Genomic DNA, 72,089 nt, shown 5'->3' with positions numbered 1-72,089 from the left:
ATTAGATGGGATTCATGTGAAATGAAATACTTTAGATAAACTATAACCCAAATATACCTTTAGAGTGTCATTTAAAAGAGCCTAATATATGTGGTATCTACTGACATGAGCAGTGAACTTGACAGAAAAGACAAGGTCTTTGGATTTTCAGGTATCAGCTCTGGCTTTTGGAAATTGCTGCTGACATTTTTCACCACTTTCTGACATTTTCTGCTCAGACAAACTATTGATTCTTTCAAGAAAAATAAATAAATGAATTATTGGTATGCTTGGAAATAGTGTAAACCTACACAAGTGGTCATCAATCCTTGATACTTGACCAATAAAGACTTGGTAGAAAACATAATTTGATTAATATAGACACACATTTCCTCGTAAATGTGTGCAGCTATTTTCCAGCCATCCTAAACTTGTATATTTCTTTGAAAAGGAAGTTCCTCACTTGTTCCAAACATCCAGCTTTGTTATTCGAGTTGACATGAAAGTTTAATTCCATATGTTGACTGAACCGAGGGACAGCTGGTCCCTTAAGCCCGCCAATGATAATGCCAAATAAAATGTAATAGCTGTTGAGCCTTATGATTCATGTCTTGATCCCAGCAGCTACATTAAACAGGAATTGATCGTCCCCAACGCCCACCCTAATCCTAATGCAAAAAATAAATACCGTGTAAATTCCCCCAGCAGATATTCCTCAGCTCTCTCAGAGATCGTGCCGAGAGCGTGCGATCAATACAAGCTTTTTGGGTGTAAAATAACCTTTTGATGACCAGCGAGGAAATACAAGCCATTCAAACCATTTCTCACATGGCCATATTGATTTCCCCATCTGTGTGCGTGTGTATGATTTTTTTTTTTTTTCTTTTTCCCTTTTCTGTCCTCTTTCTTCAGCATACCACCACGGCTTCCTCTTCAGTCTTTCAGTGGAAATCCTCTTTCTTTTACAGCGCATGTGGAGCTCTGAGTTTAACAACAATGCGGCTTGTGAGTGCAGAGCAGTGCCGAGTCCTTCCCCACCCATTCCCAATGCCCCAGCGGTTTTAAAGGTTTCTTTGGCTGCCTCGCTTAAAAACGCTGTCCTGCTGCGTTTACTCAGCTGAGCAATGATTGCTACACTCCACTTAGTCATTTCCTGTCCTGTTCACGGCAATCAGAGGGGTTGCTTTGTTCAAGCCATTAGGGAAGATGGCGAACAAGACGCTGGTCACTTATGCTTTCACCTCTCTTGGCTTTGTCGTAATGCAGAAAGTACCACAAACACATTTCTAAATAATACACAAACACATCTTTTTGTACAAAATGGAAAATCTTAAGAGAGAGAAAAAGGTGCAATAAAGGAATGCACACAAGGATGTGTTTGTGTATTATTTAGAAATGTGTTTGTGGTACTTTCTGCATTACCTTTTTGATCAAGTTCCTCCCATAGAAGGACATGTGCCACATCAGAGATATTTAAACCCATGGTCCCTGGTTGTTCAATAGATTTAATGAAGTATGAAAATAAATCTCCCTTTTGCACCAGAGTAAGCAGTCTGCTGCAGACTCAGCTTTCTTTGTGGACTTTGGGGCCGGCCAAATAAGATTTGTGCCCTACGTCATGGGCATTTACTTTGTCTGATGGCTTATTACTGTGCCCATGTTGCAGCATAATCTACTATGGGATGGAGGGCCAAGAGTAATTTGCTAGGTCGTTAGGTTAAGGGTAAAGTTACCACAAGGGAGGAGTCTATTGTAGATAAGCCTGTGAAAAATATAGATGATATCAAGTGAGTGAGGTGAAACAAGGTATGAGAGAGAGGAAAGCTGGAGCTTGTGTCTTGCTTTACAGAGTAAACCATATAAGGTTATATAATTAGCTCCTCTCAGGAATGACTACAGGGTCTTTACGTAGGATTGCAATGACTAATATTTATCTTTTAGGTCTTAATAAAGGAGGCGCGAAACAGTGAAAGGAAGATAGAAAAGGAGCAGAGAGTAATCCACAAGCAAGTGTTAAATATATCTGCAGGTAAACCAATCAATTCACTCATCGCTTGGATGTGCTGGTGAACACGTGCCTGGGCCCTTCTGTCCATGTACGAGTCAATATCAGCCATTGATTGTACATGTGCAGAGTGCACGAACCTTTTGTTTGAGAGAGGCGATAAAACTTTTAAGTGGTTCGGTTTTAGGTTGGTTGGGTTCTTAGCGCGTGTCACAATTCATGCAAGCTTCTGCTTTATTAATTTGTCGTATATTTGAGATGGGTTCTTATAATCAGAGCGTGATGCAGCCTTAAAGGGATCGTGTATACCTGGAGAGGCTGCTCCTGCGTGTCGGAGATTCTTTTAGCACGTTGACGGGGCGGTGGGGGTTGAGTTTGGCTCTCATCTCTTGGCCAAGCCGATCCTGCAGCAGCTGCTCCGAGACACCGTCATCACTCTCCCTGTAACGAGCCCAGGGTGAGATGGGAAGGCTGGGCGGCAGGGGTGGGGAGCGCCACTCGATGTTTTGAGAAAAACCCTGCAGCGACACAAGCTGTCTACATGGACACGTGTGAGCACCAGACTCCTCAGGTGACCCGTTCAAGTGCCCTCATTAATGGAGTTTCATACGGTCATAATTTTGGATGGATTTGGAAGTCTTTTTTTTGCTTCCTATCTGTCTGGTTTTCTACCATTACTATCAAGCTACCATATGAGCAGATGATAAACCTTTTAACAGCATTGGACAGTTTGTCTCCAGCACATCATTATTTCCTGCTCTCCTGCCTCACATCACCTCGTATCAGGCAATGACACCTAATCGGCCTCAATTGTTGTTAATCAGTACAAAGATCTAAACCATTTTTTTTTTTTTTTTTTTTGCCGCAACTGCTTCCTTTTTCTTTTCTTATTTCACTTCTCAGGGCTTGAGAACCTGGGCAGAGAAAAGAAAAAAAAAAAAAAAAAAAGTCAATTAAGCTAATGCAGTATGGGTGTCATAAGGTTGTAGATATTTCAAGAGCGGAGCAATTTACCACTTGGAAAAAGAGGAGAAGGCTTGCATAAAACATTCCACTCTCCCCCAGATTTATTATGCTTTTAGTTGTGTTATATGTGATACAATTAGCGGTAGGTGCCAATAAGGCTCGCAGCTCAAGGACGTGGTCATCGCCTGGCCATCTGTCATTAACTGCATTCTCCTGTTATGCAGCAAGAAGGCAGGCAGGCAGGCGAGTGGGCAGGTCCAAAGGGGGAGAGTTGTGGCGAGTGTCACAAGGCACATCACACCACAGGTGTGGATTGACCATTTATGTCACTGGCCTTTAGTGGTTAAAAAAAAAAAAAAAAAAAAAATAGGGCACTGAACATGTCCTAGAAACAGTTTGAAAGTAAAGGACCGAGCTCTGGATGTTCTTCTAATTGCATCGTACAAATGTGGGTGGATTTAGGAGGAATTTAATTGCTGGACTTGAGGTTAAATGAAGATATAAGACATGGTGAGAATGTTCAGAGCTCCTATCTTATCATTATGAATGTCTGTTTTATATTCATAAGAAAAATGGAATAATACTTTCAACAAAAAAGCCCATCACGGGACAACAAAAGCCCGTTTAATTTGGAAGTGCGACATTGTCATACGGCAGCCCATTACAGGCTTATCATCTCACACGGCTGTGTCATTTTCATTAAGGAGCCAATGGGTGCAGAACTGCAGAGGGCAGCAATGATATGTACAAGGACAGCCCCTGAGTGCCATGTTATCTGGGAATAGGGAGGAGGGGGACTCAAGGGGGGAACCTGACTGCACATTTTTCCCATAGTGCTTGCTGCTCTCACACAGCACCAGCATGTATGACTTATACCTCCGAAGCAGCCAAGTTGGCTCTTGATTTACTCTTTTGTAATCAAGAATCTGGTTCCAGTTTACTTTATGACTTCCATTTTTATTGGGTTTGCCTGAGCGTTGGAGCTTGATATCTGAGCAAACACGGAATAGGAAGCAGCTGGTCTTATGTGTCCTGCCGCAGTAATGAATGTGTCCTTATGCATGTGCCACTGATATTTGTGTTCCTGGTGCTTTTTAACAGCTTGTTTCCCCAGCGGCGTGACAGTAGCACCCTTTATCAAGAGCCGTTACGGTGCGCTGTGAAAATTTAAAAGCAAGCGTGAAAAGCTTCCTATAGGTCAGAGAAAACCAGTGTCAGGCTGATGCGGTCTACGCCGTGCAATCTTTTCACTCAGATATCCACTGCCATTATCTTTTTTTTTTTATAGGAAAAATATACTTTTACTAATATTTTTTTTTACATATTTTTTTCCAGAACAGAACTCACATTTAAATTACGGCTGGTTTTTTTTTTTTTTCGGTCATGTAGCACAAAATAACAACTGTAAAAGTTAAAAGGACTGAACACTGCAGTGCATGGCTGCTTGTTGCAGAACAGCTCCACAACCAGGGAAAGTATGTCACAGATGTTTGCAAGCTTAATGGAATTTGGTCTAAATTTAGAGCGATCACGTCTCACTTACATTTAAAATTTGGATACCTGTGCAGATTGCTGTGTTGCATTGCGTTCTGGCAGTGCGTCATGACAGGGAAGACTCAAAACTGCCAAGAGGGACACACGCAGGGTTATTTTGAGGGGTAATCTGGTGGGGAACTGCACTGTGACCCCCTTTTCATCAATGAGAGCGAGTAAAAGCAAGATAGCACCCTGCTGTGTTGTTGAAGGACAGGTGGTGCGATGAGTTCCTGACACACTTTGGCACACGTGTGTAAAATCGCTCACTGTGTCAGCGGTTGACAGCGTTCATTTTGGGAGCGAGGGTTTGACGTGACAGGTTCGCAGAAATGCAAATGATAATTTCCTGCACCTCCTTCTTTTTTTTATTCGGGGTTTTATTAGAGCCGACGGCTGGAAGGAAAAAAGTTGCTTCGGCTTTGGAGCTGTGTGACTGAACGTCTGGGCCATGTGTGGGTGGGCCGAAAGACTTGTGATTGATAGACTTTCATGACAAAATTGGCACATTGAGTACAGCAACAGGATCAAAGTCAGCATGTTTGAAAAATTGCAAGCCTGCTGGAAATGGGAATCCTACTGTTTTGATTGGCTACGCATCAGTCAGAAAATCCCGTTTGAATAAGTATTTCTATTCACCGCTGAACGTCAGGGTTCCCTTCAACATTGTTGTCATGAATTAATTCAATTAGTGTACAAATTTGACACGTCTTAATATTTTAGGCCTTTTTTAAACGGAGATGTTGGAACGAGGGTGCAGAAGAGCAGACGCAGACAGGATTTGCTGATGGGCTGGCGGATGGCAGGCTGGGATGGGCCATCTGGCCCATTCTGCAAAGGCTTTCCATTTGAATTGCAGATTGGAGGTAGACAGAAATTTTTGGAATGTGAGGGGGGGCAGACTTCACAGAGGAACTAGCTTAGCAGAGACAACAAACTGTTCGAAGGCCGTTATTCTCGAGGAAAACAATGGCAAGCAGGACTAAATTAAGAACACGTCATTATGTTCCTAAACTATATGTACTCAGCTGTTGCCTTGATATTTAAGAATAATACATTTCAGAAAGAGTGAGGATTATTATAGCCTACGTCCTAAAGGGAATGTAATTTTAATGGCTTATTTTGTGTCTGTAACTTGAAAAATTATTTAAGTGTTGAACGCCAAAAAAATTTAAAAAAAACACATTTATTTATGGATTGATGGAAACCAGAGAGAGAAGCTCATTTTATGACATCTTTTCATCTAATTAAAGAACATTGCAAAGATGGAAGGAAAAAGTAGGACTTGCCTGTCAGCTGTCTGGCCTTCTTCGTCAAGTATTATGGTAAAAAATTAAGCTTGTTAAGCTTGTTACACACTCTACGAGAAGTGAGAACTTTGTTCTTGCTCTTGAGGCTGCAGGAACATAAAAAGAAAAAAAATATTTTTGTCTCGTCCGTTCACACTCCACGAGAAGATTCGCAATGGGGGTGGGTCACTGAGGGTGGGTGGGACAAAGTACAAACATTTTTACAGCATCCGGTATATTAACTTGCTCCATGTTGTAAAAATGTTTCCGCTTTCTCACCACCTTGATCAGCTGTTTTATCGAAATAATCAGTTTTATTTGTATAAACAAAAATGCGGAAGCGGCAACTTTCTGCTTTCTGCTTTTCCGTGTTAACCACACCCACCTCAAATGGCCAACCAATCACATGATACTTCTCGAAGACACACTAGAAAAAAAGTTCTGATAGCCCGATGTGTCAAGTCCATAGACTGTATATAAAGAGATGGACGTAGCCCCCGTGGCGTCACCAGTAGGTTTCTGAAGAGCTGAATTGAAGCTCGGTGGGCGGTTCCTACCATCGCCATCTTTGCAGCATCATGCGCGTCGTCTCACCCGGAAAATACAAATATGGGCAAAGAGGTTGAGCTGAGAGGGGGCTGTGAGCGTCATGGTGGATGATTGACATCGAGCGAACTCCGCGCTTTCTGTAGCTAAGAGCTAACCAAGCTAACCCGGAGATAACGGGAGCTTGCCAGCTAACGGAGGTAAGCGGGCTAAAGCTAAGTCACGTTGCTAACCAGCTAAAAACCGCGGTTGTTCTACGTTCTTCTGACTTGAAGCCAGAGATTGGTACCTGTCAATCAAAAGGACACGCCCCTAAATTTGCTGAACTTCGAGATTAAATTACTTTAAAATGGGCGAGTTAGAAAAAAATTCACTCCCCCCGACAGTTGTCATGAAGGTAAACCTGATCTATAAACCGAAAATGGATTTTTGAACCAGGCTGTAAACATGTTTATGTTTATGAATAGGAAGCTAGTCAGGGTTAATTGAACATCTGATAAGCAGAAAATAGCAGTTATTTGATTTAGCACAATCACATTATGTTGTTTACATGATCACTTAAATAATCTGATAACTTCAGAAATCAGATAGTGATCAGATTTTTTGTGTACATCCAAATGGGCTCATTGATGGGATTGGTCATGACACCACCAGCATCTTATCTAACATGAATTCAGCACCAGGGAATATGATAGTGAAAGAAGTCGTTAGCGTGATGCTTTGTCTAATGATCTGTTTTTTTTATCTCCTCGCCACGCTGTGTGGTCTCTCTGAAAAACATTACAGCCGTGTTTTTCAGTAGAATTAATTCAGAAAAAGAGCAAAATGAAGATGAAACACAGCTTCCTACTGCGATGGGTGAACCTGAATTATGTTTACATATCCACAGCTAAGTGAAAATGAAGCCTATGCGAGTTCACAATGCCGAACACATCCACAATCATCTCTAAATTGTACTGAAATGCAGCTTCATCTGCCTCAAGCTGGTCCACTTTCTTTAATTACAGCCTTTACTTTTGTCAGGAGTCTCTATTACATTCTTACCTTGAAGACCCAAGACACCTGCATCGCAGAAAATCCAACGACATTGTTTTACGCAACACTTTCAAAATGTCAACTGTAATGTGCAAGTATGGTCAGTGTTTATGTGCAACCATAAAGGCAAACTTAGTGTAGTGTCAGAGCCAGGCTATTATGCAATAAAAGTTAATGTCCATGAAGAGAGGAAAAGAGAGGACAATGCCATCATTATAGAGGAAATTACTGCTGTGTCACTCAAACGAATGTGGTGCATATTAAAAGCATTGTAGGTCTTGTAATTGTAACTGCGGCATAAAAACTTTGAACCAATCTGACAGCATGTCTGTTCGTATGAGAGGAGAGAGAGTCAGCACTGGGATTTAGCAGAAAAGACAAACCGATGGTACATATTGTGATTCCTCCAAAAACACTTAATAACACCTCAAGGCATCGTAGAACAGATCTGTAGATTAGTTTTGAGAGGGAGTCAGAATGTATGAAACTCTCAAAAGTTTGCCACTGACTCAGAGCAGACATGAGAAAAATCAATAGAAGCAGATGCCCTATTTTCCCTCCGTCTTGAACAGAACAGAACAGAAACACACACACACACACACACACACACACACATATATATATATATATATATATATATATATATATATATATATATATATATATATATATATATATATATATATACATATAGATATATATACATATAGATATATGAAGCCCTATCCTCAAAGGTTAATGCCCGTTCTCTCTCTGCTCGTGTCGGAGCACTTGAGCCTGGGGACAGCAGGTCTGTCTGATAGAAATGGGAGCTGGGATGGAGTGCACATGGTCAGGAACATCTCTGGCATTTCATCCTCCTGTGGAAGTGATGCAACATTGCCCTGACATTACTCAGCCCTGAGAAGATGAATTGTGCTCTCACCGAGCCTGAGCTATGATGCAGTGTCTGGCTTTTAGGACAGAAAAGGGACACTATTATTAGGACAGAAAGTGGATTTAGATTACATGCATGGGTTTCTGACTGACTGATGGAAACACATTTTTAAACACGCTAAACCCAATTTAAATGCTGTAACTGAGGTGGCATTTCTGCTTTCTTCATCTGTAAGCAACAAGCTTTCTGTCTTTCCCAGTGTTGTTTAGCAGATGATGGATACTGGAAATGCCCTGGTGGGTATAAAACTAATGTCTTTTTTTGTCCTTGACCCATTAGCTTTACCCACGTTTTTGTCTTTGCTTTGTTTCGAGTTTGGAATAATAACAGATATTATCTGAATAAGTATTATTAGTCTCTAAGTAGATTGTGGCTATTTAATGTGGGCGGCTTTCAGATATAAAAATACATTGCAGCATATGTGTCAAGTATTGGCAGTTATTGTTTCTTCATCTTTATTCAAGGTCCCAGCAACGGCATCAGTAGAAACATCATAAGAAAAGCTATGCAGAACATATTTGTTTGCAGATTACATAAAGCTTTGCATCCCACTCTTTGCAATGGCAGCTCCAGACCACCTACTTTGCAACACATATTTTCTGGAATGTGCTTCAAAAAAAAAAAAAAAAAAAAAAAAAAGATTTGACACCTTCCACGTGCAGGAAAACTTTAATATTCATTATGTTTTTAGGCAAACGGACTTTTGACCTTTGATTATATAGATGTTCTGCACTGAAGGGAGAACTTACTGCAGACCAAAGAAGAAGAGCAGGTTGACCTCAGGAAAGGACACCCAGCTAGCTGCCACAGACAGCAGATCACACTTTATCACATTTACAGGACTGAGACCTTGAAATGATGCACCTTTAATGAAATTACCTGCCGATAGAGTGGGGAGGGGGTGGGCAAAACATATATCTTTTGAGTGTCACCTCATATCTGCTCTGACCCTCTGTGAGCCACTTAAAAATCTTTTGTCCTTCTTAACTTGATTTCCGTTTGAGTTTGAAGCAAAGGCTTCCGGCGGTTTTATAACTTTCCTTTATTTTTTTTTCTTGCCGCTGGTTTTTCAGTGCGTCATCACTTCTATGACTGTACAAATTAGATAAGCAATGATCATTTTATTTACATTTAGAAGTATAGGAATTCTAAATAAAAAAAAGATGACCAATTAAACTAGCCTTTGGTACCTAAACCTAACCAAACAGGGCATGGAAGAAAACAACAAGTTGTTCCCGTGTCTCACAATGGAATGAAAAATTGACGGAAAGAACAAAACTAAATAAAAGACTCCCATGTGGGATGTTTTCAGTAAGGGAGAATTGATCTGGTTCATCTTCAAAGACATTAATGGCTTTTTTTTACAAAAGAGGATTTTTTTTTTTTCAGGTGCACTTAATCGTGAAAAGGAACAACCTACTTTACTGGAGTGGTAAACTGTTGCTTTGGTTGAAACGCTTCAGTGATTGGTTTTCAGGTTCCCAAACAAAACTGTCATTGTCCTACATTGTCCGTCACTACCCTGCAGAAGGGATATCGGCAACAAAAAACACTTGATAATGATCTCACAGATAGTATAGACATTCATGAAATTCTGTTAATATGATTAATATTAGGATTTCTGGTAATATTATTATAAAAATGTAAAAATAGACTGAAAGTCATAAGCTTTTAAGCCAATCGCCTGCTAATTACCATAAAAATGCAGCCAAAAAAAAAAAGATTATTGTGGATTGATTCTGTGCCTTGGAGGTGACCAGCTAAAAGATAAGGATGTTTTTGACATGGCCACCAAATATTAGTGAAATTAAGATAAGTCAGTCATTGGTTTTTGGTTAATTATCCATTAGATGACTGTCTGTCTGTCAGCTAACTTTTGAACTCAGTTGCAGAAAAAAGTTGTAAATTTTGCCATCCCTGTTGCTAGGGACACCATGTAAATTGAGCTGTCACTATAATTTCACTTCAGGTTCTCACACCTATTACGAATCATTTGATCATCGCCTTCATTAAGAAATATGGCTAACCTCAATATTTACACCTTTTCAACTTGTCAAGTTACTGACTTTGACTATTGCAATCAATAAACTTTTGAACTCTATTTAACTGTTAAATAATTGACTCTTTTCATTTATTGTATTTGGTCAATGTATTTTTTCATGACATGTGCTGCTGATCTGTTGGCCCAGTTAGATTTTAATATGGTTAAATAGTGGTTAATGGTGGTTAAATCATCATTTTTGAAGAAAACTAAAGTAGGCTATAGGATTTGCATGAACATATGATGCCAGTTTCTTCTGACCAGTCAGACATTTTAGATGTATTAGAATCAAAACATGGTCCCAGTCCGAAACCTGGAAAAGCTAAGGATGTTCCTATTTCATTGTTTCATCTAATTTGATTACATATGTATACACTCTTGTTGGGTTCCTTTAAGCCGCTTTCTTGGCAAGGATTGCAATAATCATAAGTAGTTTTGCTGAACCTTATAGAGCCGATCTAACATACAGTTTCTGACACATTTTGCATAACTTTATGGTAGAAACTTTACTCACAAACCCTGTCGTAGCATGATACTGATCTTCTCCCCCCTGGTGGACACCAGAAAACAGAAGATTACAATGCAAGGATTATTACCGCTCACATGGTAATAAATAGTGAAAATACCCCAAAAAAAATTGTAAAAAAAAAATTCAGATTTTATTAAAGAGCAAAATAAAGCTTTAATATATTAAAATTTGGTCATTTCTGCTTCTAAGATTGGGCTTTAAAAGGCTAATCACATTGTTTATATTTCTATGTAATTGAGGGCATGAAAATGAAACTGAACTTGCATGGTATTAAGTTAAGAACATTCAATTTTTCCCCCAGTTTTTCATAAATACTGCTGACTAGCCTGTAGCTGAGTTTTAATCCCATCAGCAGAGTTCTGTTTTCTAGGCTCATCCTGTGGAAACACCTCTCAATGAACAGGAGAGCAGATGCGTACCGTTCAGAACACACCCCGTTTTATTGATGGAGGTGTTCAGAAGTGTGCTTTGTTGAACAGTAATGACAAACTGTGGTGTACACGCTTGTGGTATGACATGTTACGGACATCCGCTACTGTTATGTTTACGCAAATGACGTGTTTTTGAGCATATTAATTTCAGCATGTGTCCAAACCTTCTACATTACTGAAGTCCTTTTAACATTAGCTTGCTGCCATCGAGCTTGATGTCTTAGGTAGACATCAAGCTCGATGGCTTGATGTCTAGTAGAGGCCAGCTAGATGTGTCATCACAGGCAGGTTAGAACTTCTTTCGCTCTGCTAGTAATGTTCTGCATTAGCTCCATTACGGCAAACCATAAAACTCAGCAACTCAGTCTTGTTAATGTCAATTTCCGTAATGTTTGAAGCTTTGAGGTGGATGTCTGAGAGGCGATGCAGGAGGAAGACGTGGAGGGAAAAGGGAAGAGATGTTCTGATGCACTGCAGAAAAGCAAATGTGTATCTAATCTGACACCTAGAACTCCAGGCTAATGTCTTGATAGGGCATAAGTGGATCATTGCTGCCCTCAGAAAATTTTCCCCAGTGCAGCTTGAAAGAAAGAAATTGAAACATCCTTGTGCCTTTCAGCTGAACTGTGCCCCTTGTTCTCTTACTGTTCCAGTAATATTTTTTTTTCTTTCTCCGTCTCCTGCCTTATTGATTTCGGATCACAGCTGCTTTATGTTTCCCTGTATCCTGTGCGTTGGTACGGTGAGATACCTCCCAGCGCTGCTCAGCATTCCAGCTCATCGAGCCCAAGGGCTGTTTATAGTTCTCTGTTGCATGGGTTCAAATGTCAACACAGATTCTTCAGCGCTGCACTACTCAGCAGTTTATATGAGGTGGCGAAATGTGCACCCAGTCTGTTGCACAAGTCAGGTTTAACATGACGAACCGTCACATCTTTGATTTATCCTGGCTGATGTGAGGTGCAAATCTTCCACATTTATCGTAATAATAAACTTCCTTTATACTCTTTTAGATCAAAAATAAATACGTCACCATCTTTCGACCGTGTTTGTACAACTTCAACTGCGGTGAAGGTTAAATTGTAGAGTTTTTTCAGACTAATACTCTTTGTGAAAGGGCTTTGACTTTGATTTAAGGCTTGAATAAACGCTTCATTAAGCAGGTGATTCAACCTTTAATGTATGCTTTCACATATAAATGTCTCACCAATAGATCATTTTCGGAAATGGCTACTGTTCCTCTTTGCATTCACCACACTAATCACACATAGGAAGCCAAAGCCAACAATGCATGCAATGATGCAAGTCAACAATTACCAGTGGTTGGTGGGAAATGACAGGGTAGAAGTCTGGCATTCCTGCGTCCCCATTCACCACGATTGATGAGTTCATTTATCTCTCCCATGCCTGTCTTCCGCCTTTTCGCCCTTCTGTTGCTATGAAAATGAATAGCCTCCGTAAAATGGAGAAATCGCGGCGTAGAAAAAAAAAGAAAAAAAGCTGCCTTTACGATACCACAGAGGCATATTTATTTCATCTTAAAGGGGAGGTTTGAGGTCACCCTCCAGTCCTTCCCCAGTGACATTTTCTAACTTGACATTCTGTGACATTTCCAGTTAAATATTGCTGATATTCTAGCAGAGGAATTAAAAGCATGTCTAAAAGGGACACCAGCATTAAAGCTCTTTCTCTCCCTCTCTGTCTTCTTCCCTCTCCCTCTCTCTCTCTGTGCAGCAACACAGGCTTACATTCGCTACCTAATAAGTGTGGTTGACTTGCATCTCCAGGTATTAAAGGAAGTCTTTTTAATCCGAAAGGATTACCAAAAATTCTATCATCTGGGATGGAGAAGAGACAGACACAAAATGTGTGACTGAGGAAAGCTTATGATGCTATTTTAGGCCAAAAATTCAAAAGATTACGGTACAGTAAGATACAGAGAAGCACTAATGCAAGAGGGGAAAAAATAACCTGACATTGTGGAAAATGTCCTACATATCGATGGACCGGATGCAGAACATTCACTCATGTGTGCTAAGCATCGTCTTCATGCATTTATGTCAGTGAAGATTACAGAATGTTTAAGACACAAAGATAAACAATATATGTTAAGTCCCACTTATACAAGCTGATTTGCTTGGTTGCAAATCTTTTACTCCACTGGGAATTATGTATGAGTCATTCTACTTCTTTTCCAGCTGTAACTTAAATCCTTCCCTCTGATGGTGATGCATATAAAGCAGTCATAAAATAACTTTACTGTATTTACTCAAGGAGGGGAAAAATATTTATTTGATCTTCTTTTGAATTGTGCAAAGTAGCGTTGTGTTTGTGGAAAGTTTTCATGGCATTGTTTATGACATCGTCCGTGTATCTAATTTAACATCTTTCTGTAGATATGTTCGACCCCTTGCCCCAAATTTATTTGTACATGGCCGCATTCTGGTTAGCGTATATAAAATCCATGATTTCTGTTTGTATGGTATGTTGCGTACGCATAATTTTACTGATACTGATTTTAGTGTTACTGAAAGATCTGTAGAGCCAGTTTTACTTTAATGCTTTGAAAATTAAGCAATTCCCTCCAAACATATCTCCACATTTTAATCATTTAATTAGCATTTGGAAGAGCGCATTTTACAGTTGCTATAATAACTCTTAATAGTCAGAAAAAGAAAAACAATACTTAAAATTTTTGATAAATGATTAACAGGTCAACGAAGCAGCGCGTTCAGCTGCTGTGATGATGATGATGGAGATGATGATGATAGCAGACGCTGTCACATCACTGAGGTTCTCCTCTGATTAAAGAGATCCAGTAAAGCTAGTGAGTCTGATTCATATGGACCAGTTAGCAGCGAGCATGCTAGCAGTTTCCAAAGCTGTGTTTAAGTGATGGAAACGTGAGAAAAACAGCTGTTTTAGAAGTTGAGTTTCCATTATATTTTTTTGCTAAATGAAAGCAACATTTGTAAGTTTCGACAAACAATAATTGCGATTTGCGGATGTTTCCATTGAACAGTGTTCAGCGCGTTAGCATCACGTGTCGTAAAATCTCGTTACTTTTGCGAGATTTTACAAAAATTGCGGTTTATTCAAAGTAGGCACGAAGCGTTATTTTGAGGTTTTCTACTTGGTGCAGAGAATTTGCTTCAAATTTTTTAAGCTCCCTCATTTTCTTTTCTAAAAGTCTGAAATTCGCTGTTGTTTGTTCCGCGCCATATTTAGTGGAAATGAACTGGTTATGACGCCGCCACGTCACATCTGGGGACATGTAAATGCGAAAAAAGTGTTTCCATTACACTTTGCGAAATAATTCTATATCAAAACATCTTAAAAACCACCTAATGAGAGCGTAAAAACTTTTTATAATATTTGAGACTTTTTTTTTTTAAAATGTAGGTCTTTCCATTAGCCTTTTATTATTGGGCTATTTAGTTTTTGTGCAATTCTAGGTGTGAAATGAAAACACACCAAGTGTCACATCAGTTTGTCCCCTTATATTTATGAAATAAGCCAATGACATCACAGTTTTCAGCAGGAGAAGAGCTGTTTAACTGGTTGGGTTCACTGCTTGAAACAAAAAGATCTTTCAATTCTGTTATGTCTTCCTGAACTAAATCAACTTATCCGCGAGAACTTGATTTTCAGTCATCATTCATCAACAGTAACAGCGAGTCAGCAGATTGCTTACAAGCCGATTTTTTTATTTGCTTGTGGGCTGATAGTCAAATACTTTCAGGTTAAAATGTGTTAGAAGCAGCTTCTGTGTAGGTGTTTATAGACGACAGAAATACATGACATTTTAAGATTTTTTTAAAATATAACATTATTCCACTGATGCAGCTTATTGCCTCTTTACAAAATAATCCAATAATTCTGGACTTGACTGAATCATTATGTTGGAAAAGAAAAAGAAAAAAGAAATCTCCACTTAATCTGTAGCTAAACCTGAGATAAACCCTTGAGATGACATCTCCAGCAGACAGAGAAACACTTTGTCCAGGAGCGGTTTTCATCTGCTCCATCACTTCTCATGTCTGTTCTTTAGTCTCATCCTCTATCAAACACACAGTACGATGAATGCTGCTTTAATATCCACTGTGCTGGAGAGTAGATGTTTATTTCATTGACAAATTGCATTTTTGAAGTATTTAACATAGCAACTCTCAGATTCCTGCAAGTTCGCTCCATTGCTTTATTGGTCTTTAAGGAGTTGCATGGTTGACATGCACATTTCAGGGACCGTAAAGATTTTATGCTGTGCTTGACCATATGTGGGCAGGTCTAAACCAAAATGCTTTGGATGATTTTTTTTTGTCCCAATCTGCCCTCTGTTTGTATTTCTTTGTTATTTAGCATTTTTAATGTTTTTGCCCCTTTTTTTCAATGTCATTATTAATTCTGCTTCATGCCAGCTTTCAGTCAGCCAATCAGCATATAGCGTCACCCATGATGACTTATAAGTTCTTAGTTTTTTTTTTGTGTATTACATGTCTTTTTGTCTGGATTTAGAAAAAACAAGAAAACCTAAATTCACTCTTTGTTTTGCATGAGAAATATGCAAATATATACATGTTAGCACAATTAAGCCCCAATACTTCACTGTTTCCATCCATCCTAGACAGGATCACAACACAGTCCGCACGAATGCAAGGGCTAATTGTTAAGGGCAAGGGGTACAGTAGGACTACACCTAAACAAAAAGAATATTTAGAATCAACTTTATAAGTTTATATCAAAATAAATATGTCAGCGGTGTTTAAAGTTTGCTCCAACTTATAAAGTTGGTATCTTCCCAGTCTTGGATTGCCAATTGCTTTTATAACTTAGCCCTTCTTGTCTTTGGCGACAGTACAAGATTAACCATCTCCTCCCAGACTGATTCATGTTCACGTCTCTACAACCCACAAATCATTCACACTTGTCACAGTAAATCTCTGTAAATAATGCACCAGAAATATAAGACTGTCTCACTTTCTTTTTTTTTTTTTCATTTCTTATTTCCACTTCAACAAACTGATGATCTAACTTACTTTTATCAGAGGCTGAATTTTCACTCCACTTAAGAGTTGAGCATTTTAACATTTGGCCAGAAATGCAGAATCAGATGTGCAGCGGGGGATGGTAATTGATTGTAATCAAAATGTAAAGTAAGCCTAAGCTGTCTCGCTAATGGATTTAATAGTTTATTTGACTGGAGAGGTGAATCAATCTTAAGCTATTGACCACAGGATCCTGAAGGATTACGGATGGGCCAAGGGGTCGCAGGGCAGGCCGTTGTGTTTGCTGCAAGAAGACGAGCGCGTGGATAAAGTCCTGGGTTCTAAGCAGTTTAGCATATTGAATGGAAATTATCCTTCCTCTGAGTGAGAGCCCAAGACAAGCAAATCCGCTTTCATTTGTTAATTCATTTATTAGTCCTGAACTGACAAGACTGCTTAAGATGCCAGGATGTTCAGCTTTCTAAACCTAACTAAAGACTGAACTAAAAAGTGAACTCTTTCAGTAGCAGTAGCTGTTCTTATAAATGCTGCTAATGGGAAGTTATGAAAGTTGATTGAGTTTGACAAGGAAATACATAAATGACTTTTTTTTCAGTCTCACTGCAGCAACCACGTCTTCCCGGAGGATAATGCTCATAATATTGGCATGATAAACATGGTTGTGATGCAGGGCTTCATCAGTTAGCAATACTGAAATGAGCACACAATGACTTGCACTCGTATCAGAACTTAGCAATAGCAAAGAAACAGAAGAAAAATAAAGATTCATCTGACAAGCTGTGGATTAAAAGTCATTTCTGGCTTCCTTACACATCCATGTAGCATATTCACTCAGCAAATGGAGATAAACTGCTCAACTATCTATTTATGTGCTCTTGATTCTGGTGTATGACCATGCAATCAATGCAGAGCACTCGCTTCAGTTTGCAAAATTAAAAGTGAAATTTGTGATTGTGCCATTAAACAGGGCCCTCATTAGGACTTGGCAAGGACAATTTGCATGCTTTATTCCACAGAATCTGAATGAGGCTCCAATCAATTACACTCATTATCCAGGCAGCTGATTGCTATGTGGTCAGACATGCACCCTGTCGAGGTGCTGGGCAGGCTGACAACGCATACACTCACCCCTAAAAACATAACTTAGGCAGCAAGCGATTAGCAAACATGCACCTCTTCTATCACACTGTTTTTTTGTTGCTGTTTTTTGCAAAGTCTTTTGCAGATATTTAAACTATCAATCTTATGTGGATTCAGTGACGGGGATGTTAAGCAGTTTTTGTTTTGGAGCTGTTTGAGTGGAAAAGGTCTGCAGGTTCCAAAAAAGTTATTTTATTCAACATATATTTATAAAATATATATAATGAGCATAATATAGGCTCTTCAAAACCGGTTTTCCAATTTAGAAGTCAAAAGATACGGCAAGTTTAGAACAAGGGCTCTATGGAGTCATTTTATTTGTGACAAAAATGTTTTTTTTAACTTTTTTTTCAATTATATTTGCTGCAGTCTGAGTTGTTTCAAACTCTTTCTTTGTTTTTGTTTCTGCTACTTTCCAAAAAGGATTATTGGCACCTCTTTGTTTTTTATCATAATCCCTTTTATTAATGTGAACGTTTTAATTCAACCATCTGAAATTCTGATGATCAAAATTTCATTTGATTGCAAATCCCAAAAAATTGGAGATGAACTAGATCAACTTTCCACTGCCTTTTTCAGCAATGATACTTAAATAAAACTATATTTGCTTCTATATTAACTTTGTCTTTAAAGAAATTGCTCCTTCTACCATGCCTATATTGGAAATAGTATCCAAAACTTTCTTCAATATTTATTTTTAACTGACTCAATATTCATTAGATTGGCTATATTTAGCCAAAATATCAAAACGTGGGTAAATGGTAATACTTCTCACAGACAGTAGATACATGCATCCTGGCAAATGGATGCAACTTGACACTATACAGTTAACTAAAATGTTTGTGCTTGTTATATGACCTCCTGTCTAAATGGCAACAGCCGGCCCTTAGTGCCTGCCTCAGATAGACATCACTGAACACAACATACACTACACAGAAAGATCCGAAGAACAAACAAATAAATAGAGTCTGTGATTCATTTTTTCATCCAGCACACATTTTAACATCTATGGATGTAAACCTGTCTTATTCAGCCTCAACGGTCCAAAATAACCACATTTTTCAGATGTTCCTCCATGCTTGGCTTGATCTGTATTTGTAGCACTATAGAAAGGGCTTACTTGACTTTTTGTGTTTTTGTTTGTTCATGGTTTATCTAAATACAATTATTAGAATCGTTTGGTTTATTTTGTTTCTTGTACACCACTAATGAAAAGGAGCTGGAAGAAGGTAGACCTGTAACACCTCCCCCATTCATTACATACCTTCCCATGAGGTACCACAAGTTACACCAACACCACATACATGGAAAAAGAAAAGGCATCAACATGACAAATTATTGATTCCATTTGTCTTCCAGGAAATAAAATGGTTTTTTTTCTTTGTTCATTATCATTGAAGTGTAATGTGATGGCTGATATATTCCACTGTTCTACTGCTGGAGAACATTTTGCATTCAATTTAATTCAATTCAACTTTATTTGTATAGCGCCACTTCACAACAATGTTGTCACAGGGCACTTTACATACACGGATCAACATACACATCATTTCAAGCCAATTCATACATAGCCTATAATAGAAACCAACTTATTGCATCAAATTATGACTTCGATCCAATCCCCCATCCTGAGCATACACGCGACGACAGTGGGAAGGAAAAAACTCCCCTTTAACAGGAAGAAAATCTCCAGCAGAACCCGGCTCAGGGAGGGCAGCCATCTGCCGCGACTGGTTGAGGTGGAGAGGAAAGGAAAGGCATTAATTGTTTCATGTCTGACTAGCTCTGTTTTGGTTGGATTAAGCCACCAAATGAACTTTTTTTAGGTTTAGTCTCTAGAAAAGTTCTCAGAAAAGTCTCACTTAAGATAACCAGAAAGATGGTTAGAATCAGGCATGAAAAACTGCACGACTAGATTTTAGGAAAAGATTTTGACCCTTTCAGAGGCTGCCCAACTTACCTGGTAATATGATATGTAGTAAACACTACTGAATTTGTTGCCATGTCTTTGGACTGAAATCCAACTAACAAATCATTGAATTATACAGTTAAATATGTGGTAAAAGAAATAATCTCACAATAAAACTTCATGCAGACATCTAGAAAGTTACTCTCTTCTACATATTGTGTCTTCATCGTAAGAAAGCCAATACTCACCTGCTATTAAAAGGATTAAATACAGGCTGTCATGTAAGGAATCTGCGTTTGTTACAGGTTTTGTGTTGTACTTCCCCAGAAGTCCCTATTTTGCTTGTTCTGATAACCAGAAAGTGTAAGAACATTGTAGCCAAGAACTTGGCAGGTATTTAATAAGGCTTCCTTTGTGTCGTATTTAGACCGCTTTCCTGCTGCAGTCTCATACACTGCAGGATAAAAAAAAAAATTATTTTCCTGAGTATATTCAATATTATGCTACTATTGGCAGGTTAAATGACTGGAGAACAGCAAATTCGCAATGGCCTGCCACAATTCAGCTCTCTCTCTGGCTAATACACCTGTGAAGTGAGACAACATGGTGTGGAAGTATTTGTGAGTGGGGAAAAAAAAAAAAAAAAAACCAAACATGGCGGCATCAGCAATCAATGCAGAATGAACCTTTTTCATCAGGGAGATATTTGCTGCCTCGATTTAAGCAAGCCACAGCTCATGTTTTGTGCATTAAACCACAAATACCATGATTGCTTTACCCATTTGTGCTCGTCCATAGAGTTCTTCTTGTTGACAGAGCCATTAGTCTGAGAGATACCACAAAATTCATCAAAGTCACCCTGCGGTTGTTTCACAAATTCATCATTTCATTACTTTTCCACAGATGAGGGGTGGGCGGAGAGGAGGAGGGGGAAGGGGGGGGGGGGCATCGGTGGGGACAATGTGCTTGCGATAACATCACATTCCCTGAAGAAAACAAAGCACAGCGGTGCAGTTAGGGCGTGGAGCTGGAATATAATCTCCGGTAAGTGCCGAAGCAGGCGTAGAAATTAATATGTAAATTCATGAGTGGTCGGTGAGAGGAACTAAAAAGGTTTTCATTATGCTTCGATCAGAAAGCCATTTATCTCAAGGTTCTCAATAAATCTGGACCCCTAATCTGTTGGACAGATAATTAATATCTGCTTATTGAGTAAATGAAAGCCATTACCTTGATTTCCTTCAGATAATTTATCTGTCTGCGCTTCACACCGAAGACGTTGTGTGGTGTTAGCCACTTTGCCTCCGCTGCTGTTGGGTGTTGTTTACAGCCTTAATTTATCCTTTTTTTTTTCTTTTTTTGTTTTTACATCATCAGCTGGAAGGTTAAGAAGTCAGAAATATTTTAAAAGCAACACATTAAAGCAGTTATTATCCATAAAGAATCAGCAAAACGGCTGAGGCCATTTGTTTGTTCAGAAAGAAAACATCACAATGCTCCTCTTCTCCACGATTACAAAACACACCCTTTGAATATAAATCACAATTCGCAGCACACAGCGGGATGAGAAACCATGGCAACCAGCACACATACATACACTTGTTGGTGCTTTCATTGACGACATAGTTTTCTGCATTAAAGCAGATATTTGAGAGGCTGGTGTGCAGTTTACTTTGATAGAAAGTTGCTATAGCTAATTATTTTGATGTGATTTAGCATTATATTCACAACTTTTTTTAAATACTGGCTTTTCTTTATTCTGTCAGGAAGTAAACAGAGGTGTATAAACCAGAATTTGTTCCCATTTCTACTGTCATGTAAGAGAAAAATGGACTGGTCGCACTTCTGTAGCTCCTCTCAGGCTTAAACACAAACACACTCGCATACACAGTATTAACAAGGATCATTTCGGTATGCCGTTTTACTCCAGTTTTAGTCTCCTGCCTCCCACTTTAGGGATTTTGCTGTGCCCAGCGGGACAGAAGCGACTCTGCATCCATGTCCTGCTGCGAGCCCTAGAGGAGAGAGTGGAGTTTGCGATATTTTATCGCTCAGGTGGACATCCAGCTGGAGAAGATGCCTCATCCTGGGCCAGGAAACCCCGCTGGCAAACCTCTGGCCGGGTGGCTCGGCGCGGCTGCTCCCTGTCTTCAGCCTCAGCAGGTGGGCTGCAGTATCCGCTCGCTTACAGAGGTTGTCCCTCTGCCCAGCTGAGTAAGGGGTGGAAATAAAAGCAGTGTGACTTCCCATGTAATGGGCTCAGGCATTACAGTGAGATGTGCAATTGATAGTGATGTTCATACTAATGTGCAAAGCTGAGCAAATGTAGAGCTGATGGCTGCTGGGGTTGAGTGGGATTCCCGTGCCTTTGGCTTAGAGTTAGTCTCCCTATAGATTAGCTACATGTATTAGTCAATGTAGTGGTCTGACTTTATACAGATCTTCCCTGCATGCATGCATTAATATTTTGTATTAATTTACCTTAAAGATTGACAGATTTACATTTGTTCTTCCTTTTTCTATTTATTTCTTTTCTGTTTACATATTTTTCAACTTAAATATGTCAATCCTAAATAAAAAAGAAGAAATAAATAAATCGATCAGATGTTTCTGTCACGATTAAGATTCTGTTTAAAGATAATAAAGTACTCGAAGGCAAGACCAAGAAGAAAGACCACAAAACAAACAGCAAAGTAAGAACGCCACCTGCACAAAAAGACGCAATTACCATCAACCAGACACATGTGTGGTTGTGTGATGTTGTGTATAATGTGTGGGTGGGTGTTGTGCATGTATGTATGGATATATAGGGAGAGAAAAACAGACAAGTAAAAGAAAAAGAAAACAAATTAAACACCAGTTTAATCATTAAAAGCATAACAAATAGAAAAGAAAACTCAAAGCTGGAGGAATCAATATGTGATAACAGTTATTATTTTAGTCCCTTTCCAGGGACAAGCAGAACCCATGATGCCAGGATGGGTCAGGATCGCATTATCCAGGCTAACTGAATTCCTTTATTATTAATATTTTGTATAAAGCATATTTTCCTCCTCCTCCTCCTCACTCGCTCGCTGCAGTCTACTGCTTCAGGCTGCCCACAGACCCGTGGGAGGTTGCTGGCATGTTGCATGTTGGATCTCCTTAGAGCAGCCCCCTCCCCAACAGGACTGAAAACTTGGCTCCCGGAGCCATCTCTCCACTTGGGTGGTGAGTAAATGGAGATTAACCCCTCAGACACAAGGTTGCTACAACCCTGATCCATCCCTTCCAGCTACAGGAACCTCAGCAGTGGGGAGGGTCAAACATTTGCATTGCTTTAATAAAAAGTAATAAGTTTGTGTATTTAAACAGACTCATTTAAATTAGTAACTAGCTGGTTTTCTATCTTAACTGATCCTTTAGTCTACACTGTGACATGACAACAGAAAGATGTATAACTGCAGCGTTGAGCCACCGGACAGTTTGTCTGATAAACACTGAGAACGCAGATTTGCATCTAATATCTCATTTGTTTAATCCCTACGCAAACGGATATGAGCACAAATTACTCTAAAACCTCAAATAAATAAGCAACACGAGAAATAAGAAGCTTTCCAAAATCTTAATGATGTTCACCACTTTTTCTCAGTCAAGCTCTGACTTCAGAAAAGCAAAATTGTCTTTCATCAGAGCAATGATAATCAACTCGCCGAGATTTCTTCACGAAAGAGTAACGCTTCTTGATTACAGTGAATTGTTGCACAAAGGAATCCTTTGAGTCTGAAAAGTTTCTTGTTTTGTACTAAAAATTCAGTTTTTCGTGTGTTCTTTTGTTGTCGTCCCCTCTTTTCCAATCATTTAGCTAAGCTAAGCTAGCTGCCTCTTAGCAACAGATCTGTATTTAAAGCAGAAACACGACAGAGATATCGATCTGCTCAGAAAATCAATGAGCATTCTCTAAGTTCTCAAATTCAGAAGATGTCCAGAAAAAGACTGATAACCATGATTAAAACAGGGTTTTGTGACAGGTGGGTGAAAGCACACGAGCTAAACCTGTCCTGGAGGATTTTCTGTCACTTAGTCATCACCATCCTGTCGGTTCACAACCTGAAGGTAATAACAGTCCAAATAATTCTGTCTCCTTTGTATTAACAAGACGTTGATGGGCTGAAAGAGATGGAAACTGATGAGAAGCATGTGTCTCTTCACATAGCAGGTGAGTGGTTAATCCAACATTGAGGAATTACGTAATATTTAACATCTCTATTCTGTCTGTAAGGCTCCTCAGGGGGTGTAAGGCTGGGGACTGGCAGTGATGGTGACCAACACTTGCCGGAGACCGACGGGAAGCTTTATCTCTACATATCTGTCACTCACCCGTATTAGACCTTCCCTTTACTTTCGGAGAGCTGTCAAGCCACGGTCTGCCGCTCGACTCCTCTTTGCCCCAACGCCGCCTCCCCTTTCGTTACATAACCTGCCACCCCTATCACAAAGACTCATCACAAACCCAAGGCCGCACACAAACTTACACTTGAACACACACACACACACCGCGCAGTCAACGAGATCTGACTGCCGTGGATGCACGCAGTGAAGGGCGCTATAGCATATATGGGCGAATGAGGTGCTTTGCCTTGATAATACTGATCATACAGTGCTGGAGTCTAAAGCAATTTCCTCTTCTCTTCCCAGCACTCCCCGTCTCTGTATCGGACATAACATCCTGAGACAGCGGAGATTGGTGGCCAGGATACTGAATTTTTCATGAGGCAGGAAAGGTTAGATAAGATCCTCCCACGTTCTGGAGATAGTGCACTTACAGATCTGTCTTTGCAGCCCAACTGTAAAAAATACATTTGCATGAAGGGGGGGGGGGTTTCAGATTTTGAATATAATCTTTATTTTTGTGTAAAAGCAGGTTCAGAGATGAAACTTCTGAAGTGATGGCCCAGATATTTTTGTCGGTTCAACTGGTCTTCTTTGCTTTGTGTTACTTTTTGTCAGGATTATGTTGTCATGAAAAAGAAAAAAAAGGTATGTCGAAATCAAAACATGGAGTTAAGAGGAAACATACAATAAGACTGCCCTTTAATACTTTATATTTTTGGCATGTTTCTTCTAAAAGCCCATCTCCTTACATGCCAATTACAAGAACTAAACAGAAAAGAAATGGGCCTTATTAGTTTGAGTAAACACAGCAAATACGCGCTTGGAGGAAGGAGATGGAAAACTGATTATTGTCTGTTTATTTTCATTTTTCATTTGTGCAGAGGAGATAAAAGAAAAAAATTACATAATGATAACCGAAGACATAATAAAGCAAAATAAACAATGTGAATAAATACTGCTTTTGTTCAAATAAAAAAAAAGGCTCACATAGGATCAGACATTTGTTTACTTACTTGATCATGAATGGCAAAAAAAAAAAAAAAAAAAAAAAAAAGCTGTTACAATTTTATTAAAAGCCTCTAAAGATCAGGTTCTTAGCCATGCATTTTGCATCATGATGACATTTATATCTACTGTTTGGTTGCATTGCTGCAGCAGCTGTTTTTATGATGTTTTGTGGTCTGGAAAGATCCCACTACTAAAACAGACACATCCCCATCCTGATGCTTCTGTTTTACTCGGAGCCAACAGTGAAGGGGAGAAAATTACAGGGTGAGAAACGACCGCAAAAGCCGCGCTAGGAAGAATCCAATACCAAAATGGGAGCTGGATGGAGGAAAGGCTTGATGGCACGCCCAGTAAAATGCTCCCTTGAGCTTTCTCCAGGCAGAGACATCTACAAATATTTCCATAATCACTGAAAAGCCCAGTGACTGCCAGGCCCAAAGCCCAGATGTAGCAGACAACATGTTTGAGCTCTTAGTCATAAAGGTCAGCGGCTGCTTTTCAAACACAGATAAAAAAAAATAAAAAAAAGAAGCCACACTGCCATTTCCAGTCATATCCTCAACCACAGGTTATAGTCTTTACCTGACAGCCGCAAGCTTCTTTCTTTCTCCCAGCAGACACGAGATAATATCAAAGGCGTTTGAATCGTGTTTTTCCCTCCAGCTTCAGCAGATTATGGATCTGCCGCTGCTTGATAGTAATTTTGTGCAATTTGGTAAGTCGGTTTTGGCCCACGTCTTTTAAAGAATGCGCATGACATTACCATTAACATTACATTACCTGGAGTATATATTGTACCGCATTCAGGCGCCTCTTTTTTTTCCTTGTTGATAGATAGCAGCCTACCGAATCAGCTCAATTTCAGCTCAACCTCTTTGTCATCTCACTGGAAGCCCTTCAGTTTAGGACATGTTTTGACATGCAGGTCAGCACAAAATTAAGCCAGCATGACACTCGCGATAATCAAGAAATGACAATCCATTTGTGTTAAACTGCTTGTTGAGCTGACCATTAACTGTGACTCACTACTGTTCTCCCTAGCTACAATAGCGCGCGGCGGCTCTTATGCAAATAATGATTAAAGAACTTTTATTGGTGTTGAGCTATTTCATGTTGTGGGATAAAAATGACCTTTAATTGCTTTTCAGAGCTGAAAACTTGTCAAAGCATATTGTGGGAGGGTGAGTTGATGGGTGTGTTATTTTCAGGGACGCTGTGAATTTTATGCAGGCTCAAAAAAAAAAAAAAAAGAAAGAAAGAAGTCTGCAGTCTAAACTGTTGTTCACATGACATTTGCTTCTTTGGAGCTTATCAGTAAACAAAACCTGATGCATTTTTTGTTTCTTCGGGTGAACAGTACAGGATTGTGTTAAAAAAAAAAAAAAACTTGTTCTTGTCAGTTTAGCACACAGAGCCTATTACCGAAGCTCATTTTACCTCATTAAGGACCCCCTTCATAACAGTGGGAACTGCCAAATCAAGGCCTAGTAAATATTCCACAATGGCAAGTATTTGCTTCTTCCGACACTCAAGGACACACTTGATATAAGCAAGCAGGGGAAGCTGGGCAAGACTTATTTGATGACCCGTACAATGTGCCTTGATAAATATGTATGTTTTAGTGGTGTTTTGTGCAGTCAGTCAAGGTTACTCTACAAAGATGAGCATTTTTAAATCCTGAACGGACACAGGTCATGTTGTTTGCATGCAGCGATTAGACAGGTTTCCCCATGCTGAATATGACCTCTGGGAAGTTGAACCTTTTTGTTACAACCAAGGTAGCCTGAGGTTATGGGCGAGGGCTCCATTGAGCAAAGCATCATTAGTTATACATTAGTGTTCACTGTTGTTTTGACATTGTTGATTCATGATAGTTTTGTTTTAATTATTTGTTTATCTATTTGCTCATATATAAGGTACCTGAAAAACATTTTATGTCTTTAAGAAAAAGAAAAAAAACACTAATCTGACTGATTTTACATTGAAAAAAAACAAAACAAACTAGAAGCTTTTCCTAAACCTAAGCAAATACTTTGAATTTATCAGTGAGTATAAAAGCAAAATGCAGTAAAAGAGGAGGTGACACAGTTTGCACTGGATAACATAACATCTAACACTGCGTTTCTTTGAGGCAAGCCTCGAAATTTAAGTGTTTAATCTCCTAAATCATCACAAATGCTACACAATTATTTATATGAAGTATGCTATATGTAACTGTGCTGTTCCTGTGTACTTGATTAAGTACATCAAACAAAGATACGTGATGAAAAGAAAAAAAAAGAAAAGAAAAGAAACAAAACAAAGATTCTAATTAATTTCTCAGAACTTAAAAAAATACTTTCATCTTTAGGTGTTTGCTATAGCAATAAAACTGTTTATTATGAACCATTTCTGAAGCTAATAAGCTTCCATATCATCCAGGTGACACCATAGAAGCAATTCTACTCCCAAGATTAACACAAGGTGAGCTCAGATCTGAGTCAAATCTTTAATTTTTTTTTAAAGCAAATGTTGAGACAAACTTCACTGTTAAGCAGTAAACTCTTTGACTCACAGTTGCTATGGAGAATTTTGAAAAAACATAAATAAACAGTCATTTTTGCATCCATCGTCTCTCATGTCTCCACTGATGGGCATCTTCTTTGACATGTGTACTGCTTTAATGTCTGCCGAATCAGACATGTCATATTGGTCACCCTATTACTGAAATCATATTAATTATGACATCACTTGTGTCATACTGACATAACTGCTGTTTCATTGCTTATGACATCATCTGCTTCGTTCCCTGTCTTTGGTTTCACATTTCTATCCCAGATTTGATTTGCACTGACATTAGTTTCAGTCCCACAGATTTTTAATTATAGATGTGATATTGATGTGCATTGTAGGATATAATACTGAATGTATTTGAAGCAGCTTTATACGTTCACAAGCATTTTTTTGCAGGTCCAAGTCAAGTTACAAGTCAGTTTGAGTTGTAAAGAGTAATTTCCAATGTGGCGTCTGTCGTCTGGTCTGCTTGGAAGACTGCATTATAATATCCAAGGAATTTAAAATCCATATTCACCCTTTATCTACCAGCATTTAGTAACAGCACTGATCTGTTGCTTAAAGTGGCAATTTATTTTCTTTTCTGTCCAATGTGTGCAAAAACCCATCCTCACCTATAGAATAACTTTTCAAAACTTCAGTTCATAGTGTAGGGATCAGCAGCTGTCCTGCAGGTTTTAGACATTTCCCCGCTATAACATTCATTGATGATTCATGATTCAAATGACAGCTTTTTGTCAAGTTCTGCACAAGCCCCTTAATGACCCATTAATAATTTGACTCAGGTGGATTGTGGGAGGTAAACATGTAACTCATGCAGGTCAGTGGTACACGAGGTCCACAGTTGGTGATGCCTGCAAAAGAATTTCTTAAAGTAAACTAATTCAATAGCTTAAATAATTTAGATCTAATATTTACAGGTCCAGAAAATACTTCCTATATTTTTAACTCATCACCAGCTGTATTTTTCTACTAAACAAACCCCATAAAATTGCTGTGTTTGCATTGGGTCTGATTCCAGTTTGTTTCCAGTTTAATGTCATCATTGCAAAGTCAGCAGTTTATGGAAATTGTGTTCAGTAAATGTCTCATGCATCTTCTGAACACATTCAGTTAATCCCAGTCAGTTGTTAATCCCAGTTGTCAGCTGCAACTAATCTGTTGCAGCTGACATTAATTTAGCACAAAGGTAGTAACATGCTAATGTTTAGTTGCTAACAAAGCTAACTATGCTAACATAGAAGCTAACATTAAGCTTTCGCTAACCTCTCTGGGTGGGTGAAGGTGGATGTGGTGGACTCAGACTCTTAAACTTTTATACCACAAATATTCTACTTTGCTGCTTTTTTATTTGTCGCCATTTGTGAAGTTTTTAATACCCAAAAGCTACACTGGGGCTGCTACAACAGATGTATTCACGATTGTTTTGACCGACTGCATATGCTACATATCTATGTATAGCTAATGATGACGTTAGGTTAACATCATATCCTGGGAAATAACAGAAGAAAAGAGATGGGACAGGGAGTACATTATTAAAAAAGATTACAAAAAAAATGAGTCCTCTTGAGTGTCAAGTCTTTTGATTGCGAGTCCTAGTCAAGTCTCAAGTCACTGTAAATGTGACTCATCCAGTACCAGACTCAAGTCCCTATCTCTGGAAGCAGCTATTGACTAAAAGAAAGAGTAAATACTGAAAGCATTTTAATTCTGCCAGTTGCTTTAATATGACACGTCTATTTCAAGGACGAACGGTATTTATTTTTGTTTACAGAAGAGTCCTGTTCGATCACTTTGGCAATACATGGCCTTCTCGAGTCCCACGGGGATAATCACTACATTTCCCAGGGATGCCTGCTTCGCTAAGCAGTTTTAATACACAAATCAATTTTGCATTACCCCCCTCTGGCTGTGAGTGCTCATAGTGTGAGAGCTATGAAAAATTGATGGGCCTTAGCATGCAGATCGCAGCTGTGGTGAATCTTAAATTTGTCCAGTGCCTGTCTTTATTATCTTTTTTTTTTTCTCATTCTATTTCTTTTTTTTTTTTATGTCAAAGAGGTGTTTATTTTGCAGGAAAAACTGTTGATCTGATGTTTATTTGTTTTGTTTTTTTTCCTCTCAAAAAGAATGACAGCTGCTCCAGAGGCAAAACCATTTTGAGAAACACAGCACGAAAAAGTATGGTGTTTGATGTGATGTGGGGGAGAAAAGTCGAAATATTTCAGTAACCCCAAATGGCACTCATACACAAATACAAGATAAGCATGTATTATTCCTCTTATTTTAGACAATATGAATCATACTTTAAAAAAGCATTTGTTTTTCTTTGCCACAGCAATTATTTTCTGTCATTTGGTGAGCTGCTCTGGATTTCACCAGCTGATGACTTGACTGCAGAAAGAAATTATAGCTGCCATAATTAGCTTTTGCTGTGAAATGTAGCTATCATGGGAGAGAATGAGGAAATTTCACACCTCGGAAATTAGATTTTGCAAGGTGCTGTGTCGACATCCTTGAGTATGGGCACATCAAAAGCCTTTTTGTTCCACTTGCACTCGGTCCTTTCTTTGACAGATTTAGACAAAAATCAGCAATGAACTGCAAATTGAACAGCAAAGAGGCATTTTGTGGATCTAACAGTCGAATTTGTTAATGTAGTAATTCTTTTCAATCCTGCTGTGAAGCCAGCGATTTCTCCAGAAAAACTGCAGCCTTTTGATATTGCATCATGAGAAAGTTCACAGATTTACATGTTAAGTTCCAAAACAACACGTAAGTAAATAAAATGAGTGTGTATCTCTGTCTGGATTAGCTGTCTGAAAACAATTAAGGTCATTTTTTATTTTCAACAGGTGTTGTTTTGCGTCTCTTGAACTAAGATGCAAACTCCCTGCAATGTACAGTTTACATAGGTTTAAAAGTGCACAAATGGAAAGTGTTGATGAAGGGAAATAAAACTAATTAAGCATCCTAAGCGTCATTTGTTTGTGTACAAACAAAATATAGATAGCATATACCTGACAACATATGAAGAGCTCTGTGTTGTTGGCAAAAGTTTTAGCTATTTGGACGAACAATTCAAGGCAAAACATGCCGATCACTTTTGCAAACTTGCAGTTGGACCTTTTCAGTTCTGCTTTTTTCATTTGTCCAACACTTGATTTTTAAAAATTCTACTCATTGTTTGTAAAAGCAGCACAGTTTAAAGCCAAATTGACAAAAAAAATCATCTTATCATTGACCCTGTTATGAACCATTTAGACCAGCAAAGAAAAACTAAACATGGCTTTAGGTTTTTCTGCTCCACATATTCACGACAAACTTGCAGGAAACATCAGGTTTGCACCAACGTTCAGTTCCTTTGAACCACAGTTTAAAACATTTCTGTTTACCGCTGCACTTCACAGCTTGAAGCTAAATTTGAGGTTAGTTATTCATATCTTGCATCCTAATTTTTTAATCTCCTGACAAATCTGGCTCTTCTATTTTCACTTACTTTTATCTCATTGGAAAAAAAATCCCTTTTGATGTTGTCTTTCTTGTGTTTTCTCAGACACTTTTATGTCTAATGTGGAGCATTTAGCTTTGCCTTGTTGTTGACGGCGCTGTACAAATAAACTTGCCTCGCCTTACAGTTTCTCTGTGGTAAGGGGAGTTTGTTGCCATGACAATAGTAATGTCACTTCAATGGCAGAGAAGTTAAGATGGCGGGTGTGTTGCATTTTGCATGCAGGTGCTATGCACAGAGGAGAAGAGATACAGATAATGGAATCAATTTCCTGTGATTTCTGAAGCAGAGAGCTTGCTGAGAAATAGTAAAAGGAATTAAATGAGCTCATGCTAAACATCAGGCGCTGGTTACCACCGGCTATTTGACTTGAGATTGCTGCTTAGCTAGTTGAAATGGAAAAAAAAGAAAGAGGTAGGGACAATTGTTGCCTCTTATTTCTTTTCTGTGCTTGCTTTTTACCTTATAAACACAATGCACAAAGAGCTTCAGCCTATTTTCTGCAGCCTCTGTATAAGTGTAAGAAAAACAGAAGAGAAAATGGACGATTGGTGTTGCAGAGGTCTTTTTCTCCACCCCAAAGACAAAATACAAAACCACCTTAAAACCCCCTGAGCTAGAATAAAGATCTGTAATTGACTCCAAAATGGTGATAATGTTTCCCATTTAATGCATGGTTGAGTTGCAGGTCTTATTATTGCACATGGACTTACAAGTAATTTGATACATTTCCTGCAGTATTTGGCCATCTGATAGTTTGTTACAAGTCAATGACAATGATTTTTTTTCTGTTCTTTTTTTTTTTTTTTTTTAACCATCTGCCCACTCAATACAAACATGCTTATCTTGTACTTTTGACCTGCTCAGCCCTGTGAGCAGCAATGTCCCTGACAAAACAAGGCATCTGTCACCAATTACATTTCCTGTGGAAAAGTAAATTCTGTAAGCTGTAAGCACTTTATATAAAAAAAAATTAAAAGAAAGAAAGAATCTACTGTATATTGTTCAAGTTATTTTTGGGGCAGGCAAAAGAGAAAGAAAGAAAAAAGGGCTAAATATGCAAATCAAATTTGTTTTAACAGTGGAAATGTTGTTTTCTTTTATTTTCCCCAGATTTGCCTTTATACTGTATACGTGCTTCACTGCACACCAGCTTCCACTGTGCCAGGATCTGTCTGTACAAGTCAGGCCACATGCTTGTTGTTGCAAGGAGATGTCCCAGTTGGGTTTCTACATTTTGAGCAAAACCAATATAAACAACACTGGATGTGTTTCCTTGTGGATGTTTTCTGTGGTTACAGTGTGTAACATCTGCAGTTTCCTCCAAAAAGTACAAATACACACAAACTTTTAAAGCTGTGCAGCACCGTTTCTGATGAAACTTTCTCGGCATGTTTTTAGGAAGCGGAAAGGGATGTCACAATGCAAGCCAGCATATTGTTCAAAGTTAAAGACACGGCATTATGTTCCTTTAAAACTGCTTAAGCTTTGATTTTAGCTCTGAAAATCCTGAGAAGTCAGTAAGTTGTTGAGTATTACTTGCTGTTAACTCCTTTTGCAGGTTGAAGAGTTGTGCATTTTTTTGGCTGCATGGTTGGCCTGCAGTTGTTCCGAGGTCAGTGAATTTCTATATGACAGTGATGGGAGTCCATTTTCACACCAGTTGAGTTGAATTTTGTTAAGATTATCAACTTTTCAAACTGAAAATATCCCTGAACCATTCTTCCTCCCTCCCATAAACTTTGATGGATGCATCTGGCAATGAACATTAGGATAACCATTTAAACCAGAGATATTAAACTTTGACTCATCTGTCCATAAGAACTCATTCCTGTCTTCTATTGTCAAACATACACTCACTGGCCACTTTTTAAGATACACATGTAAGCAATTGTTTGTCAACATAAATATGTAATGAGCCAATGGTATGGCAGAAATTCAATGCATTTAGTCATGTATACATAAATTTGAAACTGAGCACCAAAATGAGGAAGAAAGGAGATTTGGGTGACTTTGAACATGGCACAGTTTTGCAGTGCTGGCAGCCAAATTTTAGAAATTCTTTATTTACTGTGATTTTTTTACACACAACCATCTCTGGGGTTTGCAGAAAATGGTCTGAAAAAAAGACAAACATTTTCCAGTGAGCAGCAGTTGTCTGAGCCAAAATGCCTTGCTGAGGGCAGAGGTCAAACAGAATGGGCAGACTGGTTGGAGATGACTCAAAAGCATTAGTATAACCACTGGTTACCACCATTGCATGTAGAATACATTCTCTGAACACACGCACTATGTTTAACTTTGAAGCAGATGGACTGCAGCAGCAAGAGGGCCACATCGGGTGCCACTCCTGGAAACTAAAAACAGGAAACTGAGGCAGCAATTCAAACAGGCTCACTGAAATTTGAAAGTAGAGGACTGGAAACACTTGATCTTGATTTAAGCCGTTACATTTAGATTTTAGGGTCAAAATATGGTGTAAACAACATGAAAGCATGGATCCATTCTGCCTTGTATCAACAGTTCAGGCTGGTAGTGGGTACAATGAAGTAGGGACTATTTTCTTGGCACATCTTTGGCCCCCTTAGCACCAATTAGACATCATTTAAACACCATAGCCCGAGTATTGTTACTGACTGTGTCCATCCCATTATGACCACAGTGTACCATCTGCTGATGGCTACTTCCAGCAGGCTAATGCACTATGTCACAAAGCTCAAGCCAGTTGAGCACTTTTGATGGGGTGGAACAGGAGATTCTCATCGTGGGTGTGCATTTGATTATTCTGCATCAAACTTGGATGCTATCATATCAATATGGACCAAAATCTTTGAAAAATGTCGGCAACACCTTGTTTAATCGGTGCCAGAAAGAACAAAGTCAGTTCTGAAGGCCAATGAGGGTCGAACTCTGGACTAAGCTGTACCTAATTAACTGCCTGAGGAGTGTAGAAACATTTTGGCCCACCTGTGCTTTGCAGAACAAAGTTCAGATGGACTCATTTTATTTAGTAGGGATTATTTTAGAGTGCTTTATGTTATGACAAACTTACATGTGAAGTATTTTGAAAGTGATTTTGCTTCATATAGATTAAATTGGCTTGGAAAGGTAAACACGTGTTCAGGTCTGATTGATATTAAATGGCGTCACCAGAATAGTTTGAGTGGCTTTGACCCTTTAGTTCTGTATATCTCTTCTGGTGGAATGAACACCTTATTTCAGAAGACATTCCCTCCTTCTGTGTTTGGATGACAAACATTAGAAAATAGCGCATAACACATGGAAAAATCTTCCATAGGTTTCTGTGGGGTGAAGACCTTGTGACTGCAAAGACCGCAGCACAGGAGCTATAAGATTTTCATCAAAACATCCGTTCACCTCCGGTGCCCTGTGGATGGAGGGAGCTGGAAAAGACCATTCCAATCAGGATAGAAATGTCAAAAGTTGAAGGTTTTCAACTGAATTGGTTTGAAATAACTCCTCCCTTTAAAGGGAACACTTGGACTCAAACTGCACCATACCTTTTCCTCAGTACAGCCAAAACTACACATCCCTGACTTCTTCCAGTTGGTGTTTTGTGTTTATAAATGGTCACTAGTGTTTTCCTACATGGCACTCAAGAATTTCTCGGCTGTGTGCAATCAGTGTATTGTGGCACACTGTTAGCTTTCTGTCTTTAAACCAGTGACAGTCATATTAAGTACTGCTACCAAACACACAGCAGTGTGTTTTGGTTAAAATGTCCTTTGTTCTGTTTGCTGTATGTTTTTCTGTTGATCTAACCTGATATTTGCCAGTTAGGGTTGTTTGGCTACACACCAACCAGAGAGAACCACTCATTTTTTACTTTTTTAAAATTGTTTATTGTTGTAACCATTAATGCAATCTACATTTCCCATATGAGACAAATGTTAACACATTTGTCTCATATGGGAAATGTAAGGCTTGGACTTGAACCACTGAAAAGATCCTTGGATTAACTAGTCTGACAAGTCAGACTCTCTCTCTGTACCAGCGTAGAGTCTGGGGACAAACTAACATCAACGGATTTCTAGGGCGGGACAAACAAGCACAGAGTAAACCAATCAGAAAAATGGTGGATGTAACATCAGTAAAGCGGCAGCCTACAATGTCCGGAAGTGTTTAGTAGAGCGAGTGCAACAGAAGAAAAAAAACATGGCATGCAGTACATAAGACATAAATTACCTGTCTCACTTTTGCTGTAAAAACTGGAGGTTACATGGCGTTATTGGCTTTTTTAACCTAATCATAAGTAAAAAAAAACAAACAAATATTTTGCAACAAATTGCAAGAAGAAATGAACTCCCGCTACGTCCGTGCGACATCTTGAATGTTTTGAAGAATACGTGGTGACGCAAGCCAAGAGGCAAGAGTCTCCTCAGATCAACCAATCAAAGTGGCTGGTTTGTTTGAAACTGATACGAATCTCCGTGAACGGGAGGGACTCCAGACTGAGTCACTTTGCATTGAATATATAGAGCACTCCCGTCTGGCATGCCAGACTATGGATTAACACCTCCCAAACTTTCAAGCCAGATATCAGTGTGATTGGTGGAGAAAAAAATCATGGAGTTTGCACACTGTGCACTGCTTAGTTGGGACTTGTAAGACTCACAATGCTTGAATAGTCAAGCCATCTTAAGCATAGACACATTGAAACAGGGGTGTTCAGCTCCAGTAATCGAGGGCCACAATCCTGCAGGTTTTCCACGCATTTCTGCTCCAACACACCTGACTCAAATTAATAGTCATTGTGCTGAACCTTTTAAGCTGCTGGATCCATTCAGTGTATGCCAGGTGTGTTGGAACAAGGATGCATTGAAAACCTGCAGGAGCGCGGCCCTCGAGGACCAACTTTAGATACCCCTGCATTAAATAATTAGGACATGCTCAAACTGTTATCATTACTTTAAATAAAACTGTTTGCAGTGACATTAATGTTTAAATCTTCACATGGTTATTCAGCAGGAAGCCCTTTTAACTGGAAATGCTGCAATCAAGCCATGCATACTTGTACAATTTAAATGCACCGGGCGACCCGACTGTTTGCTGATGTTGTCCGCTTTGCAAATTGGCAGCTTTTTTTTGCAAACGACTAACAGATGTTCAGTTAGTGCGTGACTTCGACATTAAGTTGCAATTATAAAACAAATAAATCTTCGTCTCAGTGGACATGAGCATTCATCCTCATTTTGTCTTGTGGTTTGTCTGCATTCTTGATTCTCTCATTCAGCCTACGACCGAGCTTTGGCCCTTGAGCTGACAGTTCTAATCTAGACCCTTCTTCACATTTTAGGTCTGTTTGTGTTTACACTTTCTGCAAGTTTCTCAGTAATTTCATTAATGCTTCCATCTTCTATATTGGACCACTATACTAAGACTGGCATCTGCTGTGTTCCCTTCTCTCCAACACTTTTCAATTATCTTTGTGCAATCTAGAAATAGCAAAGTGAAAACTAGCCGCTTCATCCTCCCCTCAGACGAAATCCTGCTCGGGTGTTGCAATAAATTTAGCTCACCATTATGAAACGCAGTCATTTGGCTGCAAGGTGGCCTGGTCTCCCATCGCTGGACAATCCCATTGATTAGACAGTTCTCTGAACATAATTTTAGACATGTTGAAAGGGACATTAGCTGCCTGCGCAAGCTGTTCCCAGGAATATTGGTCCCCTACATCAACTCAGAGAGGCTTTGCAGCCAAGCAATTTTCTCTGTCTATTCAGCGACAGTCAGTCGCATTACAGTAAGTTAATGTATGGCAGCTGCTACGTTTACTGCATAGCAACGCATCTCTTCAATGTGTGATTAGTGTGGTAATTAAGCAAATGAAAATAAATCACACCGATGTAGATAAAGTGTGTTCTAAACTGTGATTTTTCTGTTATCTGCACGATTTAGCTGCATTACTTTTGAACTGAAGAAGCAAGAGATCTGTGTTTTTATGGTTGGTAATTGATTTAGCCTTGCTTAAATATCCATCAGATTTTGTTTACCACATCAGTCAAAGAACATTAATAATTGAAAAATGTTTCAGCAGCTGATTTTGACCTCTGAGCAAGCCTGTTACTGAGGCTATAATGGGCTTACAGTCTTCCTATAGCGTTTTCTGCTTCAGCAAACCAGACATAATATCTCCCTCGTCATCATTTAAAATGAGAGTTTAGCATATGGTAGGTAATTTCTGTTAGGAATGTGCTCTTTAATATGAGTGCATGTGGGTTTAAGCGACTCCGACTTCAATTGCATTCATAAGAAGCAAATGCGTCTGTATAATTTGTTATGGTATAAAGATTTTAATTAGTGACTGGAAAAACAGTAAAGAACATGATGTATGTTTTGCTTTAAAGATACTCTCATATATCCACATAATGTCAGTAACAGCTGATATTCACCTTGAAAACCGAAGTCCAAAGAGAGACATTTTTTAAAATAGCAGCCTCAAATGGCTAATGATCATCTAAACAAACCAAAAAACAAATCAAGAAATCAACAAAACCAACTGAAAAGTTGATTTAATGTGCTAGACTTCATGCTATTAATTCTGTAAAATGTTTTCTGGCCATGTAAGAACAGGAAAGCCAGTCACTGTAAGACTTAAAAACTCTTTATTTTTGTCTTAAAACATTTTTATTGCTCCCTTGGCCTCAATATTGACTATTGGCCGTTGAAAACTGCATGTGCTCTCCATTCGCTGAATGCTTCAGATGCTAGGATTGGATTCCCGTTAGTTATCTAGGGTCAAATTAAAACTCTAAAAAACCAACAATCATAATAAATGTAGAGAAACACAAACAAATAAGATATAAACACTTAATAGAGAATTTAATAGAAAAAAAAAAGAAATCATGAAAACTATACAAATATCTTTTTCATTATAATTTTTTACATTGAACTCACCGATCAGTGTTTCTGAAACGTCAACACATGAATGACCCAAACTGAATTGCACTCATACAGTCACGGTGAGCTCTGTGAATCAAATTATATGATAAGCTTTCTGGATTTTCAAAAAAAGGTTTCATGAGTTCTTTACTCCATAATATACAAAAGAAAAGAGAAATTAGTGTTGTATTTTTTTTTTATTATTTTTAAAGAAGAATGTAAAAACTTCATAGACTTTTAGAGCACATATCATATAGTTCTCAACTAAAAGTCAACATCAGTGTCCCTGCTGGTGCCTCCTGGTTAACATGGTGGTCCAAATACTTTAAGACTTGAAAGCTCAATAAAAGCAAGATTGCAGACCAGTCACATGAAAACTGCCTAAAAAGATTTAGGAAATAGTTTTCTGGCCCTGTTTCATAAAAAAAAGAGACCAATGGCTACAACATGTTTCACTGCAGATGACAGATGTCAACTTTTTTTCCCCTATTGTTTTCTGTTATCCTGTCCAGTTTTCTTAGTTTTTGCAGAAAACACATATATTAGTCCGCCTGCAAAAAATTGGAAGTTTGTAGGAGACATTGCCTTGGTGACAACACAATATGCCCCCAAAAATAACCTCTTGTATTTTACAGTTTTAGAGTTTATTTGGTACAAAACTTTCTGGATTCTGTGATGTGGTCCAGCCTGGCCTTACTAGAGTCATTATGAAGTCAGAATAAGCTGCGGGTTCGTTCCAGTGTAGTGTAAAATACTACAAGCAAATCTATCTGGCTGTTTACAGCTTGTGTCATTCACAAACTAATGATGCATTTCGCAGCTGAAACTCCACAGTTAGTTCTTTAAATTGTAATCATGAAGTAATGAAGCATTGCTAGTAACAAGTCAGGATGATGCACTACTTAGGAGAAAGGCACACACGAACACGGGAAAATCTAATCGGCAGGATAGTAATGACAAATCACTTGCTGTGACCATTTAGTGGCTGATATAAAAATATCAAAGAAAAATTCACTGAAACTTTTCAATGCAATTTAGGATCAAAATGTTACACACAGGTTTTGTAGAAAGCAGCAGTCTTTTCAGAATGATCTTTTTTAGGAGCTAGTTCCTGCTTTGTTACAAGTATTTAATACTTTTCCTGTTTGTTTTAAAATGCCCCCCTGTTATAACTCTTCACCATGAAGTCAGTAAAGGGATGTGCACACTATAGCAACTAATTAATCATTCCAAATGGCACACAAAGTCGAAAGCTTACTTTTTCAAAGTCAACTGTTTTTGTTTGGATAAGAGTTATGTCTTATCCACAGAGACGTGGTGCTGTTTACAGCGCTGTGATGACAGAACACCGTGGCACCTTTGAGGTCAAGCTGGAGAAGTGGGGAGGGTGGGAAGGCAGAGGTCAGAGAAGGGGGACATTGGAGCAGAGAAAGTTCACTGTGAGAAACTGCCTGTTAAGCAGCGAATGTTGTGCTACAAGCTTTAGCAATAAACATCATATAGCTCTTTTTGTTACAGCAGGGTCCAGTGTCTGCTTCACCATGGGTGAGTTCAATAAAAGGATCTAACCTTGAAACTAGCTGCAGTTCTAGCCAAGGAATAATCACCTAACCTCCACCTTCTGACCTCAGTTTGGAGGTGGAGGAAAGTTTAATAACTGTCTCTGTCTGAGTTTTAGTGGAGGAATAGACCAGAGCAGCACGGTTGCTAAACCCTCACTGAAATGTTGCACTTCAGAAGCAAAAAAATACAGGTAGAAAGGCTAGGAAAACAACTGGTTTTGTTGTTACTGAACGCTCCTGCAGGTGCTGGTATTTCAGTATAAATGCAGCCACCCTAGATTCAATCCCAGCCTCTTCCTGACCCCTTTTTTCATTTACCCTAGTACAGCTCACACTCTATAGAACAAAGTACAACACACTAATATTCTGTCCACAGACATTGTACAAATAACAGCCCACACGTGTTTTACAGTCTCCCTTTGTCGATCGTACTTTTTCATTTCATTATTGATGACGTCATCCCTAATCGATTTTGAGTGGTCTGACTTGTCAGCTTCAAAAATCCTCTTAAATGCCCATCCCCACTATGTACATGTGAGTGTGTGTTAACAAGTAAGAGGAATAGGGGAAAAAATGATGGAGAATGGGAGAGATGTGAGTGGCCCATCTATGAAAGCGCCATTAAATTGTCAGTTATGATGGATGTTCCGCCTTTTCTGCATTAACTGGTACATTAGAAGTCATTAATTCTTCAGGATGTGCACTGGAGATCAGAGCCTCCCAGGGGGTCTCACTGCCTTGATAAAGTGAGGGGTGAGAGAGGGATAGTGGGATGGATGAAGAGATAAAGAGTGCACCAGAAGAGAGATAGAGAAGTACTTGCAGTAGGAGTTTTGATTTGGACGCCTGATTATTTTGTTTCAGTGGCCTTAAATGAAAAAAAAAACATTCTCAGAGTTGTTTTTATTTTTCTTTCTAATTACAGACTTTAATGGACATCAGAGAAGCAGCCACACACACAATTAGTACTGTTTACAGCATTTTCCCCCATCAACAGATACTTTCTTTTCTCCCTACAGACCTGACGAAGGTCTTCAGGATCAAATGTTGTCCTTGTCCTTTGTATGGACTCGGTAATGGCAGTGCTACCTGCAAATGAAACCTCAAAGCCAAGCAATGCAGCTATTTCTCAAGAAACAATCATCCATTAGACAGTAATCCTCTCAGGAACTATGTTTTATTATAAAGCGCCACATTTTCAGAAAACAGCAATTAGACTCGTCAAGATTTTAATAAGAACCAGAGGTGGCTGTAGTGAAATTAAGAGCTGCTTTCCCCTCCTGACGTTCTTTGTAAATAGTTTTACACCAAAAACAACATTTCACTGCCAATTAAACAACAATTACCAGACATGGCGCACTTTTCTGGGTGACTAGAAATTGCTCACAACATTGCTTAATGTGTCCATCTCCCACACACACACACACACACACACACACACACACACACACACACACACACACACAGGCCGCAAGTACTGTAGCAGCTCAAACATCACAAAAAGCATTAAGAAGCGAATGAACACAGAGGCTGAGTAGCTCTCATGCCCTGCCGCGCAACTCTCTCAGGGTTTGAAGCGTTCTGCGGCTCTTTGAGATTTAATTTTTTATGACCTGCTTTGCACACATGCAACCCCGCCATCTGCTGTGTGTAAATGCAGTAAGCGTGTTGGATAGGGAGGGTCAACAGGGACAAACAGTGGAAGTCGGAACCTCACGCCAAGCTGAAACAAAGCTCCCCTCAGTGTCCCAAAGTCCCCCAGTTACGTTCAGGCTGACCAAAACCACCAGCAGGTATTTATCATGCAGAGACAGCAGGTCACAGGCGAGTGACACCACTGTTGTTCCTGCTGTATTCTCTGAATCGGGAGATGCATGCGCACTGTCTGTGCTGCAAGTACAATTGCTTTTTTTTTTTTTTCCTCCCCTGATTTATCCTTGATGAATGTGCCCTGTTATGAAATAAATAAATAAAAAAGACAGCTGAAAGAAAACTGCTTTAAAGTTGGGCAACACAGTAATGACGCACAGCGATTCTTCATTCTCAAAACATTTTCAGTGTGATTGCAGTTTTGGTATGAAGAGCGACACCACCTTTAATGTTTTGGCTTTTTTTTTTTTTCCTCCTTTCCAATGAATATTATTTCTATTTAGTCTCAATCGGGTAGCAGCTGCAAAAAGTTTTGTTGGAGCCCATCAGTTTGTAGAAATTCCTGCTTTTCAGCACAAGCAACAAAACAAAAGCAAAAGAATAAGATTCAAGCCAGATCTGATTTCCTTCACATAGCTGATGCATGTTTTCCTTGTCCTAAGACTGAGAAGATTTGGAGGAAATGTCTTTTGATTGGTCAAAATCTGGAGATTTGCAAAAGGTGCCGACGAGAGTGTTGTCGAATTCTGCTAAAAGTGCACATACTCAGTCACCAGTTAGCAAGCTACTCTAAGATCAAGGAAAATTGACAAACATGCGACATTTTATAACCCCTCAAATGACATATTTGACCTAAATCCTGCTCTGGAATATAAAGACGAGCACCAGAACAATGCTCACAGCAAAGACATCTCTGTCCATGAAATAAGCTCATTTCCTGCAGTTGTGCAACATTACAGTTTATGTCATCCTCATGATATGACATGCAAGGGAACAAGAGCTCTCCAGCAAATGGGCATTTTGTCATCCTTACAGAGAATGTAGAGCAGATAAAAATATTTTCCACAAAAAGAAACTAGTCAAACTAAGACACACACACATACACAGCAAATTAGGTTTATTGGTAATAAAATACACAAATTGTTTGTAATAAACACATAGTGGACACCTGTTTACAAGCTTTTTCTTGCATATTAATGAATGAGGATGGTATTTTTGTATATAAATCACTTCAGTGGATGTTAGTGAGTCACCCAATAGGTTTCCACTCACTGGAAAATAACTTATATATGATATTATTGAACATAACTGAATTACGCAAGCTTGCCTTTATGCGAAATAGGAAAAAAATTATACAGCTATATTATATAGAAGATTTACACAATATAATTATGATATGTTATTTTATAGAATATTTTAGAATATATAAATATAAATCATAAATCATAATAAATTCTACTAATAAACAAAAAAAAGTATCCTTGCATATGTTGAGATAAAATACTGTATTTAAAAAAAAGACGCATTGTTTTTTTTGGGGTTTTTTTTGGTTTTTTATTAATTCATGCATTAAAGGGTTAAAGAGCTCAACACAACTAATATTGTTGTTTTGTTTTTTTTCCAAATTCAACAGAAAATACCCCTTTTAACGACCTCTGCAGGTTTTAAAGTTATTCAACCCCTCCATGACAAACCTTTTTGGTACTTAGTGGAGCACCCATTTGCATTTATGACCTGCTGCAAATGTGATGCATAGCCAGATACATACCAGCTTCCAGCAGCATTCCTGTGGAATTTTAGACCATTCCTTGAGGGTAAAGGTCTCCATTTCACTCATTTTCTTGAGTTTGGGTGCTGCAACTGCATTTTTCAAATTCTATCAAAGGTCTTCAGTGGGGTTTAAGTCAGGGAACTGTGATAGCTACTAATATCTTCTAGGACTTATTTTAAAAACAGTTTTTGGTGGACTTTGAGTTATGCTTGGGATTATTATCCTGGTGGAAGATCCAATGATGCCCAAGATTCATGTTCCTCAGAAATAGCAACACATTTTCTATTATGATATCCTGACTCTTAACTGAATCCATCTTTCCCTCCACATGCTGTCGGTTTCCAGTGCCAAAGCAGCGATAGAGCATCACTAATCCACCACCATGCTTCACTGTAGACAAGGTGTTCTTTTCAGCGTATGCTTCTGTTTTCCTCCCCCAGACACACCGCCGATCCACAGGCCCAAAAAGTTCCAGTTTTGTTTCTTGGCTCCTCAGAACAGCATCCCAAAACCTCTTTGGTTTATTTATGTAATGTTGAGCAAATTGGAGACTGTTTTTCAACCTCTTCATGACATCGTCCAATAGCAGCCTTGCTAGGTTTTACTTCAGCATGCTCAGATCACCATGTTCACATCTATTAAAATGAATCCAAAGTACTTAAGCCATTCCTAAAGCTGTTTAAAAAATTGTTTTCTAAAACTTGTTCAACTTCACATTAAATGTGTTACGCCCAGCAGGAAATTATCTTAATTTAACAGTTGGGTTTTTTTTTTTCATTAATATTTTAAGCCAGATAAGCAAGTTGCTTTTGTTTTGGACTAAAAAGCATCAGAGCAAAAAGTTTGGACATATCGCCAGATTTGGTGTCATGGTATGTCCAAGTTTTTCATTGTTTCCTTTTGTCCTATATTCAGTTTAATTCATGTCCTAAATAAAGGGAAATTAAAACAAATATTCATTATTCCAGTAGCATTATAGTATTATTCTTTCTAGATCTTGGAATGATATCATTGTGAAAGTTTTTGGCCATGATCATCCTTTTGAGGAAATCTGATATATTTGCCACTTGGTTATGTTTAGGCATCACAGTTATCTGATGAAGTTTAGGAACTAAAAGCACCTTAGTAGCTTATAGTACAGGGTAATAGTTTTATTCAAGATGAATCCATTAACTTGATGTATTTTATCATAATAATAAATTACTGTCTCACAATGTATATAGATAACCAACGAAAAGATGGATGGATGGAATAAAAGGCATCCTTTGTATTGATTTGTGAGACTGATGGGGAATTAAAATATTCATAAAGTCATTTAGAAATTTCATCTAAAGAACCCCTCTTGAATTGTGAAACCATTGGTGCGTAGCGATCACGCTTTGGGCGCACTAGGAAGATATCATTATTTGACAAAAGAAAAGGCTCGATTAAATACCAGAATATTTTCAAAGCAAACATTTGCTGATAGAAGATGGCTTCTGCTAAATATTAATGACTTAAATACAGCTGAAAATCCAAAAATAAATTCCCAGAAGAGCCTCAACCCTGTTAAATCTGTCATATTTATGTCACAGCCCTTTTAATGATTGTTTTGGGGTTTTTTTTTCCTTTATGGTGCTTTTCTGATGATGATTGCGGCTGACCTCGAGGGCGTTAAGCGCGTCGAACCTTCGCTCTATTACTCCACTTCAGTCCAGCCCACACATTTAAAGCTGGGAGCTGAATGGAGTGGGGATCCCTGAGCACTGAACCCTCCACTGAGCCGACTGACCTGTGGCAGATTTCTCTCATCTCTCAAGACCTTCCTGGAATCCACAGAGGGCTTGACTAATTACTCTTAAAAACAAGAGGGATGTGGGTGGTTTGTAATTGGCAAGAGTCAGCATGAAGTGAAAGATCACTCGTCTTGAGGGCATGTGTGTCTGAGCCTCCCATTCATGCCGTTTCTGCTCAGCCAGTTGATTTCTTTTTCTTTTTTTTTGTTTGTTTGTTTTTTTATGCTTCTGCGATTCCCCCACTGCTGTATTCTTCCCATCTTGAAGTCTTTTATAACCTTGATTTTAGTAATGGTTGAAAGATTCAGGTTGTGAAGCTGCAAAAAAGAAAAAAAAAAAGGGAGGAAAAGACAAAAGTTTCATTGCAGTTACAGTCTTTTACAAACCCCTCATTTATTTATATGATGCAGAGACGGAGGAAATGCATGGTCAGTTGTCTGGACTTGTAGCTGCAAATTGGCTAGACAGAGTGCACGAGCGATGTGGAAAACACTGAGCTGCAGTGTGATCTCGAAGTGAGTGGGAGGGATGCCATATATTACAAGTGGCATATCCACTGACAGGAGGCAACCAGAAACAAGGCCAGTCTCTTTCTAACTGGAATTCAGCGGCGGCAGCAGCAGCCACATATCCACCAATTACATGGACCAGTGTTTGAAATAAATAAATAATTCTTATTTTTGTGAGGGGAAAAAAAAAAAAAAAAGGTTGCAGTGCGAGGAATCCACCTGAAGATATTTAAGCTGCAGCTGGAATTCCTGCTTAGTAATTCAACAACACAGTTCCTTTGGGAGTTGCCTTGTTTGCTCTGGTTTTGAATTGAAGTTTTTTTACTTGGAATGACAAGGACTCGTATTGACTTTCACAAGGACCTGCTGCCTGCGCGAGAGTGGGATGCCATCCATAGATAATGTGAAATCCGTTTCCCCACAGCACGATGAGGCAGGAGCCGAGGCAGGCTGTTTAAGTCAGTATTCATCGGTTCATCGTCCTCAATAAAGCCGCGAGTCCGATACCCTTTTCAGCGTGAGCTATAATTACAGCGCATTCAGGGTGATTATGCAGGCGTGCAAGATGGCAGGCAAATAATAAAGGAGATTTCACTTTAGCTGTCAGCTGCCATTGCTGCTGAATGACAAAGGAAAATGTAAAGAAGCAGAACTTCATTTCAAAAGACATATATGAGATATGCCAAGTACATCAAGAGCGACCTTAAACTTTTAAAGGAAAAGTTATTGGAAATGGAATTATGAACTGTCACGGGCAAAGTCATTTCCTTTTCCCCCAAGGCCGTTCTTGGCCTTTGCAATGGCTCTAATATTAGAAAATATTACTGCGAGAATTATTTTCTGACATTCAAATGTTATTGCTTGCACAAGTATGGGTGTGTTGCTTTTTCCCTTGTTCATTTGGGTACTTGACGTGTGTGACAAATAGATGTGTGGGGAGGGGGGGGGGGAACAGCTTTGTTGTTTTTAGCTGTGCTACAGGCTGAATGAAGTCTCTGCAGCTTCTTGGACATCCCGTACCCATATCAATAATTGATTGTCTCATGAAAAAGGTTGGGTAGGGGCGGGTGGGGTGGGTGGTAGGGGGGGGGCATTGAAAATTTAATGGCTTGTCATTATGCACCCCCCTCTAACACCACCACGACTGCCACAGCTCACCCCCATTTTACCCTCCTTTTTACCTCAGCGGCATCCCTCTTCCTCACCTGTAGACAGCACTGTGAAATGGAGATGTCTCTCGGGGTGGGGGGGGGGGGGCAACATATTCCCACCACACCTCAGTCGCTGCCCTCAGTTTCACCCGAGCTTTTAGGAAACCTCAGCCAGCAAACTCCACCAGAGAACCATTAGAAGGCAGCGTGTAAGTACATTTTTTGATATGTTTGTTGAGGGTCAAAGCGGGGTGGGGGCTGGCGATGGGAGGGGCTTGAGAGTCTAACAGTGATTTAACCATGCCCCATATTTTGAGAAAGAAAAAAACATGTCAAAAGGCCAAAAATGAATGAAAAATATCTCCTTAATATTGAAGTTCATATGAATGTTTTAGATGTTTAAGGGCCCCTGAACATGTATTTTCATAAATATAATCTATCCTTGCTTATTTTATGCCCTGTTTGTCAAAACATGCCAACAATGATTCCATGCACACACATGCCAATGATCACTTCAAGAAAAAAATATTATTTCTCATCCACATTTGCTCCAAAATACATTCCGATCTTGTTTTGTGAACATTGTGGTTGAAAGTATCTAAAACTATTTGAGCAACAGTAAGAGATGCATGTTAACAGGCTTGTGTGGAACTGTAACAAAGGACTTCTTGGAGACAGATCAGGGTTGACCAGGATTTTAGAAACAACTTTGGATAACAGCAAAAATCCTACAATGGAGGCTAAGGAAGGATTTCACTGCCAAGTCCAGACAACAGCCAGGTGAGTCGGAGCCGGGAAGGAGAAGGGAGGAAGGTCCACCATTGCTGATACGAGGTCCATCAAGGTGTGAGAGTGGAACAGAGGTATAAGAACCTAGGTAGGGAATCGGATGGAGGTGTGGTCAATCAGAAATCTGGAGCAGCGGTGTGTCCAAAGCAAAGCCAGATGTAAATGTAACCGGTACATGAAAGTCTTTCGAATCAGACGTGTTGCAGCAGGAAACATCTAAAACTAGCAGGACCAAAGCCCTTCAGAACCAGAGTTTGACATCTCTGCTTTAAGGAATTAAAGCAGATATTTTAGAGACTGGAACACAATCATAGATTCAATAATGAAAATAGCATTTAGTCATAATTCATTGTAAATTATGTTTTAAAATATCTTTAACGATCGCCTTAAAATGCTTCAACAACAGCTTGGCGCCCACCACACTGTATGTACCCAACTTCTCGTGTGTCTTTTAGTCAAGCTTTAGTCATACAATGTTGTGTCTAGACAGAGCTTTTCTTTTTTTTATCATTATTATTCATTTTCTAGCCCTTTTCTTGGTGAGATGTTTAATTATTTATTACTTTTTTTATGTGCTTGGGTTTGCCAGCAAACAGGCATTGTGTAAAGTCTCTGGGCATGTGTTACCTTCAGCTTATATGGTGCTAAATAAGCTGTGTGAAAACACCTTGCTGTTCAAACACACACAACCATGAGTCACTCACCCCCGTGTTGTCATCACTGCTGAAATTAGATCATGAATAGATTTGCTTTTTTGTCACAACTGCTAATGGAACAAAACGTTCAGCGTGTACTCAGATTACTGAGATTTCTCCTCCGTTTGAGTTTTTCCAGGTGGAACGCGACGCCTCGTGGCCGGCCTCTTCCTGCTGACCTTCCTTGACAGGGGGCCATTTTTGTTTCTCTTGGTTTGTGTCAACTTTGTTTCTATTTCTTTGCACTTTCACGGTTGCTCTGTGTGTGCGCGGTGACATGGTGGCCCCTTGCATGCTCGCTGGAGCATAACATTCTGTCGGTGGAGACAGCAGGTCTTTGGTACAGAACCTGGCGTTTGACAGCCTCTCACAGTCTGCATCTGATGGCGGCGCCTTTTTGACAGCCGGTGGTTTTTGGTCTTTTAGCACACATACAGATTTTGACTGTGTACCTCTTAGCAGGCCACCCCACAACACACCATCACCCCAAACCCTCAGGAAAATGATCAAATGGAGAGTTTTGTGAGGTGAGACTTACAAACTTCCTCCATCAGCAGGATTGCACGCATGGAGCTGGCGGAGGAGGCAGATACCTTCTGTGTATCCCATTTCTTTTTTTGTTTCGGTTTGTTGGAACGACGCATCTCTGAGCTTGCGCTTCATTTTCCCCTCCAGAAGCAGCTCTGCCACAGCAAAAGTAGTCGGTTCGGAGGGGATCGACCAAGCCACATGTCATGCCATAGGATCCAATTACCTATGCTTCACCCACCCAGCCTCCCACAAGAGCTTTGTTTTACCAGCACCATTCTCTGAAACATATCTGAGTTACACCAAACCTGTCAGTGGAAGGGCTTTTAGGAGCTCACTTTGCTCTTCGTCTTCCACTCTTGTAAGGATTCTTCTCCTCTGCCTCATTCCCGGAATCCGCACTTCTACCTGCGCATCATCCTTCTGTTCTAATGAGAGGCAGGGATCAGCAAGGCAGACCCCTGGAGTTTGACAGAGATACCTGTTGTGTCTCCATATTTCTTCCTCCTCGTTCTCCTCTCTTCACCCTCTTTCTGTCTCTCTTTCCTCTCCCTAAACACCAGAGCTGTCGACTCCTGGCAGTTTGATTCTAAACTGTTCCCCCATGTCGGCAGTAGCTGCCATGACAGAGAATAAAACGAGTGAAATGTAGAGTTTGTAGTGAGCAATGTGTGGATTGGTTTCTCGCATGGTGTGTGGAAGTCAGGAGCTTTTCTTACTCAGACTTTGTTTTTTGTTGATTTTTGTTAAAGAAGTAGCCAAACATTCATGTCTGTTTTTAGGGAGAAGCGATGGTCATCAGAATTACTGAAATCTACTATTATTAAAGGGAAGTCTACAAACTTTCACGGCTTCAAGTGGTGGGAACTTTGAATATGAAAATGTCTGAAATAAGAAACAGACAGAGACTGTCATGACTGTGAAAGATTCTTTTATTTTATTTAATAAAATATGATTATATTACCACAAAGTAATTGTTTACTGTTACTTGTGAAAATATAAGCTTTGCCATTAGTAAATTAGCAAACAAAACTAAAAAAGATACACTAATGAAGATCTTCAAAATGCACTTTTAAAATAACATTCTTAATTGTTTCTTCGTAGTCAGGTTGAGACTGCAAGCTTATAACGTAGTTTTTTTTTTTTTTAAATAAGATAATAAGTACGCCTTGTTCAGTCATTTGAAAGTAATCTGATTAGATTTGCCTGGATGCAGGCCAGCTACCAACTAGCTACACTAGCTAATGGAGTTAGAAACAATTCAGTCGCTCCTGGACACAAGTCATTTATTATATTACTTTTAATAGATCGCTCGTCCTAAATCCTTTGAAATGGATTTATCAGCCAACTGACATACTGGCTGCCACGTCAATTTACACTGATTAACATTTCCATTTTCTTTACCGGCCAGCATCGAGGGGGACTCTATTGCTAGAAATTCAAGTGGAACTTTTTCTAAAACCACATGGCATGGAAACAATACGTAAAATGTATATTTAAGGATTTTGCTGCTCAAATTTTCAAAAATTTGTCAATTGAAAGGTGATTTTTGTCTTTTTTTTTGTTATAATAATGATAATCTGGAGGAGTTTTTGTGAAATAGGCCCAAATCACAGCATAGCTTTAAAGGACGTAAGATTCTGCTATTCCAACAAAGTTAGGAAAAAAAGCTAAAAAAAAAAAAAAAAAAAAAAAAAAAAAAAAAGGAAGAAAGAAAGAAAATATCAAAACATCAGGAGCTCTGATTACTCATATTCATCTTGTTTTTACTCCATAGAATACAAGACAAAGTGATTATGCTTTGAAATCAATCATCAATTAATCAATTTTATTCACAAAGTATATTTATAAACAACTCAGGTTGACCAAAGTGCCAAACAGGTACAGGTAAAAGGAATAACATCAAAATAAAACAAAGAACAAATGAATACAGAGTGGGTGAAAAAAAAAAAAAAAAGAGAGAGGAAGTCACATCAGGAGGATTCAAAGGCGAGTAAAAGCAGGTGTGATTTGAGCCTGGATTTAAATGTGGCCATTCTCCACATTACCTTTGGTCTTTCCACACCTAATCGTCCGCTAGACTTAGTTTGATAAGCAGGTGCCACTGCGAGTTTGCATTCACGCCGCAATCAGTCCAAAAAACCTTTGAAAAACAGATTTTCTTCCTTGTCTGAGTTGGCGCAGCTGTAGGAGTTACTGAAGGAGAAAAGGAGCTAAATGATGAACAAGTTCCTTTTCCGCCATATAAGTAGCAATCTGCTTCCTGGATTTGGTTAACTACAAACAAACTGGGGCTCACATTTTCAGGTAGACATCACAGTACATCACTTGTTTGATGCACATCAGTTTATTCAAGGGTTAACACCTCCTAAAACAAATCAGGCCTTCCCAGGAAACAAACTAAGGATGAATTTAAAAGGACTGGTGTTGATGTTCCTCTTGTTCTGTGTTCCAGCTGCATACTGCAGATGTGATTTTTATTAAATATAGGTTCTTTATATAGATACTGCTTTATCCAGTTCTTTTAATATGTTTACTGAAAATGTTTTTCATACTAAGAAGATGTTTAAAGATGCAATATTTAACTTTCTGCCTTTAAAACTCTGCATTCTGGTTTCATTTGATTCCATTTATTAAGTGCATTTCTGGAGTTGTTGCCGCCCAGCAGCGCTTGAGGCCGAGAAACCACACTATACAACTTTTTCAACACCACGTGACATTGCAGCCGAGTTTTACTTCACACAACAGTGTCACACACAAGTGGATGGCAACAAAATGGATATTTGAATGCCCACTATCAAAAAAGAAACGCAAGAAGACATTCTTTGGGGAACAGAGGAAAAGAAAGACGTAGAATTTTTACTAGCAGTAAAAAATGCACAGTACAGCTAGGATGCTAACGTAGCATTTAGCAGAGGGTGCATCACTGAGAAAATGACAAAAGTTCTGGATTGTGTCTTTAAAGGTGCAGTGTGTAAGAATTACTGACATCTAGTGGTAAGGATGGGCATGACAATGACTTCAAATGCCAAACATGGCTTAGAATTGAAAGTGTCCATCAATGGCCAAAATTTTTCAGGAAGCAAACAAGTTTTCATCTGCGAGTGGATCCAGAAACAATGTAGTAAAAATGGCAGCATAGACATGTTAGCTACTACAGATGTCGACCCACAGTAAGTAGATATAATTACTTGTTCTAAGACAATAAAAACACAACTTTTATTTTATATTGTTTTATTTATATCTTTTCGGTAATTCAAAACTGATCAGAAATCAATTGTATTATTTGATCCCATTTGTCCTCTCTGGGTCGGGAGTGAGGTTCTGCCTCAAGTGGAGGAGTCTAAATATGTCAGGGTCTTGTTCACGAGTGAGGGAAGGATGGAGCGCGAGATCGACAGACGGATCGGTGCAGCGTCTGCAGTAATGCGGGCTCTGCGCCAGTCTGTCGTGGTCAAGAAGGAGCTGAGCCAGAAGGCAAAGCTCTCGATTTACCAGTCGATCTATGTTCATTCCCTCTCCTATGGTCAGGTGCTGTGGGTCGTGACCGAAAGAACGAGATCTCGTATACAGGCGGCTGAAATGAGTGGGTGGCCGGCAGGGTGGCTCTCCCTTAGAGATAGGATGAGGAGCTCGGTCATCTGGGAGGGGCTCAGAGTAGAGCCGCTGCACCTCCGATGGATGGATCCCATTTGATATATTTTCACAGAACAAAAGCAACACTCTCCTCTGTCTTGTTCTAAAACTATTTCTTGAGAAATGTGGCAAATTAACACCATTAAATGCATCTGAACCTGGTACATCCCTGTCACAGCAATACTTGAGGATATTAGAAAGGCTCTGTGTACCCATTTATCTCCATGAAACACATGTTGAGCGAGATATTCAGCATTTTCATACTGCTCATTATAGTTTTAAATATGTTTCCTCAACCATTCCAGTGTACTCTGCCATGCACTACCTGGCAGAATAAACAAATGCATTCCAGTCACAGTGATGAAAACAGATTAGAATAAATCCAAATTGGAAATTAGCTGCAGATAGAAACTTTGTTTTGTTTTGGTTGTTTTGTTGTTTTTTGGGGGGGTTTTTTTGTGGTGACTTCTGTTGGTTTTCGCTTGTGTGAAACACATAAATGTCACCTTTTCAGTGAGAATTTCAAAAGTAGCATGAAACACAAACTGTAGGTTTCAACTCCCACCTCTGCTGCCTCGACACTTACTCACTCATACATCACAGAGGCTGGGAAACGGTCTTGCAAACTGTGCCCAACATATAGGCTACGTGTTAGCCAGGTATAGCCAAGAAAACTTTTTTTTTTTTTTTTTTGCTTCACACTTCAAGCTGAAACGTTATTTAACAGGGCTGTCATGTTGTTGCCATGGCAGCCATATAATGAGTGACAGCAAGAGCTCCTGAGCAGCGGGCAGTGTGTAGTGCATTATTTCCAGCTGGATATTCAGGATTAATGTCGGTCTATTTGAGGTCGAGTCAGATTAACTTCTGACTGAGCTCCAGCTAAACTCTCATTTTTTCTAAACAGCAACATTAGCATGAGATATGCTGATAATTGTGAGAAAATTTGCATATTTGTTTTCTTCTTCTTGCTCTTCAAACAATTTTGATTAAACAAATTGTGATTTAAAATTGCTAAATTGAAATGTGTATATACACATACAGTTCATATATATATATATATATATATATATATATATATATATATATATATATATATACATGTGTGTGTGTGTGTGTGTGTGTGTGTGTGTGTGTACACAGAGAGAGAGAGAGAGATCTGATTTATAATAAATAATTTAAAATATATATTTTTGGGGGGGTCATTCGATGTTTTAAAATATGAGCATTAGGTATATATTTACACGATGTAAAACGAGAAATGATGGGAAAAAAGAGAGAAAAAAAAGCAGCCATTGACTCTTACTGTTCAGATCACCACTGTCAAGTAGGTCAATGCGACAAGCTTGACTGATTTCTTCCCCTGTACAGTTTTTGTTCAGGCTCTCGCCAAGCAGGTGCCACGGTGGATTCACCTGTTTGATAAAGCTTACACAAATGCAGAGTGAACTGCGTGAGTCATGTTGTGTGGGGGTAGAAAAAAAAATCCCCCAGCTTCCTCTGGCCAAAGCAATAGATGAGTTCTTCACCTAAGCAAAAGACTCATCAAATCCCACCGAGACACATGCAAAGAGAAGGGAAACTTGAACGGCAATAATGGAGTTCATCTGAAGTTTATCAAATGCCAGTGGACATGGGATGGTCTTTAAGCATGGCTGCTTTTTTGCAGGGACAGATCATCTCCATGGGTACCAGCTGAGCCATTCTCATTGAAGTTGTCTTCCCTCACAATTGTACATTTTGCAAAATGCAGAGCATAATGACTTGCACCCTCCACTTCACAGGCCCTCTTCCTGCACACTCAGCTGCTTCAAAAAGACCACATCTGACTCATAATAGACCTCATTAGACTTGTATTGAATAAGCTCTGAGCCGGCGTAACCTAGACTTGCTGTTAGCTGCTTTTTGCCTCTGTGTGTATTCTCCATTAGAGAATTAAAGATTAATTGCCAAATTTCTCCACTTGAAAGCATTGATTAATTACAGCAAGAACCACTGGTGGATCCTGAAGATTAATGTCACAAGACCCCCCCCCCCACCCCCTCCACCCCACCCCTTCAAATAGCTATTGATTTGGATTTGTTAAAAAATGCCTGTCCTCTCTTCCCAGGAAGAGGTGCGAGCAATCTGCCAGCCAGCTTTAAATTACATTTTTGTGGGGCATTTTTATGTATTAAAATATGAGCATTAGGAATTAACATTCACTTAATTGGGCTGCGAGTGGTTGTACTAAAGAGGTTACCAATGGCAACAAAGAATCAGCTGCTATATTACAGGAAAACGGTTCAATTCAGATCAGGCATTAGCCAGGCAGGGAAGGATTAAACATAACCCTAATTTGCTTTTCTGATGTCAAGGGAGATTTCCTGCTTCTTAAATCAAGACGCTTTTCTTGTTAAACCTCCTGGTTTTTTTTAGCTTATTATGACTCCTGCTACCTAGCGATGCACAGGCAAATATGAGGGCAACTGCCTGTTTCACATGTTTTACTGTTGAGTCTCCGTCTTAATCATAGCAAATCAAAGCAACCGCGACATTTCATCTGTTGGAGATGCAGGCATCTATATTATAAGTGTGCCACTGGGAAGCAGTCTTCCAAACACAGGATTATGCCCATTGTGATCTGCGTCAGCATGCCACATTAGCCATATTCTCGTGAAATCACTTGAAAGCCACTTTTAAAAATCTTTGGATGCCTCTGATATCCCTGTATCAGGGGATGTCACGGGATATCAGGGAGTGCGTGATTTCTGATTCAATTATGGCTCCATTCAGAATGAAGTAGCGTTTCTGTAAAAATCCCAGATTGTAACACTTTGAATGGGAAAAAAAACTGTAATCACAAGACCTTTGTGTGATCTGGGGAAAAAAAAAAAAAGCTTTATCAAAAGAATTTTTGATGCATGCCTTGACAGAATAACCATCCCTCCTCCTATGAACGTGCAGGTGTGTTTAGCTTTGCATAAGAATGAGGTATAGATGTGATCGCATAAACGAGGCTGTGTTGGAGGAAAATTGCTCATATGCAGCTGCTTTAGCTGCAAAATTAGCCTGTATTTGGAGGTCTTGGCATTGCGCTCAATGTGACTGATGTTGGCTGTATGATTTATTCTTATAGAAATATGCTGTATTACTTCAGCACTTAATTCTACAATGACAACAATCCCCCGCTTTCTGATTTTTCTTTTTTATTTTCATTCCAGGCTCTGACTTGCCCGTGAGTTTTGAGTGGATGTCTTTGAGGCCCAACATACCGAACCTGTTGAACTCAATCAATGGAGCTAAGATGGACCATTGGTTTCAAGTCACGTAATGGGGTTGGGAGAATGTTTGTCTCTGTGATTGAACTGTCCCCTGAGTCTACGTTAATTGAGCTCCCTGTAATCACACACAGGCACATATGATCAGCATCTGTAGCCCTGGAAAAGGTGGTTGAAATGATCCTCTTGCTTGAATGTTCCATTTTGAGACTGTAATCGAAATAGATTTTTTTGTCTTCATCTTCCCCTTTTCTGACTGACACCTTAATATCTCCGTCTTCTGACCCTTGAGACCTTCGCCTCAGGTTTTCATGTTTAAAGTGTGCACCAGCTTCACGAAGTTTGGGGGTCAGCGCAGTTGTTTGAAACATCCATCACACTAATCTTCACAGCAAATCTCAACAAATAAACAAATACATTAGTACATAATGTGCGGGGTTTAAGTAATCTGAAAAAAAAAACTAATTTATTTTGTAACTGCCTGACTTCTCAGCATGCACCAATCTCACATATATATATATATATATATATATATATATATATATATATATATATATATATATATATATATATATATATATATATATATATATATATATACACACACATATGTATATACACATATATATATATATATATATATATATATATATATATATATATACACACACATATGTATATACATGTATATATATATATATATATATATATATATATATATATATATATATATATATATATATACACACACATATGTATATACATGTATATATATATATGTATATATATATATATATATATATATATATATATATATAAATATATATACATATATCAACAAAGCTGTTCAGTTTTAGGACAAAGTCAGTGTAACATAACTAGAATGCACCAAACGGTGGAGCTGATTGGACGACAGCAGTCAATAAGCCGAATGCTGACGCCACTGGTTTTGACAGATTTGTGTAACTCTAGAGACTCTTTCTATGTGTCTGATGGTGAATCTGAAGAGCAGGCCATCACAAGCTTGTTCTGTTTTAAATACTTATGAAATACTGCAAGCATTTAGGATGGGATCATTTTGGGATCTTTTTTTTTAAAAAAATAAATGAAACATTAAAAACTGGTATAAACATGGGCTAGGCTGATTTCTACATTTGCTAGGTTACTTAAAATGTTCTTGTTTAGTCTAAAGTTATACTGACTTCTTGATATAAACATTAACAAATTGCAATAAATCCTTTTTTTTTTTTTTTAATTGTTTTCTTTTTGTTTGTCTGTTTAGTTTAGTTTTGTTCCTCGAGACCTTGGACGAATACGGCGTCACATAACTGAACTGGTCCTATTTGTCCTTCACATACGAGTTTCCAGTCACATATGCAAATAATGAATGAGATCCTTGCTTAATTAATCTTCCTCGTGAAGCTAAAATGTCTAATTTGTACAAAATCTTCTTTGGGCAGAAGTAAATGATTATGCTGTACTAAGGCGACACTGCGCCGCTGAATCATACCTCAGATGCTGAATCAAAATAGGATCCAACACATTTCTCTTTTGTTAAATTCATTAAGTCGGAGTCGGAGAAGCCATTATCTCCGCAAACTGCCACGGCTGAATAATTAATCATCCCATCACTTTGTTTGTTTGACCTGAATGTATAACGTTTACTTCTGGCTCTTTCTCTAATAAAATCCTCTCTTTAATTTGAGAAAGATGTTAGCTCTTCATGTGTCGCCCTGAAGAGTTCTGGTAGAATCTTGATTTGACTAATGCATAATAAATTGCAATTATCTGCCACTTTTAAGCCTGAAGGTCAGGGACACCTTGAGTTAGTAACAAGAGTGGAACGGAAGTAAACTTTTACATTGAAGACAACTGTTGTAAGAATTAGTGGCAATAATGATAATTGGGCTTAAAAATGGATACTGCCACTTATATTTCTACAGTTTTTAGAGCACCTGTAGATCAGGGGTGCCCTCGAGGATCGCTGTCCCGCAGTTATTCCATGTATCCCTGCTCCAACACACCTGGCTTCCATTAAATGGATCCAACAGCCAATGGATCCAAGTTCTGCACAATGACTGGTTAGTTTGAGTCAGGTGTGTTGGAACAGGGATACATGGGAATCCTGCAGGATTGTGGCCTTCAAACACCAGAACTGGACATCCCTACTTTAAACTGTTCCTGGTACACCGCAAAATGTCACACTGGCATCAATAATAAATTTAGCGGATATCATTTATCTTAAATTGTTGTTAGCACTCATCTTAAACATGTCACATGTACTTTGGAGTTTAAAAGGTTGAATAAATGAATGTTTATTTTCCACTTGTACAAATGAAAATCTTTCTTAAGATTTATCACTTTAGTTTTCTTTTTTTATCATTGTGTCTCATTGTTGCAAAAGAAAAAAATGCATCTCATGTTATGATCTGTACCTTAAAAGCATTTGTCCAGATTTCTGCTAAAAGAGATGTTAGTAGTGCAATGTTAGTTGGTCCTGCTGGAAACCATTGTCACACGCAGAACACTTCTGCAAGTAACAATGGTTTTCAGAGGAGCTCCTGAATTAGGCCTGTGATTTGGCACAACCAAATGTCCCCTCCTTCCCCACACATTTCTACACTTGATGCCTTTTTAATAAATACCATTAACCTCCCTGCACTGTCTTGTCTCGAATCTGTGGTTGTCAGGTTGCACCCCTTCCCGCGGATGGAACAGAAATATTTCCAATTTTTTTGTGAAGACGAAGGAAACGGGCCAAGACAGACTCCAGCATCAGTGTCAGCAGCACCGACTGCTCCTAGTATGGAGCTGGTCACACAAGTCTTTGTGGTCAGACATGGCCCCCATGATACAGGCTTACCTACCCCATGAATACAAGTCAAGCTCTCCCACTGCTTCCAGGTAGTTTTGGAGAGTATTGCAGGATAAGTAAGAGTATACAGTGTAACTCCACTCATCCCTTAGTTATCTCTGACTAGATCCAGTTCTAAACCCCATCGAAAGAGCATCACATTGTACCTAAAACATTTTTCTTCTATCAAGATAAAGTGATGACTTTTCTAACAGTCTATTGTTACTAATTGCATGGGTTTGTTTGGTTAGGTATGAGATTAAGAACAGCAGATGTGCTCTCATCATTAGTCCCACGTGGATTTACATGTAGCTGATTGTCTTTCATGGCACACAGTGTTTTGTTATGCTCAACAGCCCATTTTTTAAAACAAATTCAGATTGAAATTAAAGACTATGCCTGTTTTTTTCAGGGGGCCACAAGTGTTTTCTAAGGCTCAAGCCCAGATAAATGCAGACAGTTGTGTCAGGAAGGGTCAAACAGCGCAAACATGGGTCAAAGTGCAACCGTACAAATAGGGCTTCTGTAGCGTCTCTAGTAGTAAAAGTCGATGATTCGCTGTGGTGATCCCTTCAGGGGGAAAGCCCAAAGGAAAACAGTAACCCTTGTGTTTTGAGGAAACTCTAGACTGCTGCTTTTGGGCAAACGTTGCAGTTCTGAAAGGCAAAACCAGAGGTATGTTATTATTTTCAGTTTTTTTCTATGAAACTTGAACATATTGGGCTATAACCACATAGCTATAAAGCTTTCTGGAATTACAGCGTGACAAATGACATGATTACTTCAAAATCTGCATTTTCGGTGTGTGCAATCATGTGGAAATAAAAAAGTCAATTGTCATAAATAAAATGCAAAAGAACAGAAGAGATTTACATTCAGATTTAAAGGGAAGTGCATCTGCACCTTCTGCACCTAAAGCATGCAGGAACATTTTAAATGACTTATTAAGTCAGGTTTCTGTCCAATGTTTGGATTCGTTTGTTACTTTTGCTTAATCTTACAAACACATTTTCCATTTTCTTGTGTAAAGCTGACATTTTGATGCTGCAGTCCAGGCCTTTTTTCATGGCCACAGTCAAAACATGTAACAAAAGCTGCCAAAGGTTAGGAATAGATTTCGCCCGATGAGAACAACAGTTAATCATGCTTGTGCCCGCAGTGCAATTGGGTTTACATGCTTTTAAGCCTTAATAAAATAAGTCAGAGTGAAAGACCCTCTGTGCTCCCACGTGTTCCCCATTTTTCCTGGATTGATTTTTCTCATTGTAAGTGATTAGAAAGTAAAAATGATACAAGAAGCATTTGTGTGGTGTCTGGACTATAAACCTGAAAATAAGCACAAAAAAAAAAAGAAGAAGAAAAGAAAAACTCAAAATTGACTTGTGTGTTGTTAGCCTCGATGGCAGCTCTAAGTAAATAAAATTTTATTGGATTGTTCTATTCATTAGGGAACTGACAAAGAATTGTTAAATGAGCTTCAAGGAATGCGAGATAAACTAACTCATGATGAACTTTCCACCTGGAAGACTTTGAAGCCCCTGTGATTTCTATGTTAATTCCACTAAGATGCTGTTGATTGAGTAATGCAAGCCAGTCGTCATCGTTTGGGTAAGGTGTTCCTGTGCTTAGTGTGCAATAAATGGGCTGCAAGAGGTGCAAATATGAGCTCATTTACTTAAAAAGTTATGCAGTCCATATGTAAAGACTTGTGTCAGAAGCTAAAGAAACAGACAAAAACTCCTCCCCTTTCTTGGACACTTGCATTTATAAGAAAGTGTGAGCAGTTGCTGTTTAATAAAGCTCCTAGTTTGTTTTCTGGGAAATTCCTCATCCAATCTCATCAGATCCTGTGAAGGTGTGCCAGGGAAGCAGCACCACCAAAAAAAAAAAAAAAAGAAAGAAAAAAAACTTTTTTTTTTTTTTTTTTTTTTAAATTTTATCCGTGGACAAGCAAATTGATCCTTGTCTCCAGTTGCACCTGCTCTCCTCGCTTCCCATGCACCCCCAAAGAGATAGGGGCCCACGCTGTCCATCTTGCGCTCTAATCAGACTGTTTTAGATCAAGCTATTTCAGAGATGGAATGAGGCGCTGGGTGGTCAAGTGCCCCTCAGTGTCTTCAATAGACAAGCAAGTGTTTTGAAAAAGATAAATAAAGGAAAGCATTGAAATTTCCCAGGATCTTGACACGTCTAATTGAGATTTCATGCCCTATTTTCCCGGAGATCCGAAACCTCACTGCTTCACCACCGGCAGTATTTCCCAGAGGATCGAGATGAAAGAAATTGTTTTCAGGTTTTATTTGCTTTTCGACGCTTTAAGGGCTTTTTTTTTTTTTTTTTTTTTTTCCCCTCCCCCTTAATCAAACTGGAGCAGGCTTTTCAATCAAAGTGCCTCTTATTTATTTATTTTATTTATTTATTTATTTATTAGTTCAGCAGATAAAACAAGCAGGACTTGATCTGGTTTATCTGTAAAACAGTGAAATAAGATAAATTCCATTAAAAGTTCTGTTCCTTCCTTCACAGTGATTCATTTGACCATAAGCATAGATTTGTCATGGCGCTATTAAAGAAAGCACAGCTGGTCTCGTTCACTTTTATTCATCGGATCGCCCCAGAATGCCTTCAGCTGTTGTTGGCTTTCAGTCAAAACGCTTCATAAAGAATCATGAATATTTCAGCAGCTGTATTCTACAAAAGTGAACTTCACTCTTGCCAATATATTTTAACATGGAGCTGGGGTAAAGTGAACAAATACATAGCGTAGTTCATGTTCCCTAAAGCTTCTATCACACATCTCCCTCATCTCATTTGTATACTGTACTGCAATGCCATTTTTGTCTCTGTGGCCCCTGTCCCTGCTGCGATGACATCACCCTGTCTTACATTACACAGTCTTAACAGTCGCAGTGGGAGCACCAGCTTCCCAGCAGGACCCATATTGGATGTTGTACAATCAGTGACATCATCTGCAAGCATCAGTCTCTAATAATATGAGGAAATATACAAAAAGTGAAAGTGATCTCAGACCCCCTGAGGCAATTTCTTCCCCCCCCCCCCCTGCTGGTTAAAAGAAGGTTATATGACAACAAGATATTAACATCACAGGATCAACCATGTGACATTCAATGTTTTTTTTCTGTTTGGATTTCTATGATTCACACAGTTGGTTCATACTTAAAGTGTTATTTAGTCTCACTTTAGCCGTTATTAATCCCTTAAAAAGTCTAAAAAAAAAAAAATTCTCATTCTGTGAAATTAAATCTTTGAAATTGCTAATCTGATCATGTAAAACTCACCAGCAGATGATGACACCGGCACCCCCGTCCACTCTGACTCTTGCTGTTTATTGGTGTGTGCTGGACTCCATTCAGTCCGAACAGGTCGACGACGTCCGTTGGCTCCTGCAGAAACCGCTTCTAATATCAGGGTAATTCAGCCCTAAACTGCAAATCTCAAAAGAAGAGGAAGTTAATGCATTTCCCTGGTATTGTATTCCTATTATATTTTTCCAGTAGTATTAGAAACATAACAACAATTGATGATAGTTGGTTGGAATCATAGAGTGGATCTAAAAAGATGGGCGGAGCCTCCGAGATGTCACTCGTCAGTTTTTAGAGAACTGAATATAAGCTTGGTGGGCAGTTCCCACCATCACCTTCTTGGCAGCATCATGTGTGCTGTCACTCCTGGACACTACAGAAATAGTCAAAAGAGGTGGAACTGAGAAGGGGGGCTTTGAGGATGGTGGTCCGGGATTGACATCTATTGCTGCTGCGAGAGCTGCCTGCAGTACTGGTGGAAAGTTAAGCTCGCCTCATAGATTTGACTCCAGTTGGGCTGCACAGCGGCGTAGTGGTTAGCACTGTGGCCTCACAGCAAGAGGATTACTGGTTTGATCCTTGACTGGGGGGAAGGGTTAACTGGTGGCCTTTCTGTGTGGAGTTTGCATGTTCTCCCTGTATATGCGTGGGTTCTCTCTGGGTACTCTGACTTCCTACAACTGTCCAAACACATGCATGTTAGGTTACTTTACTCTAAATTGTCCCTGTGAATGGTTGTTTGTGTCTCTGTGTTGCCCTGTGATGGACTAGCGACCTGTCCAGGGTTTCTCCTGCCTCTTGCTCAATGATTGCTGGGATAGGCTCCAGCTCCCCCATGACCCTTAATCAGACTGAGCGGCTTGGATAATGAATGAATGAATGACTCTTTTTTCCTTAACTTCCTTGGAAGACTCAGCTCTTTCGACTCCCAACTGGCTCTTCATGCAGCATCACTGTAAGCTTTTATAATAGTCTAATTTAATTAAGAGTCGTTTGTTTCTTGGTAAGCCATTTTTTATTCTTTTTTTTTATTATTATTTTTTACTACATACTAATTTAGAAACTGTTTTGTTTAATATTTTAATCAAATCAACACAGAACTCCACTAAGCAAATATTGTTAATAAAGATCAAAGTCTGAACATTTTTACACTTTAAATTAATTAATCTCTCCACTTTTGTCCTGACATAATTTTAATGTAAAGCTGGTTTCCAGCTGTCTATGTAATGGTCTGTACCACTACACACCCCTTCCTTCTCTACAGATTGGTATGATCCTGGTCTTTACTCATACGTCTTCGACAGGAATCAGTTCTTCTCGTTTGCTGTAAAGAGCCAGCTGTAAAGCTCGACGTTGGAGACCTGTCAGTCAAAACGACACAAATGATATGCCAAATTTAGATTAAGAATACCTAAAGAGTTGAAAGAGTTAGACTTATTAAACGTAAAATGTTTTGTTTTTTTGTACTTGGATTATAAAACAAGTTTATTTCTCCTGGGAAGTTGGCCTTTTTAACACCAGTGTCTAGGGATTTAGTCCTTTTGCAGCCAGCCCCTAGTGGACAAAGGGGGAACTGCAATATTTGACAATTCAACATAGGCTTCACTTTTAACCGCCAGAGTTTGCTGCTTGGTTAGGCCTCGTCATCATCTGCTAATGCCAGCTATAGTCAACATGTTGGCTGGGCATAGCCAACATTAGTGTCACATTACCCAGCACATGTTGGCCAGTAAGCAGGTGGCTCATTTCCAGCTTCCCAGTCACTTGTACCGACAGACTTGGACAAATTGTTCACAGCTCTGCTTGCTTGCTGAAGAATTTGTTAAGTGACGTGGACACACTCACATTTTTTAGTAGCAAAACCTCAGTGTCGCTGTGTCAAATGAACAAATCATCCTGAAGAACATAAAGACTGCAGAACTGTGTAACAGGACAATAGTGTTGCATTTTCACATGTTAGAAAATCTACCGTTGCGCTCCAACCATAAACACAACAGGCATGCTAATGCTTTCTACGACAGCAAAACACACTGTGCTGCTTATCCACCTTATCCGTTGGGCTTACTTTTAAGCTAGATCATTTTTTGATTCATGAGTTTGTAGCTAATGCAAATTAGCTGTACAGAAAAACATTAGTTCTACATGGAATACAGGCTCTCTGACCTTGTTTTTCCAAGTCTGTAGTGGGCACGCTGCAGATTAGGTTGAGAAATACCCAACAACAGTCTTGATAGCTGATTTTGGTAATAATGTGTAAATAATTCATAAATAAACATGTTATGGGCATGCTAACAAGATAAAGCATTAGGTGTCTATGTGAAGAAAAACAGCAGGTTATCTTGAAAATAAGTTTTGTTTATTTCACCACTTAGGCATTCTGTCAACTTATGTACAATCAATACTTGATTGAGGTGAGTTTTGAAGACTCAAATTCTGCTTTAAGGTATTTAAGGCATATTTTTTCTTACAGGAATTTAGTACATTCAAAATGTAAAAGAAAAAAAAAATAATTCATGATGTTTAAATGCTTCCTACACATAAGACACTGATGTGGGGAATCGCCACGAGTAATGCAACTTCTTTAAAACAAAACAAAACCTTGTACTGTATTTTCTTGAGTAGAAAAAGACAAAAAGTTTAAATTGCATCTTTGCTTGTAGGTTTTTTACTGTATGATGTTAGCTGTGGTCAAATTAGTTTATTAAATATGTTTTCTCAGACACGATGACAACAGTGTCTGATTTTTTTTTCTTTTTTTCTTTTAGTTAGTTAGTTAGTTAGTTAGTTATTCTTGTTGTAATTTAATACCTTTTATTGGGTGCATTTGCATTATTTATGTTGCATTCATTGATGGTACTGATGTCTAGTTCAAAATTTCAGCATCCATTTGTGCTTCACTGCCTCGTGGGCCTCTTGTCCATTTTCTGTGTTGGCGGTAATGTTGTTGGAGATGTACAAATGCATTTCTTCATTTTGCCAGAGCTCAGTTTAAAAACCTGTTTTCTTTGTTTTCTTAAATGTTTTGTGTTTCTGAAAAGCCACATTTAAATGCATTTCTCTGTTTTTCTTACCCCTGCATAGAAGTGATCTTGTTTTTTGCAGTGCTGTGTAAATCACATGGGAGTTAAGAAGTCCATAATTTGATATATATTTTGAGATCCAATGCAGAATTACAGCTCCCTTTGGTTACCTGAGTCAGGAATTTTACATCCCAGTCACAAATTCACAAGTCACTTGCACAATATGTAATAAAAGCAACGGTTTCAAAGTCAGGAGAGGAGCATGAGAATCCTAAAGGGATCCCATGAAATGTTGACAAAGTCAATAGGAGTTTGTCCCCCTTTAAAACCCTCCCATTTTTTAAGAGTATGCATCTCCAGTTTACTCGAACAAATCCTTTTTCAGTGAGTTTGATGCTCAGAGATATTATTCAGCAGTTCTGCTTATTGCTCACTTTTTCAGGGAGCTCATCTCGACACGTTTTTGTCCACTGACAATGGGGAGCATTAATAATCACCTCCATGCAACGCTGGGACTATCGTCGCACAAAGGGCTCCAGCACAGCAGCCGTTAATGTCTCAAAGGAACTGTTATTGACATCTCAGTCCTTTACTGAAATCGCGGAGACAGAATATCCATGTGTGATAAAATGCCCTGCCCTTCTTCCTCATAGGCTGCCAGTAAGTGTGCAGGAAGGATGCAGAGGTCAAGAGGTTTCATCCTTGACATTTAAAAGCATTAGGTGGGCTGATTATCAATCAACAGAGATCAGATTAAAATAGTAACTTTTGCCAGAACAGTACTTTGGAAAAAATACTTTTTTTTTCCTGCTATAATGTAGATAAGGGGGGGAGATAGGAAAAAAATACAGCGGCTTTGGGTTTAAAGTCATTAATTCTGAGTAGTGTTGCGCTTCAGGCTGTTATTCGAATCAAATGCAGTCATTTTTCATGAAACTCAGAAAAGGGGTGAAATATTTTAACATTCTGCATTAAAACAAATGCTCTTGCATTGAATGACAAATAAAAAGGTAGAAAAATGATCTGGATCCCATTTCGCATCATTGATTGCAATAAAACTATTTTAATGACTGAAGGATGGACGAGTAGCTTGTTGATGCTGCTGCTGGTTAAAGTGGAGCAAATTTTCAGAACGTTCTATTTAGAGAATGAAATACAGTCTCTGACTACGTGTTTTGTTTGTACGGTTTTAAACCAAACAGTAAAGTGTTTAAAGAAACCATTCTGTTTATATTTCATCCTCTGATCCAGATTAGCTGCAGTCCACATGTGACACATAGCTGAGATATTTCTTACTCACCCAGACAGAAGAGAGCACCTTCTACTGAAAAGTCGCATCCTACTTATTAACCCGCCTAGTTCTCCTAATAAAATGGTTTAAGATTACAAATATGGATTAGATCAATGACCCCAGGGTTGATCTTTAATTCCTCCAGGGTGTTCACATATTTCATGTACTTTGATACTTTGCTGCCCTTGGCTTCCTGATCCTCCATCAGGTTGATGCTTTGCAGATTAAATTCCCATAATAAACCCAGCTAAATTCCCTTGACATGGAGTGTGAGCCTACACACTTATAACAATAAGCCATATATGTCTTTGTTTGTGTTTCTACAAACTTGTAAGTATTTTAATTTAAAGGTACCCTTTTTCTCTTCTTGTGCTACAGAGGAGAATCCTGCACAGCGTCAGTGTGTGGAGAGCCTATTTCAGCGGTGTTCCTTTAAGGCCACACCCTTTCCACATGCATTCAGGAAATGGCATGCCACACACACACACACACACAGGTGTCTGTGAGAACCTGAAAGCAGGAAGTTCAGTTCACGCGAGTCGCAAAACGATGGCAACATCTGCTGCTGGTGAGAATGTAAAACAAATGTGAAGAAAAGTACGGCGCGCCAGCTGAAGGGCTGCGAGTTGACTATAAACACTAGTGAGGTGCTAACCATGACTTAACATGAAAAGGAGTGTTTCAGCTCTCCTCACTTGTTTCACATGTGCCATATGTGTATGATATATTGGGCTTGATAGTAGTTGTAAAGGATTTGTTGGCTAAAATGAGTCTTTCACCCCCTTCACCTTCCAAAAAAAAAAAAAAAAAAAAAAAAAGGCTGCTTGTAACCAGCAGTCTAAAATGTCTGCTCTGCTACGCTGGAGATGAGATGGTTGATTTCTCGCAGCTCCCTGGGTGTGGTGTGGTGTGGTTGGCCAGGAGCATGCTGCGAGGCCCTGACAGGAAGACAGTGCTGGACCAAAGCTGCAGGAGTCTGGTAAGATTTGTTAATGACTGTTGCCTCAGCTGCAACGCAGGGAATTCTCCTGAGTGGCATAATATTTAATACTCCAGTGCTCAGCTTGTGTTTGTAGACTGCTGCTACAATCCCAAGCCAAAATTATTGACTGCTTCACTCTGATAATGGATTGGGACATTAAGCATGAGGTAAGACAGGCTTTGGCTCTGATATATTTGATGTGAAAGAGTTGACAATAGGTGGGGGGGGGGGGGGGAATTACAAGTAAAAACTAGCTTAGCAGCTTCCTTGTTGAGTGTTAATGTGCTGCTTCCATATTTTACAGTCCAATTTAGCTCCTGAGAACTAGTCAAATAGAAATACGGATGCCTTTTAATACTTCCCTGATTTATCCTGAGATCCTGACCCTTCCTTGTTTCAGATCTTTTACACTGTGCAAGTCTTTCTGACATTCTTTTGAGACCCACTTTTACAAATTACCATTAAAAATAGGGCCAATAGGTCCTTGTTCTATTTCATTTTGAAGAATTTCTGTATTCTATCTAAATGCTAATGATCTAATTGATATTTGCGGGCATGAATAACTTCAAGAAAAGCACAAAACCAAAGAAGCAAGTCTGTCATTAAGATGTAAGTCCAGGAAATTCCATTTAGAAGATTGATTTTGATGGCTTTTTTTTTTCTTTCTTTTTTTATTTTATACTTCTCAAGATAGAGAGGAAATTTAGTTATTAAAACCAGAAGATTGAACCTTGAACAAACTATCTGAAGCAATGTTCAGAGATGTAAACTCTCATAACATCCCAGTAGCTCAACACTTTTTCCAAATAAATGCATCTGCATAGACTGACAGTATGCTTGACTATCATATGTGTTGCACTGTTTATGCAGGTCCAAGACGTTAAAAATGTAGTTTACCAGTAACATATACAGCGTGCATTGGTGGGGGTCAGCAGTGTTATGAATGTTGTTATTTTTCTAGCATCATTTTTAAATTTCTTTTTTCTATTTGCATTTGTTTCAGAGCTGTCACCAGATCTGTCAGACCACCTCCAGGCGTCCTGACTCTGTTTAAGCAGCTGTGAGGAGCTCTTCATGGAGAACTGCACCAAAGGCAAATTCTCTATTTGGATAACGTTTCATTGCTCTTTTCTTTATTGAAATTATATATTAGTGTCCATTCCAACACTTTGAAATAAGATGCACTTAATTTGCATGACCTATTTAGTGAATTCCCTCTGTGAATGGATGGACTACATTTAGCACACTGGAGTAATTGTACGATGCAAAAGATCCCATCTGTACGCGGTAAAGAAAAAAAAAAAGTTATATCTGAATTTCATTCAATTTTTTTTTTTTTAATTAAATCAGTGTTGCTGATATAAGTTTACACAAGCTTCTGTGGTTTTTTTTGGTTTTTTTTTTAAACAATTAGCATAACCTCCTCTTTACAACATGAGCACTGTATCAACCTACTATAATGACGCCTGGTTTGTTTCTTACCATCAGAGGCTGATGATATTTTTATTTTTAACCACTGTCTACTTTACATTCAGCAGCTGATTTTACACCATTTATTTATTGGGTGTTGAGCTGTGGGCATGAAGTAGGACTGCTGTCTCCATTTGCAGAAGAAAGCAGATTTATTTAAAGTATATCCAAAGCATGCATCTGTACACCTGCAGTTTACGATGCAACTGCCTGCTTGAATTATTCTTGTTTTCATCTTCTGATGTAAGTACTCGTTCAATGTGCTGCTGGACAGCTGCATCTATTTGAGCAGAGCTAGCCATTCGTATAGGCAACCGCCCAGGGTGCCACTCACTGCAGGGGGAGCTTCTGCGAACTGTCAAAAGAAAATTAATTAAATCAAATTGATTTGAAGCAAATCATAGCAATAATTTGCCCAAATGGCACCCTTACCTCATACTCTGTCTTGAAAATTAAAGATGATCAAATACACAGATCACCCTAGGGAAAAAAAAGAGGTCTCAATGTAGAGAAATTGTTTTGTTTTTTTGTTTTTTTATCATAAAAATGCGGTTTAACTTGTTTGTTCCAGCTGTGTTTGAATAAAGCAGCGTTTCTGTATCATTCTGCTGTAGTTGATGTGGTTCAACTTCATATTTGGGGCGGCTGTAGCTCAGGAGGAAGAGCAGTTGTCCTTCAACTGGTAAGTTGGGGGATCGATTCCAGGCTTCCCCTGAAATGCCGAAGTGTCCTAGGGCAAGACACTGAACCCCAAACTGCCCCCCGATGTGCCTATCGGGGTATGAGTGTGTTGAGTGAGTGTGTGTGCGAATGGGTGAATGTGACAAGTAGTGTAAAGCGCTTTGAGTGGTCTGTATGACTAGAAAAGCGCTATAGAAGTACAAGTCCATTTACCATATTTTAGTGATGCAGAATCACAGCTGGATAATGATTGAACCCAAGTTTTAGTCTGTCTGCTGCACCTATGTGTCGGTGCTTGTGCAGCAACAGCTACAGCTGCTGTACATCTGTCCCGATTCACTTAGAAAGCAGCTACATCAGATTCATCACTAAGCTGCTGCAGAGGGGCTTCACTTATATCTTGACAACCTGCTAAAAGTTAAGCAACTTATGATGCTATTTTTACTCGCTTTTACAGTTTAACTTCAGTTACTGATAACAATAGAGATCGATAGAGTTGAAATAAAGTTTTATTTAAACAAGCGGGGTGACGCTACAGACTGAATTGCTGTGGTGTAACAGTGATTGTTCTATATGTTTGAATCCAGCCACCAGTCAGCCAACAAGCAGCAGCAGCAACAGGTGAACAACAGCTGGAAACAGGTGCGTTCTATCACTGTTCCACCAGCAGTCATGTTTCTAATGTCAGTATGGCCAAATAAAAACATTATTTTATCCACACCAGACAAACATGCGGTTCATCCTATTGACCCAGAATGTTTGTCTAATTTTGACTGACAATATGTCTTTAAACATTTCTAAAACGCCAAACAACAATGTGACTTGGTGTTTGCACACACACACACACACACACACACACACACACACACACACACACACACACACAACAATCTCGCCTACAGGCATGGTCTAGACACACTTTGTGTGGATTTTAAGCTTTGCTGTTTGCACATGTTTGAAGTTTTAAGGTTGCTGCTCTAACTGTTGCTCCACGCTCTGAGAGCCGACTGAAGATGTGCGTGGGGTGGATTGTGTTTTTACCAGTGTGCGTCGTGCGCCACGATGCTGTAATCTGAGTCGGAGGTCTTTTCTAATATAAGGCCAGGGGATTCCAGATTAACTCCCATCTTTTGTTCCTAACCTATAGGTCGAGTATTAAGGTCTGGCCATTAGCTGGAGGTCTCTGAGACAGACGGGAGGAAGCGTGTGGGCGCGCGTGCAGGCACTATTTTAGAGAAGGAAGCTGTCCGTGGTCCTGAAACCTGCTGAATGCGAAGGTTTTAGCTCTGTGCCAATAAAAAAAAAAAAAAAACGGTTCTGAAGCGAAATAAATACTGTTTTCTGATCGTGTCCTGTTACATGATGGTTTTACAGAACCGTCGGGAAAAGGGGGAGGATGACTGAGGTTTATACAGGGAGAATGCCAGTTTTATTGTCTGACAATAGACGAAAAAAAAAAAGAAAATACTCTAAAGAATCTTCAGAATCGCCTCCTTTTAAAAGCCAATGGCGGCGACGTGATGTAAAATAAATGCGTGGTTAGAAAGAAAACGCTCCTTTTTGTAGACGAGGTGCTGTTTCAACCCGCTCTCCGTGCCTCAGAAGGGCGAAATTTGACTTCAAATGCCATATTTAGAAAAAAACGCTCGGTTACTTTGAGTGATTGGGGCGAGGACGAATGGCTTCTTGCTATTCCAAAAAGACGACAGAGCCCAACGAGGACCCCGTAAGAGCCAATAGTATCGAAGAGCTTCTGTATGCATAAGCGGTGGATGGAGCTACTCTGGGTATACTTCCGCGTCCAATGCATGTTCATGTGTAGGTTGAATGGATGAAACTGAGAGTGCGGAGAGGTATAGGCATGCTGTGATACGGCCGTATATATATTTGCGGACAGGACTATCTTCTTTTAAAGACAACCTCCGCCTTGCATTGGTTTCCACTCAGTAATGTCGCGTATTTGTGTGGCGCACCTGTGAAGAGCGAGACAGGCAGAAGCCGGGTTTTTTTTTAATTATTTGATTCCTTTTCTTTCTTCTGTTCCTTTTTTTTTTAAATCCCCCCCTCTTTTTTTTGTTTCATGCATTTGCTGAAAGTAGATCATTCCTGTGTTTTGATTTAATAAATATTTCATTTCCTCATTTTATCTTGTTTGTGTTGGCTTTTATGTTTCCAAGTTTGAACTAAGAGAGCGGAATTCATCCTTTTACAAGCTACAGTATTGCCCAGGTGTTTCATTCAGAGATTGTTTTTGCCAAAGGACGTCCATAACTTTCATTTATAGAAACGGTAAGATATTTTTTTCCACATTTGCTCATTCATCTGAAACCTTTTTTTTAAGTCGATATAGCATCATGTTTGGATTGTTGGAGGACAGTGTGCAGATCATGTCAACCACATAGTCGCAGCCTATTTGACTGCATGCAGGCGCGACAGGAAAGTCACCGTGGTGCATTCATGTTAACACTGACGGATGATTTTTTTTTCTTTTTTCCCCCAACTCTGAACTGCGGTGCCTGTGTGTAAGAGACTTACAGTAGGCTATCACCGCACATGGGTCAATTTTTTAGACATGGTTGGACGCATTACCGCTCTCGTGTGTAGAAAAATAGGCCTTGGTAAAGAAAGGAAACGGAGGATCCGCACGGTGGTCGGCTGTTTTACCACATCTGAGGGGAAAAGCATGTTATTATTAGACTAAAAATCTTATCTTATATCGTGAGTGGAATTTCACGTTGGTGAATATCAAGAGAAAAGATGAAGAGTAAGTCGAATTTTCAGTCTGAACTGCGCCTGGTTAGATTGAGATCTTTATACATATATATTTATAAAATAACTAAAACACAGGAGATTTGTAAGCTAGTGGTAGAATAACCTTTAAAATTACTTCTACCATTTAAGTGTAGAACAGCAATCCGTGGATGGAGAGTCTGTTCATTGTAGCCCGACGGGAACATGCAGTCTGTAGGTTATAGTAAGTGCAGCCTGCATGCTTGTTGTGCTACTTGAAGTTGCTGTATGAAGTTATGCTGCGATAGTCATATTTTCATGCCGTCTCCCCCTCACTTAGATCCTATTTTATAAACATGTTTCATCTGAAGTTATGAAAAATTTAGATTTACACATGCAGTTAAAGGTAATTCCTACTAGTTTTCGTTCCTGTTTTAATAAGGTTTTACCTTTTATGGTTTCTAGATTATTTCCAAGTTTGTGTGCGAGTGTAGAGGAATATAGATCTGGTTAAATAAAAAATAGAAGCAAATTGGTCTATTTTTATGGCCCTTTTCCCTAAAGGGATACTGGTGGCACCCGTACTGCCACAGGTTTGGCTTCTGGAGCTTTATCATTAGCGGATTTTATTCGTTTTATTCTCTGAATGTTGCGTTCAATTTTGTCAGCAGTCAGGAAAAGTACACCTGTAACTAATTAGTTAATCCATTTCCGGGG

Source organism: Telmatherina bonti (assembly GCF_933228915.1).
Source record: "Telmatherina bonti genome assembly, chromosome: 18".
In the NCBI taxonomy this organism is placed as follows: Eukaryota; Metazoa; Chordata; class Actinopteri; order Atheriniformes; family Telmatherinidae; genus Telmatherina; species Telmatherina bonti.
This window is presented reverse-complemented; position numbering follows the sequence as displayed.